Source organism: Phoenix dactylifera, chromosome 17, assembly GCF_009389715.1.
Source record: "Phoenix dactylifera cultivar Barhee BC4 chromosome 17, palm_55x_up_171113_PBpolish2nd_filt_p, whole genome shotgun sequence".
Classification (NCBI taxonomy): domain Eukaryota; kingdom Viridiplantae; phylum Streptophyta; class Magnoliopsida; order Arecales; family Arecaceae; genus Phoenix; species Phoenix dactylifera.
Genome location: NC_052408.1, coordinates 4,730,454 through 4,802,542, shown reverse-complemented (window position 1 = coordinate 4,802,542; position 72,089 = coordinate 4,730,454). Strand labels below are relative to the sequence as shown.

General features: G+C 39.3%; 4 protein-coding genes across 7 annotated transcripts in view; all 4 read right to left on the bottom strand.

Moving 5' to 3' along the window:
• Positions 1–2,037, bottom strand: part of LOC103708245 — a 5,631-nt gene extending 3,594 nt beyond the window's left edge. The window contains exon 1 of the mRNA XM_039114785.1: positions 1–2,037. This exon is cut by the window's left edge and continues 671 nt beyond it. Within this exon, the coding sequence (XP_038970713.1) occupies positions 1–1,557 (1,557 nt within the window). The 5' untranslated portion in view covers positions 1,558–2,037.
• A 14,253-nt stretch (positions 2,038–16,290) lies between these two features.
• On the bottom strand, positions 16,291–31,947 carry LOC103708244 (cysteine--tRNA ligase, chloroplastic/mitochondrial-like). The gene is made up of 9 exons (XM_008793069.4): positions 31,550–31,947; positions 29,282–29,345; positions 20,330–20,491; positions 18,280–18,456; positions 17,907–18,188; positions 17,660–17,785; positions 17,277–17,489; positions 16,975–17,079; positions 16,291–16,852 (listed from the first exon to the last, which is right to left on the bottom strand). The coding sequence occupies exons 1-9, from the start codon at positions 31,714–31,716 to the stop codon at positions 16,574–16,576; spliced, it is 1,575 nt and encodes a 524-aa protein (XP_008791291.1). The 5' UTR covers positions 31,717–31,947; the 3' UTR covers positions 16,291–16,573.
• A 3,617-nt stretch (positions 31,948–35,564) lies between these two features.
• Positions 35,565–52,085, bottom strand: LOC103708242 (ATP-dependent DNA helicase 2 subunit KU80). 4 transcript variants are annotated; one of them, XM_026805072.2, is made up of 13 exons: positions 51,876–52,085; positions 51,689–51,781; positions 51,475–51,526; positions 50,499–50,630; positions 49,508–49,908; positions 46,602–46,888; positions 45,289–45,484; positions 44,988–45,191; positions 39,748–39,915; positions 39,597–39,669; positions 39,337–39,506; positions 36,288–36,418; positions 35,565–36,188 (listed from the first exon to the last, which is right to left on the bottom strand). In XM_026805072.2, exons 1-13 carry the CDS (start codon positions 51,888–51,890, stop codon positions 36,131–36,133), a joined length of 1,980 nt encoding a protein of 659 aa, XP_026660873.2. In that variant the 5' UTR covers positions 51,891–52,085; the 3' UTR covers positions 35,565–36,130. The 4 variants fall into 4 exon arrangements, with proteins under 4 accessions (XP_026660873.2, XP_008791289.2, XP_026660875.2 ...); XM_008793067.4 differs by having other exon boundaries at positions 39,337–39,669; XM_026805074.2 differs by lacking the exon at positions 39,748–39,915 and having other exon boundaries at positions 39,337–39,669.
• A 2,261-nt stretch (positions 52,086–54,346) lies between these two features.
• On the bottom strand, positions 54,347–67,394 carry LOC103708241 (proteasome subunit beta type-1). The gene is made up of 7 exons (XM_008793066.3): positions 67,242–67,394; positions 67,054–67,161; positions 62,394–62,475; positions 55,307–55,436; positions 55,054–55,196; positions 54,876–54,962; positions 54,347–54,739 (listed from the first exon to the last, which is right to left on the bottom strand). The coding sequence occupies exons 1-7, from the start codon at positions 67,280–67,282 to the stop codon at positions 54,665–54,667; spliced, it is 666 nt and encodes a 221-aa protein (XP_008791288.2). The 5' UTR covers positions 67,283–67,394; the 3' UTR covers positions 54,347–54,664.
• Between the last annotated feature and the right edge of the window lie 4,695 nt (positions 67,395–72,089).

Genomic DNA, 72,089 nt, shown 5'->3' with positions numbered 1-72,089 from the left:
CAGCTCATCCCACAGCGGCAGGCATTGCCCAACCAATGGCCGCTCGGCCTCCATTTCCTGAGCCATATCCTTGACTAACTTAACAACCGAGCAAACAGCCTCCAATTCAGTCCAGAAGCTCATATCCTGAATCATCTCCGCTAATTCCCGAGCAGCTGGCACCTCGAGACACAGCATCTTATATTCCTCGTCGATGACCGCCAACTGGAGAGGATGAACGAAGCTCATTACATCCTCCAGCAGTGCAAATATGGCGGCGAGGTTACGTGCAGCATCGCCATTGTGGGCAGTGCTTCTTATAAGGCGAGCTTGATCGAGCTCCTGAAGCTGGTGCTTGTGGAAGATGCTTCTGGCCTGCGAGTGAGTGTTGAAGAAGTTGGCGAGCTTCGAACAGTTGGCTGTGACGCGCTGGAAGAGGGGGAGCTCGCGGGCGAAGTCCTTGATGAGGCTGTGGAAGCCCTGGAACTGGCAGTAGAGGTTCACCGTCCAATGGTGCTGGCTCTCGAGGCTTCGCAGAGCAGTGGACTTGAAGCGGTCGGCGACGATGCCGATGCAGCGCTGCGTAAGGCCGCCGGAGAGGCCGGCGACGGCGTCCCAGAGGACCTCCTCGGCATAGCCGGGGGGCGCCCCGCCGGTGGCGAGCTCGGCGCGGTGGAAGACGGTGGTGCCATTGGGGAGGTTGACGGCGAGGCTGACGAGGGCGTGGTCGGAGGAGGTGGTGGGGCTCGACGGCGACTTCCAGCCGCCGGAGGAGATCTGGAAGAAGAGAGCGTCGCGGAGGCGGGCGTCAGCGTCGGCGCGGGCGTCGCGGTGGCGGGCGTGGAGGCGGGGGAGGGCAAGGCGGCGGGGGGAGAAGGCGGGGAGGCCGATTTGGTGGAGGAAAGATTGGAACTTTGGGTGGGCGAGGGCGGATGGGGAGACGGCGGGGAGGGACTCGAGGAGCCAGTCGGCGAGGAGGGAGAGGGCGGCGTCGGCCTGGGGCTTGGGGAGGGGCGGCCCCGGGGAGGCCTTCGGGCTCTTGAGCCGCTTCACGCTGTCCTCCAGCATCGCCAGGGCGCCCAGCTCCTCCTTCCCGCCGGAGAGGACGAGAGGGGGGGCCGGCAGCGCCGGCGGCGGCGCCGCCGGGTCGGCGAGGGCGAGAGGAGAGACGTGGTAGGAGGAGGAGGCGCCCGCGGAGCGCTTGCGGGGGGTGGGTGGGAGGGTGGAGATGGGCGTGGGAACCGCGGCGGAGGAGGAGGAAGGGGAGGAGAAGTTGGGGCAGGTGCCGCGCTTGAGGTGTTCGGAGGCGGTGCGGGAGGGGTTGGAGGCGGAGAAGACGGTAGCGCAGAGGGAGCAGCGGAGCTTGACGGCCTTGGGGACGCCAGGGGAGTCCGCGGAGTGGACGAGGATGGGCTCCAGGTGAGCCCAGTACCACGCCCCCTTCCCCTTCACCGCCTTGGCCCTCACCGTCAACAAGCCCTCGTACCGCTTCCTCGCCGCCCTTGCAGTCGCGTCCTCCTCCTCCGCCGCCGCAGCCGGAGTCTCCACATCCGCCGTCGGCTCGTTGGCCGCGGCCATCCAAAACAAAACAAAAGAACAAAAAGGTCTCTTCCCCCCCCTCCCCCCCCTCCCCCGGTCCTCTACCAAGCTCCAACTTAATTAGTATACCGGCAGGTAATATTCCTCGTCTTCTTCCACCGGAGGCGGTGGCGGCGGCGTCGACGGCCGCGGGGAGCTGGCATTTAAGTGGAGCTCGCCGGCGGAGGCGACCGGGATACCGGTGACGCTGCTGGGCTGCAGGCGAGCCGCGTTCCGGGTTTTGGGGGTGATGGGTTTTGGGTTTTGGGTTTTGGGCGAGGAGAAGTGGGGACTGAGGGAGGAGTAATTGGAGCCTTTTGGGGTGCTGGTGTTGGTTGTGGCTAGTTTGAGCCCCTCAGACTCTCAGAGGGATGGAAAACTAGAGAAGCTAGGCAATCAAGGCCATGTAACCAATCCTTGGTTTTCTCTGGTCTTTGGGGTGTGGTGTGGGTTGACTGCTGCTCCTAGAAAGGGGTTGGCCTGATTTATACTCTTGTGCAGGTGTAAATTTACACTATATTTTCAGTGTAATTTTGTATGGACATGTACATCAGGATGGAATCCAACAACTTCTCTCCATATCAATTAGTGGGAGTGGTGGCAGTTGTAGAGTAGTGGTAGGTGAGAGACCACCCTATAAAGGAAACTTCATGCCTCAATTTCAAATATGGTTTACTGAATTTGTCATAAGATCAAGAACCTAATTGCACAATTTTATAATTGCTGATGAACAGTTCATTACATATGCTTAGATTCTTCTTAGATATTTTAAGAGTGTATAGTAATACTCGTCACAACGCAAATGAACTGAATGATTATGTTTAAGCAAAGATTGCCAGAAGAATGGGACAGGAGGTAACATATCAAAGAAAAAAAAAAAAGGGGGTCAAAACAAGAACAAAACATTAACTACCAAAGACCACAAGAAATCAACCACTTGTTAACTACTGAGAAGTTGATTTGCAGTTGTTTCCCCCACTTTCTCTCCTGCTTCCATAAAGAAAGGTTGTTGGATGCAGCCGTCTCCAAATCTAACATGAACTAATTTCAACTCCATTTACCCCTCTCAAAGCCCTGAGGTTGGACTCTTTCTAGAGTGCCCCAGGGTTTTTTTGCATAACCCCTTCTAAATATCGAATTTTACATAAATACTCTTCCAAATTTGATATTTGCATGTATACCCTCGTATAACTCTTGTTTTACTATTCTACCATATTTTTTATCCCTATTTTACATATGTACCTACACCATCTAACACCATTAAAAAATTAACAGTTTCAAATTAAGATGACTAAAATATTCTTAATGGATAGATGTGCAAAAAAAAAAAAAGCGATTGCGATGAAGACAAAAAAGTAATTGCAAAATTTTATTTTATTTTTAATTAAAATAAATATAATTTTTATTCACGGTGTTAGAAAAACCGTTATATTGGAGGCATTCGTGCAAAAATAGTATTTTATGAGGATATAGAAATAATATAAATTTTAAAAGGATATTCATTAAAAAAAAACTCTTAATTTCAACTCCATCTACCCCTCTCAGAGCCCTGGGGTTGGACTCTTTTTTTGTTACTATTTTTCAAAAGCCAATTGATTTATGTCCCTCTTTTTCTTCTTTCCTATCAATTCATCGTGGAATACACATACATTGCTGGTGTATGACATTAATATAGATAGAGAAAAATGATTTGGAGTACCTGTCATTATCAAGACTTCATTGGCAACTCTATAATCAACCAAACCACTGTGTTTGATGAGAAATCCATGAATTGCACTAATCTATTCTTATCATATAACAAGAGAATTGTTCCTTTGAAGATAATGAGAGCTGCGTAGCATTACTCACAGGCATAGGCTGCCTCAATATGACATAGATCACAAATAACCTCCTCTTACTTTGAGCCCATCTTCAATTTATGTAGAACTCCGGAATGAATGAGTGATATATTTATATATAATTGATTGATATTTCTTCATCTTATATCTCTTCTTGTTTGGAGGAATTGAATTAAATCCATTTGCTAGAAGTGCTACCCAGGAAGTATAGTACAAGCATAAAATGACCACTCATTGCCTGCCTACGGCACCTCATGCTTTCAGGATTAATTATTGGATTGAATTCGGCCAGTTCTTCTGACTTTTTGCCAGCCAGTAGGTGGTTGAAATGTTCTACTGGCATAGGCTTAATCCCTAGAGATTGTCATGATATTGTCATTAGCTAGCAAACATTGCCCAAAAAAGTGAGTTCAATATAATTTAAGATATTTAATCGGACTCATGATATACTTTCGGCTACCGGCGATCGGACCTGGGCTCTCCAGTGAGATCAAAGAGAGAATCAGAGAGCTCTAAATAGAGTCGAAAAAGGTTGGAATCCAGCCCTCGGTTGAATTCCTTCCGACGAGGCCGGTCTTCTTGCTAAAGACGTGCAACTCCTTTTCTTTTTTTTTTTGTGTTTGGATCGAAGCATGCTTCCGGGCCGATCAAATGAACCTAGCCTAGCTCGGTATCAAGGCCTTGGTATTACACTTATGATATACTTTCAGCTACCGGCAAGGCCACTTAATTATGACTCTTATAATTTTCTTGACCTCTAATAAACCTTTCTAACTACCCAATCAAAATTAAAGGGATTTTCAAGAAGAAAATATTAAGAACCAGGATCAGCTAAGCTTTTTAGCTAACGAGGTGCAAAGTGACACTTAGACCCACGTCTACAATTGCTGAAGTTGGGATTTAGTATCTAGGTTCAAGGGCTTATCTTTGTGAGGGACATCAATATCCCACAATTTTAGTGGGATGAATTGTATGCAGACGGCTGGGGAGTGATGCTGCATTTGCTATTCCTCATTGGAATGTGCACAAGGACTGCTCCAACGAACAGCCAGCGCCCCAACCCAAAGTATTAAACGTATCTCTCTCCTTAGCAAATGGTCCAAAATATTAATAAATGTCACGTTACCTTTTGCAAATCTACTCCATAATCCACTCGCGTTCTCTCTCCTCGACCAGTGATCCCAAAGTGGTCATGGGGTCTCCATTGATGTTACGTGTGGTGGTTCCAAGTGGGTCTGGGATTAGCTTTATTTTGTGAGCCGCAGGGAAAAGAGGAAAAGCGACCGTAATCTTTTTGCTTTGACTAATGGCGATTGGCCACTGTTTCTGTCCTCAGCCACATTTATTATTCAATAACTCCTCCCCCTTCCCCTTCTAATCACCTGCATTTTTTATTTATTGTCTTGTCTATTGTTTCTCCATGATTAAGCGACGATTTCTTGCAGACTTGCACATGATGGATACTAACTGCTTTAATAAGCATCCGGGCCAAGGTTTTTTGAGACTATTGATTTCATCTACACTGGACTGGATCTAATCATTTTTTTCTTAATTTTTGCAGGCATTTGTTATAGAAATTTTCAGCCATTGATCGTTATAGCAACTGTTATAGAATTATAATGAAAATAATAATGATATTGTTATCCAAATCAATGTACGTAGTAGTAGTCTAGCACAGACCTCTTTGTAGAGTAATTTTTTTACAAAGAGAATATTTCAATATTATTTTATTAAAAGTTGCAAATATCAAATGATGGCTTTTAGTCGTTTTATAATGAACCATTATAATATTAAACAACCATTTAGAATAGTTGTTAAGTGGGGGACCCAAAGTCATTACATTGACTTATTTTAGACCATATGGTGTGCATCTTCTAATTTGGGATGTCCCAAGGGTCAAGAGTCAAGATCTTACTAACTATCCCTTCCTCAATTAATAATGAAAGAAGAAAGATTAGTAAATTATTAATAATGTGGAAAAATCAGCAATTTAGTACAAAAGTTGTAAAGCACTTAAAGATTCACTAATTTTTAACTTTTCCTTTATAAATAAGGTTCAAATATTTAAAAAATTGAAAAGCACTTTGAATGTGTTCTTTACTGAAAAAAATTTTTAAGTGCTGGTTATCTATGCATGAAAAATTTACCAAGATTCAAGTAATTTTATATTTGGCAACAAAATTAATAAGTTACGCCAATCCCCTCGTGCCACAGGCAAAGAGTTATATTTGTACACATAATTAGAGATCGGAGCATTATTCTTACATATAAATCTACCGGATTTATTTTTTTTATATATATGTAGGAGGGACGGTAGTGATAGAACTTTTTGATCAGTTAAATTTCTTACCAAACTTTGGTGAATCATTAATTAGAAGCAGAGTAAAAAGCAAATCCTACCAGAGATATAGAGCAAATATAAATATAATAAAATATATTTTCTGTACAAGTTTATATCACTATTTACCGAGCAACGAGTACTATCGATGGGATACTTTTCCTAAGGGATTACTGTTTACTATTATAGCCATGATATTACAATTTCAAGATGTGATAAAAGCCATTCTGTATAATTTCCAGAATAGAAAGCTGGTGGCCAAAGTATATTGTGATAAGATATCAGAAAAGTTATGAAAAATAACACTTGGAATATCTTTATTAAACAAATACGGGTAGATCATTAAAATAAAGTGTTATATGATGAGTAGATTTCAAAAATTAAACAAGATGTCATTGAAATATAAGGAAATTGTTATAATATGAGGCCCAACCTTACTCGGCCGGCCAGTTGGCCCAGCCCAGCACCTAAATCAAGGCTCGAAGGCCCGTCCGAACAAAAAATAGGATAGAGCCCTGGTTGAATATGGTGGAGGAGATGAATCCTTCTCCTTGGACTCCACCGGAGGCTAGAAAATCCTAACGTCCATTGTATATTAAGATCTCCTCTCTCCTTCACAACCCTTCGTCGTCAAGTAGCAACTCTCTCTCTCCCTTTTTCTTCCTCTTTCTTCTTTCTACTTCGTCATTCCCTATTCTTGTGCCCACTGAAAATTGTAGCAAGTGAGCCCTGTAGCGACAGTAGAAAGAAACCGCAGTGAGTGAGTGCTTTAATCTTCGTGCGACCGTGGGCGGTCTCACGGGGATTATCCCGAACGAGTGGCGGTCGGGGGAGATGGCGGAGCCGGAGGTGGGGAGGAAGACGAGGTCAGTTAAGGCCCCTGGCACGGCGGTGGCCGGTGACCCGGGTTGGCCCCGGCCTTCACACATTGCTCCTGGGCAGGCCAAGACCACGCCGCTGTGGTCGGAGGTGGCGGGAGGGATGAAACGGCGGCCGGAGGAACCCAGTCATCGCCTCACTGCTGACGAACTGGAGGTGCTGCAACGGAGGTTTCCTCGGGTGGCGGTGGTCCCGGAGGAGAGGGTTGCGGCAGCTAGGAACAGCTGGATGGAAACAGCTGTGATTGCAAAGAGCTTGGGGCGGCGGGTCTCTCCGGAGCTGGTGGCACGGGATCTCAGGAGCAGGGGAAAGTTAAAAAATGAGGTTGAGGTCTTGCCGATGATGGAGGGCTTCGTTACTGTCCGGTTTGCCTCTGGCGACGACCGGGCGGCGGCGCTCGCTGCTGGGCCGTGGGTGGTGGCGGGGCAGTTATTGGCAATGGAGAAGTGGAGACCCGATTTCATTCCGGGTACTCATTCGGTGAACCGAGCGGTTGTTTGGGTCCGGCTGCCCGGGCTCCCAGTCGAGTACTGGGATATGGAGGCGATCAGGGTGATTGTGGCGGAGGTGGGAAACCCCCTGGAGCTCGACCGGTTCTCCCATGAGAGGCGGCGCATCGGGTATGCTAGGGTGAAGGTTGAAATCAATGTCCGGCAGCCACTGATCCCGGGAACCATTGTCCAGGGAGCGCAGGCGAGGTTCTGGCAAACCTTTGCCTATGAGGATTTGCCGGGGTTGTGCTATCGGTGCGCCCGCTTGGGCCATCAATCCGGCGAGTGCTGCTTCCAGGCCCCGGGATTGCAAACGGGGTCGGAGCCGGGGGTCGAAGAGATGGAGAGGCATGGCGAGCCTGGTAGTGGGTCGGATGTATCCCCACAGCTGGAGGAGGATCGGCTGACCTTTGGCCCGTGGATGACAGTTCCCCGGCAGAGGTTTTGGGGGAAAAGCGGCGCCCCGGCTGGCGTGAAGAAGATGACGGAAACGGCCGAGGCGGATCGGCGAGCAAGTGCGATGAAACCGACTCCTGACTCGGCTGCGGCAGATCTGGCTGACACTTCGCCGGACGCTGAAGGGTGGCGGAAGCCAAAGAAGTTCGCCCGGCGAGGGTCGCCGGGGAAGGGTTCGGGACATCCGGACACCGGTGTGGCGGCGGGATCTCAGACGGCCGAGTTGACTCGGCACCAGGCGCAATCGGACCGAGTTCTGAAGTCGCCAGCCAGACCCCAAGACCCAGGCCCAAGTCAGGACCGTGGGCCGAATAGATCTGTGGGCCCGCTGAATCTGGATCAGGCCAGAGCCCATCAGCGGGCCGAGGTGGGGTCCGTTATGTTCAAACGGGCTCGTAGCCCATCCAAGCGGCCGGCTGGCACGGCCCGTTTGGCACGGTTCCCTTCCGTGCCAAACGTGCCGAGGCCGGCGATGGTAGGCCAGGGAGCTGACCGGCGGAGATTCCGCAGCCGGAGCTTGTCGCCGGCGGTCGTGGGAGGAGTCCGGCCACCTGCTGGGCAGCCCTTTGTTGCCCTGAGTCCCGGTGGTGCGGTGAAGGGGGTCTACGGCGACAAGGCGTTGGATCGGCCGGGATCATCGACTTCGACCTCTACAGCGGCGGCCGGCGGCGGGGTCCCAACGGGGATTCTAACGGGCAGCTTGTCATGTTCGGGAGAAGGGGAGAACAGGGGCACGGGAGACCCTAGATGCTTGCCGGTTGTTGGAGTGCAGGGGGAATCGGCCGATCGGGAGGCTGGGGAAGGAGGTTCCACTGGCGGCCCGGGTCATGCTGTGATTGCCAAGCAGATGAAGGAGGTGTTGCTTGCTCATGGACAGAAGGATGCAGGGTCTTCCATAGAGGAGAATGGGTCACGGGTGGTGGATGGGTCACAGGTATCTCTGACTCATCCAAGCACTGTTCAACAGTTGTAATGAAGGTTTTATTGTGGAACTGTAGGGGGGCGGGGAAGCCGTCCTTCAAACCGGCTTTCCAGAGATTGGTAAGCCTTCATGATCCTGAGATTTGTATTCTGTTTGAGACAAGATTGTCGGGAGGAAGCTTGGAGCGGGTCAGGCATACTATTCCGAGGTCTTGGGGGACTTATGTAGTGGAGGCACAGGGGCTATCCGGAGGGATTATTGTGTTGTGGAGGGTGGGGACGTGCAACATTGACGTTTTCCACCAGTGTAGGCAGCAGGTGAACTTAGTGATATCAGAGGGTAATGCTCCCCCATGGGTTTTACTGGCAGTATATGCAAGTACTGATTATAGGGAGAGAAGAGTGTTGTGGGAGGAGGCCACAAGCCTCATACAGTTGGGGCACCCGGTGTTGATAGCAGGGGACTTTAATTGTATTGATGGTCCGATGGAGAAGAGGGGTGGGAAGGCATTCACCAACAAAATTGAGGTCCGGGAATTTCAGAACTTCTTAATGTCTAATGGGCTAGCTGATCTTGGATTCACAGGCCCAAGATTTACATTGTGCAATAACCAGCAGGGCCAGGCCAGAGTATGGGAGCGGCTTGACCGAGTATTTGCCTCGACCGGATGGGTACAGAGATTCTCAGATTATTGGGTGTGCTACTTGCCTAGGATTGCCTCTGACCATTGCCCCATATTGGTGAGTACTTCACATTTTGTTCGGACTTATTCTCCATTTCGATTTGAGAAGGTATGGCTATCCTACCCGAGATCGTGGGATGTGGTGAGGGAGGCCTGGAGTACGCCTGTTAGGGGGAGTGCGATGTATAGGGTGACCCGGAAGCTTGAGCTGACTAGACGCCGGTTGATCCGGTGGAATAAGGAGGAAGTGGGGAATCTGTTTAGAAGGGTGGAGGAAGTTGAAGCATCTATTATTAGGGCGCAGGCCCATGAGGATAGTGGTGGAGGACTGTCTGAGGAGGACCAGGGGGAGCTTAGGGGGCTTTTGGCTGTGCATCATTCTCTACTCAGGCAGCAGGAGGTATTCTGGAGACAGAAATCGAGGGTTCAGTGGATCCGCGAGGGGGATCGCAACACGAGGTTCTTTCATCAGTCGACTATCATGCGGAGACAGCAGAACAGGATTCGCAGGATCAGGGACAGCAGTGGGCAGGAGTCAGAGGATATGGAGGTTGTCAGGAGGACTCTACTGCAGTTTTTTCACGCCAGATGGACTGATACAGGGAGGTTGGATGTTGATAGCGGTGAGTGGGGGTTGGTTCCAGAGGTGCAGATCACCGAGGGTGAGAATGCAGCATTGAGCAGACCAGTGTCAGATATGGAGATTCAGGAGGCCCTATGGTCCCTAAGTGAGGATAAGGCCCCAGGCCCGGATGGTTTCCCCCCACTTTTCTTCAGGAGATATTGGCAGATCATTAGACAGGAGATTCTAGAGGCTGTGCAGCAGTTCTTTGTATCGGCATCGATGCCTGTGGAGTGGAGGCGGACCTTTATCACCTTGATCCCGAAGAGACATGACCCAGTAGAGCCGGGCCACTTTCGACCTATTAGTTTGTGCACGACTTTGCACAAAGTAGTGGCTAAGGTATTGGTTCAGAGGTTGAGAGGTATTTTGCCCCGGATTATTTATCAGGAGCAGGGAGCCTTTGTAGGGGGTCGTTCGATCTCTGATAACGTCCTTTGTGCACATGAGTTCATGTCTGATCTGCAGAGTGCTCCCCGGTGTAGGAGCTTGATGGGGGTAAAACTGGATATGGAGCGGGCGTATGACAGGATGAGGTGGGATTTTGTGAGGCGGTCATTGGAGATGTTTGGTTTCCACCCTCAGTGGATTAGATGGATTCAGGGGTGCATTCTGTCACCATCATTTGCATTATTGATAAATGGTTCCCCATCGCGGTATTTCGAGTCATCAGTGGGCTTGAGACAGGGCTGTCCGCTGTCACCTCTTCTGTTCATCATCTGCTCGGACTTCTTGTCACGAGCACTTCGCCATGCAGCAGTGTCACAGGAGATTGAGGCATATAGGCCGGCGAGGGGTGCGACATGTATCTCTCACCTGCTGTTTGCGGATGACTGCTTACTACTGTCTCGCGCGACACGGAGATCAGCTCTGACTATTAGTGGGATCCTGGAGGGATATTGTAGAGTTTCAGGTCAGATAGTCAACTTATCTAAGTCAGCCATCAGCTTCAGCCCGAGGACTGATCCTAGGGTGAAGGCCTCCATTATGAGCAGATTGGGGATTGGCGAGCAGGAGGGGACCTTTAGATACCTCGGGGTCCCGATTACTGGCCGACGCTTACGGCAGGGGGAGTGTTCGTCTATGGAGGCGTGTATCAGACGGAGATTGGAGAGCTGGCAGGTGAGCACCCTTTCGATGATGGGCAGAGTCACCCTACTGAGGTCAGTTTTGAGTTCTATTCCTGATTGTCTAATACACTGGTACCGGTGTCTGTGCTCCGCAAATTGGAGAGGTTGTTCAGGACTTTCATTTGGGGGCATCGTGGGGACAGAGGGGGCATCCACTTACTAGCTTGGGAGGTCATTTGTCAGCCAACCAGTCGGGGTGGACTGGGAATCCACTCTCTACTTGAGCGTAGGGAGATACTGGCCACGAGGCTTGCAGTCAGATTTCTTCTGGAGTCGGGGAGTATTTGGGCCTCTTTGCTGAGGGCGAAGTATGGTGACCCCATCACTTCGGCCACATTCAGAGCTGGACGCGGAGCTTCCTTTATTTGGAGAGAGATATGTGCTCGTGCCCCGGGGGTGCTGCCTATGATACGATGGGAGATTGGGGACGGTCGGACTATCAGGATTCTAGAGGATAGGTGGCTATCAGAGGGCAGATTGCAGGACTGGCCCACATTGATGGATCATGGGTGGTTGGAGGGGCGCACACTGAGTGCTCTGTTTGTCCAGAGGGAGCAGAGATGGGATGTAAATCTTGTTAGGCGGACTTTTGATGAGCAGTTTGCAGAGCGAGTGCTGGCCTTACCGATACCGATGGGGATGACAGTGGATAGGAGGATATGGAGCTTGTCCGGGCAGACGACAGTGAGGTCTCGCGATATAGCGCAGTGGAGGGGAGGAGTGGAGACCCGATATCTTGATGGTGCTTGGATCTGGAGACTACGTGTTCATCCACGCGTCGCACTATTCATGTGGAAGGTAGCTTGGGGCTGCCTCCCCGCGAGGAGTGTTCTGATGCGACGGGGAGTACGGATAGCTGCGGACTGTGCAGTCTGTTCGGAGGTGGAGGAGTCCATCTATCATGTGCTAGTTGAGTGCCCGCGGGCTGTTCAGATCTGGAGGTGTGCAGGGTTGGCCTACGACCCGAGGCAGAGATGGCCGTCCATTGCTGAGTTCATTCGCTTCCTGGAGAGTCCGGGGGCAGGGCCCGGGGTGATGGAGAGAGGGACTCGGGTTGCATACCTGGCTTACCACTCCTGGTTAGACAGGAATGCACGAGTCTTTGAGGGTCGGAGCACGCCCCCGGGGGCGGTGGTGGCCAGGGCCTTTTTGCATGCAGAGGAGTTTCTTAGCACTGCTGTGGGGTCACCTTCCGGGTTGGCCAGGGACATCTGGGGTACCCCCTCTGCTCTTGTAGCGCCCACTTACGTTTTCGTATCCTGGGTACCCCCACCCCCTGGCTTCCTGAAGGTGAATTTCGATGGCAGTATGGCAGCTGACGGGAGAGGTGGAGGTGTAGGCTTCGTCATTCGAGATCATGATGCCAGACTGGTGGCACTGGGGGGTCAGCGGATCTCCGATGCATCGGTGGTATGTGCTGAGCTCCGAGCCGCATGGGAGGGCGTATCTTATGCGAGACGGACACTGGGTGCTGACCAGATCATTCTTGAGGGTGACTCGTCCACTGTGATTGATTGGGTGAGAGGCCGAGGTCGTGCAGGTGAGGGCAGACCGCTGCTTATGGACATTCGCAGTCTTCTGCAGGCGTGTGAAACCTATCAGGCTACACACGTCTACAGGGAAGCGAATTGTGCAGCTGATTGGGTCGCTTCCTATGCGGCTCACCATTCTGGAGGTTTTATTTTGCGGGAGCCCGACACTGTGCCGGAGTCTCTCTTTGATTTACTTGTTTCAGATTTTGCAGGCCGTATCCACACCCGTAGGGTGTGAGCCGCCGTTGTACCAAAAAAAAAAAAAAATTGTAGCAGTAGAGCTTGTCAGAGCCAGAGGTAAGCCTCGATTCACCTTCCTCTTCCTTTTCCTCGATAGTAGGACCTCTTGCCACTGTTTCAAATCTCATGTTTTTTCTGGCACTTCTTTCTCTTTTTCTAGCCACCGATGTTGTCGTCTCTTAATGTCGAACCTTTGATCGACTCTCTCAGCCTCCCACTAATCCTTTCCGGCAAAGCTATGACCGGCCGTGAGCGGCCAACAACCAAAAATGAGGAAGAAGCTCCGATTCCCCACTTTTTTGAGCTTTTCCTCTTGTTTTCTCGTCGGCCAGTCCACCATGACCACAACCATAGTCCCACCCCTTTCTTCTCCTATGTTGCCAAAAAAAAAAAAAAGAGAGAAAAAAAAATGAAGAAAGAGAGGACACATCCTTCTCCTCTTCCTCTCCTATTTCTCTCTCCTGTTTCTCTTGTGGTCATATCCTAAATAATATTTTAATTTTTAATCTTGCTTGGCTTCTAAGATAATAATAAAATTAATTATATTTTAATAATATTAAAATAGCTGAACCTGACCCATCTAACTGAAATAGAATTTTTAAGTGAGAAAAGGTAAGTAACCTAACGCTTCAAAGTATATTTTCTGACCTTTAGTAAAATTATAATTAGTTTATTAAATTTGATTGTGATCTCTATTTTATATTTGGTTAAAAAGGTTAACCATGTTATTATTAAGGCAATAATTGTTTTAAATATATTATGTATTTTAATACTCTCGTAAGATGAATTTTGGAAGATATGATAGGATAATTTATAAAACTAATTTTATATATATATATATATATATATATATGTATGTGTGTGTATATATATATGTATTCTCAGTACGGCTATGATCTGGGGAGCTAGTCGGGATTATTCATTAGGCCTGTCGACTTGAAATCTGAGGAACTAGTTTTGACACCGAGCCAATGGTGATTAGAATACTAGTATCTGTTATTTGGCACTTAGTGCACCTTATATCTGCTATCTAATTCATGCTACTACGTTATGTGGCTATAGTCTAATATTGGATCTAGTATTAGTTTATGAAAAATATTTTTTTGATATTATATATATATTATTTAAGATCTAATTTATTTCTAGTCAGTATTATGCTATTAATTATTTATTTGTTCAGCATACTTGGACCTTACTTTCTTGTATTGTGTTCCTTATTAGGCTGGTATAGCTCATTATTTTTTTCTATTTTTTTAGATTCTGAATTAAAATTGCTTGGGACTTGAAAGAATGTGCTAGATCTTCTAGAGATATATGTGATTATTTGAATTTCTAGTTTAGTTTAGTTAGTTTGAACATTTTTTTATTGGATTTGAATAATGATAATTAGTTAGCATATTTTAACTTATGTTACTTTGAGACAATTGGTTATGAGAATAATTTGTTTAGATCTTGATTAAATTGATTTTGAGGATCCAAAAATTATTATAATTTGATCAGTAGCCTTATATACTTGTATAGTTCGTCCTGCAGATATATAACGCCGGTTACGCTGTGAGTTCGGAGGATGACATATAATTTTTCTAGGTGTCACGAACATCTTTGAATTAATTAGTACATAGATTCAAGTTTCGAGATAAAACTTGTACATCTAGCATCTGCCATAGCTAGGTGTGTCATCGCTGAACTGACGACACCTAGAAAATTATGACAATTACCTTATGCTTCAAGGACATCAATTATTTTTAGAACAATGGTGACAACCAATTATTCTATCTAGATTCCTCAATGCAGCGGGGGTACAGCCTTGGTCGATTACAATAATCTTCTAGCAAGAGTAAATCAACTAATTTATTTTATTATATAAGAAAAAAATGTATGAGATAATAGTAGTAGTAGCAGCATCAAACATTTTTCAAGTAGTGATTTTGGCTATAAAGGAAGTCAGATCAAAAGGCCTATAACTTAAAAAAGATTGACAATTGGTATGTAATATAAGAGTGGCATGGCTTGACTATGATTTACGTGAAACTTTCATGAGCTTTCTGTATATTAATTATTTCAAATTGCATATTTACTTGTGCATCTTTCAAAAAGTCTATATCTAGCTTGACCAAGATAAGACCCAAACAAGTTTTGAACCAAGATGTAGACTTGTACTAGGACCATCATTTAGTGGCTTTAGATTATGTCCATTCTACTTTCAGGTATGTTCTAGGCCGTGATCAAACTAGCTTCAGACCTTCTAACTAATTCTGCATGCATCAAATTCGCTCCTTTCAAATGCAACTAGAAGAAGTTCAAATTGATGACCGAATCTTAATTTAGATCTATATTTAACTCATAGGTCCTTACTCTAGCATTGGATTAGACATGTCTGGTAGGGGCTGAATATCGAAATTTCCTATTTTATTTTTTGTACATCTTCATTTTTATTGGTAGAAAGTTTCCCTGTTAAATCCAACCTATATTATTTTATTAATTAGTTATCATTTTAACTACTGTTCGGAGCCTTCATGATTATGATATTATATTTATCAATTATTTTTATTTCTATCATATCTCAATTTACAAATTAGCACTGACTTTTCATGACAATATAATGCTGGCTTATATTCAAAGTCTTCATTTACTTTCAAATTATATTTTGAATTAGTAGAATAATAGTAATTTATTCTTTCACTTCTGTTTGAAAATATTTTTATTTCCCAATAGTTCAATCTTTATTTCTAGTTTTTATTTTATCAAAATTTTGTTTTTTATAGTCCAATCCTAATGTCATTTTTTATTTTCCTCAAATGCAAGAATATTTTGCCAGCCATACATTATTTTAGTTGCCATTTTATACAAAAATATTTTTATATTTATTCTCATAAATTTAATACAATTTATATAAATAGCATATATTCTGACTTCAAGACTAAGATAAGGCATATACCTCAAAATATATAAACGAAACGCTAATCTTTGCCAAATCTCTTAAATGAGCTGCACGTAAGCAGCTTAAATTCAGCTCAAAATTAAATCAGTTTGGCCCTCTTGCACTCCTTTTCAATGCCAAAATATAATGTGAAATGAATCAGGAATTTTTATAAAGTTAAACTTTTGCATCCGATTCTGTGCCCCAAGCAAAGCCCGTTCCCGTCGACACAGCCAACTGCGTAAACCTGCAAACCTACGATCTCTTCTCCTTTCCTTTCTCCTCAAGCATAAAAAGAAAAACCAAGACAGTTTGGGCCCTCAACAACAAATATTTACAACAAATCACTGAGCTCATTCCCTGCCTACCCTCTTGCTTGCCTCACAGATCCCTCAAGCACTAGAACAAGGGGCTTCGAGCAGGCAAAAAGGTCCAAAATATGCGGTGGTTTGAGGTTAAGATTTCATAATTTTCAGCATGGAAGGTCATGCGAGGGCAGCAGATTTTCATGGACAAAAAACAAACACATAACTGGAAGACAATATTGAGGCAAAAAAAACAAATCTTAAACAGAAAATGGTTTCTACATGGTTTCATCCTGAAACCAAGTTATTTTGCATGCCTTGCTGATAGGGAACTAGATGGTTTCTGCACCAGTGCGGACATCCGCAAAACAGCCAGGCTAATCAAAGCAAGAACTGATATACAGTGTGATCGAATTTAATTAGTTTCTGTGACTGATCTTTTCCATTTTCTTTTCAACCAAAACATTCCAGTACTCGTCAATTTTAACGGAATGGGATGTTTCAAATTCCCAGTGGTTAACAGTCCCCTGACAGGACGCATTGGGTCAAAAATAGGCAATCTATTGAACATATTTTACTTGTACATGTAAAAATAAGTTTAGCATATGACTGATACCGAATCCCACGATTAGCCATTTAAAAGACTGACGATCATCAGGTATTAGTGAATCTCATTCTGTTGGATTTCAGGATGTTCTTCTAGCTGTATTTCAGGAGGTTCTTCTGGCTGTATTTCTGGAGGTTCGCACGGTCTCCATACCGTCCCTTGAGGCTCATCCATTAAAGCAATACCCTTTGCATAGAGCTCTTTCCTGATTGCATCTGATATCTCAAACTGCTTGTTCTTCCTTGCTAAGGCCCTCTGTTCAATCTGCTGCATAACTTGTTCCTCTAACAGTCCAGCTCTCTTAAGCGCCTTCTCTTTCAGTTGCCTCAAAACCTGGCAAATTGAATAGAGTGTAACATGAAAGCCAAAAAAAAAAAGAAACAAAAATCCCAGAGGACTGAAAAAAAGCTTTCTTAAATGAGCGAAACAATTTCCAGTCTACACACTTGGATTACCTCAGCAGGTAAGGAAGAAGGCATTAGACCAAGGATACTAACAACATCCTTAACTTCCTCCTCCAATGCACGCAGCCCCTGAATTAACTGTTGCTGCCTCTTCCCCTACACAAAGTACAAAATCAGATTTATAGGTAAGAAAAGCTAGCTGAACCAAGCAAAGCCCCAACAGCAAGACTGCTCTTCTACACTAAAGTCAGTTCTAGCCTATGAGTGGCAGATAACTGGTAATTCTTTGGGCACAAGCATACTCATTTAGGTATAGCAATATAATTGCGAAAAATAGATGAAGAAAACTATACCTTGGACTTCTTCAAGTCTTTCACACTACTGTTTATGGCCTTCAATGGATCCATCAAATCATCCAAGACAGCAGTTGTATGCAAATCATCTGACATTGAAGCCAAGAAGTCGACGTGGAACTTGTTGATCAATTTTTGGGTTTCATCCGGGACTCGGCACTGAAAGCTTTCCTCACAAAACGGCAACAGAGCCATTGCACAGTCATGCAGAGTCTACATGTCATTACAAACAAATCACTCAAAGTTAGATATGCTTTGTGTGCATACATCAAAGGTTCCTTGAGATTATATAATCTACCAGAATTATGCAGAGTGTATGACCCTAGTTTGCCAGCAAACAGTTGAGTGTATACAAGCATCAAACTGTTAAATATATCACATACCTGAAATATGTAAAAAACACGATCTGATGCAGTATCAAGTTGTCTGTCTGAGTAATTTACATCAGCCCGATAATGTGTACGCATCAAAAAGAACCTCAAAGCCAACGGATGATATTTTGCTATAATCTGCAATGCAAAATACAGTTACAAGATATTTTCCATATATGAAAGGCCAAAACCATAAAAAAAATATTGCTGGTAGAAGATGAGGATGAAATGAAGCCATGGCATATTTCCCACCCCTTACATCTTGAATTGTGAAAAAATTGTCATCTGACTTGGACATTTTCTGATTATCCTTGTTAACAAAGCCATTATGCATCCAGTAGTTCACATTGCTTTCTGAATTAGCGGCTCGGCTCTGTGCAAGTTCATTTTCATGATGAGGAAATATCAAATCCTTCCCTCCACCATGAATATCAAATGCATGACTTAGATAATGAGAACTCATGGCACTGCATTCAATATGCCATCCTGGTCTTCCTGGGCCCCAAGGACTCTCCCAACTTGGCTCACCAGGTTTAGCAGACTGAAAAAAATAAAACAGAAAAAAATAGAATAAAAGTAAATATAGACTACTATCAAGGATATGCAAGAAAAGTTAATCAGGTATCGCCCACCTTCCACAATGCAAAGTCCGCTGGATTTCGTTTTCTTAAATCAACAGAAACCCGCCCCCCTCCACCCGCACGGTTATCATCCAACTTCCGTCCAGATAGACGACAATAATCAGGGAAACTATCAACAGAGAAGTAAACATCGCCATCTAAAGTATAGGCATGGCCATTATCGATTATCTGTCAGTAAATATAAATCATTAGAAACAAAAGATATATGCCTGAAAGAGTTAAATAAAGAAGTGAAAGATACACACACAATCAGGAAAACCATTTAAGCATCATCTATGTTTTGAATCATATAGGTGTAAGATACAGACTTCAGCTCTAGAGAAGTAGTCCTGAGTATAAAAACAAGAGTGAGTGACGGTAGGTATAACCAAGGAGAAGATTATGCAGATAAAAGAGGAACAGTGATTCTTTTACCTAACCTGAAAAGGATAAAATCCATGAATCATCATTTATGACGAGTAAAGAATTCATTAGCAAATATCTGAAATAAAAACTTCCCCACATGCATAATAAATTAGTTTAACACAGAATTGTGATGACCGTAAGGTCCTGGAATATTAGAGAAGAAACACTTAATGAGCTCTCACTCAATAATAGCATAAAAACATTAATTGAACAAAGAAGGTCGATTGACCAATATAATGAACTCCCTTGACCTATCTGTAGTGCTTCCTTCACCACATACAATCATCTGTGAGCTGCTAGATTTGCAGAATTTACTTCTCAGGCATAGCCGGGGAGAGCAAAATCAAGAACTAACAAACTTGGTGGACTAGTCTAAAGAAGGATATATAATCATTGACGGACTGATTCCAGTTGCAACCTGGAAACTACAATTCTGTGTACCACATCATACTTTTCATTCAAAATAATGTTTCCTGTTCAATGTTCCAGTGAAACTTCAATTCCTGCAGAGTCAATTCCATATTCATGTGCACATTGTTTATCACAGAACTTTTCTCAAAATATACAATTCTTGAACCTATCCCTGCCTCTGACAGAATATATCATAAGATACCACACTCCTCAAAACTGAGGAAGCTGCATCTATGACCTAAGTTGAAAATAGTTATTCCAGCTCCAGAAGGAAAGATGCAGCTCACAGGTTAATCATGTGATGCTCACTAAGGTTATGCCATCCACCCCTTTCCATGATCCTCAATTTTACAATCATCAGCCAAATTTTCCTCATGATGTGACATCTCAGTATGCATCCAACGTTTTGATTCTTTTGTGCAGTAAGTCCGCTGCTGCAGCAAAATTTCATGGTTTTGACTTCCAATATCCTAAGAATGAGATTGGCTTCAACTGATGCACTCTTTTTATTCTTAGCCCACTTGATCTCCACAAACTTGATTATATGAGAGGGCCAAACAAAATTGAACTTGATGTCAATTTACACAATATATTATTTACAATAGTCAATATATTTTTCCACTGATCATGTAATTGCTTTCTTACCAAAATCAAATTCCACCCATCAGCAAGCACTTTCAGTCCAGGATTGCTAGTTCATCTAGAACAAGAAGTGCAAAACCATCCAAAGCAAGGACTGCAAACTGGTGCAGGATTTGTTCTGGGATCACATGCCCCTCTGTCAATACTATACATTAGCAACTTTTAGAAGGAAGAAAATCAAATCTCCAACTTTGACCATTCCCTCATTTGTTTGCCCTGTGTATAAGTGCTAACAATCCAACATGCTAAAGCACAGTGATTTATTTTATCTACATCACTTAAATGCTTTTCCAACCTTCAACCATTCCATCATCATTACTCTCTTCTGAACATTCCGATGTCAAAATAGTAGAGGTTATTAACAGGATCATTCTGCAGATTTGTTCAATATCAAAATTTAGTTGGGCAGCCTAAAAAAGGCGCCTATTTCATGGAAACAAAAATGGGAGAGCTCTGAAAGTTGTTCACTTCTATTACTTTTCTTGAACCTCTGGGTTTTTCCCTAACTTGAACAATCTTAATTAAAATTCACAAACAAAAGATTGCCTGTTTTCAGAGACATGCTATAAAGAGTAGAAAATACCTTGGTTATCATGTCCTTAATGTGGTCAATGTGATCAGAAACACGTGGCTCATGGGTTGGAGGCAGGCACTGAAGTTCAGCCATATCATTCAGGAATTCTTTGGAAAACCGGCCACTCAAAGCTAACGGATCCTCCCCTGCTTCATTTGCTCTTTTGATAATCTGCAAAATTGCCGACAAGTACCTTTGAGCTAGAAAACAAAAGTCAAATGAATTATCTGAGAATATTATAGGCATTATAGGGAACAAATTAAGGAAAACAAAACAAAAGGTAGAACACCAAGGATCACAACAGAATCCTCACTAGTGACAGAATACCTCTCTTAACAGCAAATAACACTGGTTTTTTTTCAAAGTGAAAATTAACTGTTATGGATATAATTATAATCACCAATAAAACATGGTCTATGGCTCCAGCTTATAAGCTTCAGATATATAAAAATTTTAATCATGAAAACTTGATTAGTTCAGAAAATATTTTTCATTGTTTGTTTAATGCGTGCAGATAAACTTTAAAATGGCTTCTTATGATCGCAAAGTTCGTTTAACAAGAAATCAACTATGAAAGTATTTATATTTGAAAGGAAACCAGCCAGACCAAATTTCTGGTTAGATCATCAGCTACAGCTCTGATTGTCTTAGTACATGTAATTCAATGTTATCATGCATAGAAATGTTTGTGATCGCAAGGAGTCTGCAAATTTCTGAAGCTCTTCCATTGCTGGTGCATGTGATGAGTGATGGTCCACTCACATTTACCACTGCATAAGGATAAAGCATTTAAAAACAGTTACAGGGAATATTACTGCAACAGCTGAACCAGATGAACGTTTGATACCCTCACAACAAAGTTTACCTTTTACCCTATATTCATTTCTCCTTCCTACTTGGAGTAGGGCCCAGCATTTAGAAGCTGTTTTTTCTACTTTGTGCCTGATGACAGTATTATTTCTCACAAATCCAGCAAATGAGATAAAACCAACACCCATAAGTCCTTAACCACAATCATTTGAACTGTTTAATGGACTGATTCATCTAACCTAGTGACAAGTCATTCAATTCACAACCTCTGCAACAACTAAGCTGATAATGCAATATTCATGGATACTGGGGTTACATCAAATCCAATCGATGGAGCCAAACCTGATTTACTCATATATAAGGGGTGCAAATCCAATAATGATCTGGTCAATTTATGGATTCCATATGATTCCATATCATATGCATATTAAGATTCATGATAGATTGCATCTTGTATTTAGGCTTCATAGCCAAGGCAGTATACAGTATTACTGAGATATGTTTTTTACAATAGCACTACTTCCCTCAAGTTTTTTTATTTGCTTCCTCTTCTTGCTAGCCAATTAATGACTAACACAGCATCAGCAGCTTAATCTGTCAAATGTCTTCGTTACAAGGCACGTAGGATGAAATTAGTTTCCCCATAGTCAACACCTCTTTCCAACACAAAGTATGGAGTCAATCCAAAACTAGAAACCACTAAGGTACGTGAATGATGCAATCAAATTTGATGTTTCAAGTTACTGGAGTTTTATTGTACTTTTCAATTTTCCTTTAGTTGTCATTTTCTGCTTTAGCAGGGGTGTTGAACAGCAGCCAGCGCTGTTTTGGTCATACTTTTCAAGTTTCCTTTAATTGGCTATGAGTGCTAAGAGAGTCTAATATGTCTATGTTTAGTAGGTTGTCCAGGATAACTTTATTTCCTATTAAAAGAGTCCTAGTAGGGTTAGGAAAGAGGGCTGCCTGATTTTTTAACACAGGACTATGTCTGCTGCAGGGAAAAAACAGAACATGTGGATTCTATTTTCGTGATTAGAACTGGTCACGGGCTTTCTTCCTTCTCCCCTACCTTCTTCTATTCTTCTTCCTACTTTGCTTTGCGACCCATTACAAATCCTTTTTTTGTTATCTTATATGCTAATATCTGCCTTTAAACAGAAGATATCTGACTGATAATCAGATCTGAGGTCATTTTCTACCAACAATCAAAAGACAGGCTTCAATTTGCCCGCAGAATTCAGACCTATTTACTTTTCTATAATCTTTTGTAACGTCTAATTCCAATTGGGGATCACATCAATGAACTGTTCTAATCATTAGATCACAATAAAAAAAAATTATTCATAGCTCTATGTTGGCTTTGAGAAGCCCCATCTTTGGCCATGGCCCCTTGGTTGCAATGTGAGGATTGAATACACGTTGTCCTTGTTCCATGCTAAAAGAGCAGCTTTTGTTTCTATTTCCTCGACAAGTGACAGAAATGAAAGAACCAAAACTAGTTGCAAAGCTCCTATTCGTTCTCATGAATTCTAAATGTTGTTATAGTGGACATGTAACTGTTAGCAAGATACTTCTTCTGTTTTTATTATCTTTGGTATGGTAACTTAATGTTTTAGGATCTATATGGTAAATCAAGTGCCTTATAACTTATTATGGCCTGTTTCTAGCAACATTTAACTCGATAAACTAGTAAACTGATAACTCTGTTGATTTAACCAGCCATCTGCAGCATGTCTTCTATACAAATTCCTCTTTAAATCCTCTTATAGGTTGGGAAGGTACAACAATTTCCCTTTCAATCATTTGACTGACTGGTACCAGTCCATCAAAGGTGCTGTTTGGAATCCTGCAAATGAAATTGCAGTGTAGCTCAAGTTACAGTGCAACTGAGTTGCACATAATCGAGTTGCATTGTTAGTTGAATTTATACTGTTTGGAAGGTTGCAACTGTGGATCCTGTAATTACTGTTTTTCTGTTTGGATAGCTGCAATTGAGAGCTGTAAGTTGAAAGAATCTGCTTGATTGGATGCAACAACAGGAGATGCAGTGACCCCATAACTTGGGTGGTGAGCTTGCCTCCAGTCCCAAATGATATGCAATATTTTTTTAGACATTCTTTCAACCAACTGTAGTTAACTGACTTATTTTGTATAATTTTGTGCCATGATAATTTCATGTTTGACTAATATAGAATGTCCCATCTGTAATTTCAAGTAAACCAAGATATTTAAGATACAAACTACATATTACCAGACCATCATTCAAAGTATCAAAACACCAAAACATTGAAGTAACAAGTATCAAAATGATCCAGCATGAACTTAGTCATATGTTTAACCATAGTTACATCACCATATAATAATTAAATCTAGTTAACATCAATGACTGAACATTGATAATTTTTAATGGCTTATTCGTTGCCACAAATAAGCTCTAACTATCCTCGATATGCTTATTATATAGGGAATTAGCATGTTCATAACAACACAATAAAAGCAACAGCTGCGACAACTTATAACAACATAATATAAGCCAATAATAACTACTACAAAAATTAACACAACGTAAATTTCTTAAGTTCATGCCCACTGTCATATGCAATCACAAAACACCATAACCTAAATAGATAAATGTTCATAGACACATCCAAGTACTAAGCTGATCTTTTAAAATACACCAACAGAAGTGCAACAAAACATCATAAACATCCATATGCTAATATAAAGACCAGAGACAATAACTTAAAACCTCCGTAGGAAGAATGTGGATGATTCTTAAAAGTTTTTTATGAAGCTCCAGCATTCTTGCCATAAAACCCCTAGCCTGAGCATTATTCTCCAAAAGATAGTCATAGGCTTCATCTAGTAATGCATTTGGAAATTCGTCACCCCAACTTCATGATCTCATCAAATTTGCCAGCCAATGTTGTAACCATTAAGCGCCATGGATGCAACACAGAGAGAATCGTCAATCTCAGCGAGTTTTCTATGTTTTTTTTGGTATTCCTTCTCGAGCTTCTATTTCTTCCGTTAAGGGAGATTCGAGAAAAGATGGAATAGGAAGACGTGTTTCCAGAACGAACAAGATACGAGTGGAGAAGGGGAAGTTAGCAAAGTTAGCAATCAGTGAAACGATTTCTGTATGAACAAAGTATCATTTCCCTTGTTAGCAGCGAATCTCTCTTTTGGAATCTCTCTTCTGTTATGGGATCTCCAAAGCTACCCGCCCTACTAAAGAAGTTCGCGAGCAAGGGACATGCCGAACACCTACCTTTCCAACTAAGTCCAACGCGAGGACCCTTTCATTGACGATGCGCTCAAAGGGCAGCGGTAGTATGCCCTCAGGACTATAGGCCACCAAGATGTGGCGGTACCAATGCCGATGAAACTTCGGAAAGGTACGCCGTTAGAGTGAGTGCGCCCGCGCTCCACTCCTTCGACTGATTGTTCGCATCGGGATACGTTGGACTGGAAAAAGGCAATGGCCTCCTGTACTTGGCCCGAGATTCGTTGCCAAAGCTAAAGCATTCGGGTAAACATACATACCCTATAGATTCCTTAGTCTATGGATAGTCCCTTACTCTGTATATCCTGTCAGTGCGGTAGCTTTAGCCATTGATTGAAGCGGTAGAAGCTAGTCGCCAGAAGCGAAGCGATCTTCCGGGCCGGGAAGGAGGCCTTTTTCTGTAATAAAATTATCCGTGAAGCTAGCAAATGGAGCCCTGAACTAGCCGCTTCATCCCCGAAACCCGGTTCCCAGCTGATAGATGGTGAATGAAGCCTCCTTGGCCCCTAATCCCCCTTCGTCAAATATATAACCATAAACAGCTTAATCCCCAAAAATGCGCCTTTGGTGTCACATCAGGAAAACTTTAAGGGTTTTTCGTGAGTCAAAGATGTAAAGAGGTCGACCCTGCAAAAGTCAAGGCCACCCAAGAAATGCCACCTCCATTGGTGGAGAAATGCAAGCTTCGAGAAGTCTATAGGGAAAGTATAAGCCTATTTGTTTGTACCATTTGAATTTCCCTCTCTTCCTAAGTAATTGACTAATGTGGCCAATTCAAATTAAATGGATGTTAGTGTTTTTTTCTGACCAGCAAACCCATGTTAATCCTGTCCTCTCTTTTATAAGATCAGGACTGTGTTGGGGGCCAGATTTCTGAAACAGAAAACAGAACACTTACCTCATCCACCCCTCCAAAACTTTAATGCTTTAAATCTGAATTGATGAGGACATTAAATCCAGCAAATCCATGTGCATCATAGGCTTCATCTAGTAATGCATTTGAAAATTCATCACCCCAACTTCATGATCTCATCAAAGATTGGTGGAGAAATGCAAGCTTCGAGAAGTCTTTAGGGAAAGTATAAGCCTATTTGTTTGTACCATTTAAATTTCCCTCTCTTCCTAAGTAATTGACTAATGTGGCCAATTCTAGTTAAATGGATGTTAGTGTTTTTTCTGACCAGCAAACCCATGTTAATCCTATCCTCTCTTTTATAAGATCAGGACTGTGTTGGGGGCCAGATTCTGACTCAGAAAACATAACACTTTCCTCATCCACCCCTCCAAAACTTTAATGCTTTAAATCTGTATTGATGAGGACATTAAATCCAGCAAATGCATGTGCAACCCAGCAAGACTCAAGCACACCAAGAATTAGATATCCAGGGGAAGTGGCTGTCCTTGCTAAAATCTCTGCACGAATTAAGTAAACTAAATATTTGATTAGTATCAGAAGTGGCAATCGTCATTAAATCTAAGATTAACATAACAGTGTGTAGCTCAAACTATATAAGTCAGTTTGCTCCACATTGATCAATGGACCTAAAATAGAGATCGTCATGTGATGTGCATTTCTCAGACCCTCCCTGAATAACCACTGACTGGCAACAATGTATGACTAGTTGAGAAAAGGACAAGTCGCATAAAACATAACCAACTCTGATTCCCTTTCCCTCTGAAAACAACCCGATGATAAATCAAATAGGATCCAATAAATCATGTCACGTAGATAATTATCAAGTCAGGATTAAGTATGAAGGTAATCTCAGAACTGTCATATGACTCGTAAAGTCTGCAAGATAACATACAGCTACAATCAACAGAAAAACAATGATCAGAACAGCAAATCCTTGAAAAATCCAGAGTCTCATGCATTCTTTCTCCAGAGATCTTCTTCAGTAATCATCAATTATATTCACATAAAAAATGCGATCAAGTAACTAGGCATGCTCTGCTGTAATATAATTCTACTCAGCATATGAAAGCCCCTTCCTCTTTCAATCCTTATTTTTACAAAGGCTGATCATCACTGTTGACAAAACATGATTGTCATCAAGTCTACCTAAATGAACTGATAATGGGAATCAATAGTTCAAGTTAAAAATCCTAAAATTGATCTTCAGCAAATCATCCAAGTCAGGTCAACAGATCCAATATATGAGATATAATACAATTAATAGTTCAAGCCAGGGCTAGAGATGGCTTAGGGCTAGAATTGGTGATCTACCTGAGATGCAAGGAATTAGATGTAAGGCCAGATGAGATGCCAGATACATCAGAGATCCTACCAGTGGAAATTCTCCACCGCCGGATCGAGGTGAAGGTCCACTTGAGCCAGTCCTAGACAAAGTCTTCTAACGCCATTGGCTCCCTTGGCAGGTCGTGCCTCAGCTTCCAGAGGATGGTTACCGACGGCCATTCTCCCAGTGATGATCTGGGCTTTGAATGCCAAACCTTTGGCTTCAAGGATGGTTGATGCTTTGAAGGAGAGGAAGGATTTTAGGCAGCTGAGAGGATTTTTTTCCATGTGTGTGAGAGAGAGAGGGAGGGTAAGGAGTTAGGGTTTGGAGAGTGAAAGAAGATAGGGAAGGAGGAGGTTTTGTTTGGACTTTGGAGAGTGAGAAAAAATAGAGAAGGAGGAGGTGATGGAAGTGCTTAGAAACCCCTCTCAAAATGGGAGCTTACACGATGCGATCAGGGTGTATTTCTATCAACACCACTCAGCATGATTCAAGCAGCTGTAGGTCAACCTGCAGCCAATTTGGCTGCTGGCTGCGGTCAAGCTGCAGAAAACTGGGCCTCAGTTACAACCCGAGAATAGCCTGGCCAACAGCAAGTAATTGAACTACTAGATTCCAAACAGATGAGATGGGCCGTGATGCAATTTAACCTGCAGTGCAACTTCTACTACAGGGTTCCAAATAGCCTAATAGTGGATTTGCGATGGTGGTGCTATCAACCGCATGGTCAATATGCTAAATTATCTTATCTTTTTGCTCTTTTGCAAGGGAAGACTGAAGACTAGCATTTGGAAATAACTATATCCTTTTCTTGATACCGTATCACTTCTTCATTATCCAATTCATCACCATTTCATGTTTATGGCTTAGACATAAACTTGTTTTCTATTACCCAGATTGCACTCAGTTATAATTGACCTAAATGATTGAAGGTAAAGACTAAAGATCAATATATTCCTCATGCATCCTAGTAAGTCTGAATTTTGTGCTAACGTGTTAAGGAAGTCATCCCTCCCTTCCAATGTAGCAACAGCATTTATCTATAAGCATGGTCCTTTAGTGAGTCAAGGTTATCATGCATCTTGCATTGTGTCTCCCATCCATTTGAATTAATGATTGTCATTTAGATGCAGTTTGCTACCTTTGCTAATCAATGTATGCCCTTTTTTCAATCAAATAGATTGTTATGTTGAACTTTTTGGATAGGGCTGTAAATGATCTGAGTTGCTCATGAGCACCTCGAGATCAGCTTGCTAATAGCTCAGCTGAGCTCAAACAGTTTCCAGAGGTTGGTCAGAAACGAGCCGAGCCTAAAAAAGGCCAGCTTGAAGAAACAAGGTAAAGATCGGCTCAGAGCTTATACAAACCAAGCTTGAACAGCCCGAGCTCAGCTCGAGCTCGAGCCGAGTTTGAGCATCTATTTAAAGCACCAAGCCAAGCACAAGCAGCTTGATAATCGGCCAGGTTTGGCTCGTTTGCACCCCTATTTTTGGACCAACAGAAAACTATTATAGTGAACATATAAATAAATGCATAAAAAAAAAAAATTTATGAGTGGAGCCTGTGAGACTAAGATATGAATCCTATAAGCAGGATGGAAATAGCATCATGTATATTTATTATTAAGATTACTTAATTTTCCTTTTTTTTTGCTAACATGGGTAATTCACACTGTTCTAGTATGAATACAACCAAAGAAATTAAAAAGTAACATATCCCAGAATGCCCTCGGGGCAAGTGAACAATCCGTCCACAGCACATTGCACTCGAAGAGTGTGAATTACCTGCCTTAGCAAAATAAATAAATAAATAAATAAAAATATAAATATATGCAGAGCAGCAGAGGTACAATCAACTTATTTGACTTGTGACTTTTTTTCGTTGTGTCAAATCCTGATCATAACTTGTCGGTTAAATGATGAGTCTGCCCATGCATCTGATTCAGCATAATCAGTAAACATGTGCATCAAATTTGGAGCACATATTTTTTTACTTGACAAATCAATAATTGTGCTTGATCCAGCTTATTGCAAATGGGCTGATAATTAAACGCCAAATGTAAAAAGGATTTATTGTAAAAAAAAAAGAAGCTAATCATGTCCTATTAGCTATCTAGCCCTGCCATTGCATTATGAGATCCAAGCCCATATGCTCCCTGCTCCCCACCCCCTTGGAAAAAGAAAAGTTCAATTTAAATGTGTTATTCCAGAAGCCCTTGTAAATTATTGCAACAGCAATTTTGTTTCTTCCGGGCCACAATGCTGCGGTCATTATATTTCAGCTCAAACCCTAAACCAACCAGCATTATCAACCAGAAGCTTGAATAGATAGTATAAACAAAGACATATATAGCATATAACACAATCACCTACACCTATGCTCGCTTGGAAGTATATTAGTAAGTTCAATAGTGGAAATTCCTAATGTCCATCACAAGTCAATCACTAATTGACCTTTCTAAGACCAGAAAGTGCTGTACAGGTTAAGAAACTCAGGTAAATAGCATAGATGAGGTGAATTTGATGGATGCAATTATATCATACAACACTATGTAGTCTCATAGTTTCTCAACAGTGTACCAAAAATTATACTCTGAAAACAATAATTATGTAAAGATTTCCTGACCTTGTCATCAATGTCGGTGAAGTTCCGCACATATTTAACTTCATATCCCAAATGCTTCAGATACCTGCTCCCAGGTGATTAGCAATATAAGAGTCACTAAACAATACATATATGAATAAAATTCACACAAATATTCTCAATAGTAAAATAGCAAGTTGAGCATCTTAGAATAGCCATGTACATCAGAAAACATAATATCAATGAGAAGCACTTCCCTAAATTGAATAACGAGACTCAATAGCCACCACTAGCAAGATACTATATGATAAAGGGCAATGATTTACATGACTGCATGCCCACATCTTGCTACAAGATGCATCAAATGCATGTAAAATAATGTTTTTTAACTTCAAATTATCAACATAGTTCCAGATAGAACCTTAAAATACAGAAAATCAAAATTACACAGTTAACGAAAACAAAGAAGTATTTATATGCTTAACAAGATTAGCAACTCAGAACGATCCTATATTACCTTTATGCACAGAGTCTAAAAGCAAAATAACAAGTTGGGCAGCTCAGATTAATTATATGTGCCAGAGAGCATAACACTAATCAGTATCAATTCCCTGATCTGAATATCTGAGATCTAATGGCCATCACCAACAAGAATATCATAGGATCATGGGCAAACTAGTATATGGCTACAACTTGCAGGAAGTAGCATCACATGAAGTGAAAATAGCTTCTCTTGAACCTACCAACAATTCAGAAAGTTTAAGAGAATAAAAATTAGATTATGATGGGTAGATAATCAAATTTAGCAATGAGAACATAATGTTGATGGATTTTGAAACTGCTGGACTGGATCAATATCCCAAACTGCATTATATGTATTTACAGTAACTTGGCCTGTTTATATGCAGTACGCTATTCACCTCAATATGGGCCATGTCTTCAGCCCATTCATCTGACTTAAATATAACAAGTGAGCAGGCCACCATGGGAGGTATTTTGTTTTTCAAGCACCCTGTAACAGTTAGCTTAGGAAAAAGAATGAGGGGAACACAAAGCATGGTAACCAAGTACGGATATTGTGCTTCATTTTCTTTCATTCGTCTTCTACTTTTTTATTTTCTTCTTCTCCTTATACTCCCTTGCTATGTTGCACTCAAAATCCTAGTAAGCTACTTTGGTTGCTTCCATATAGGGATTAAATTTAAATTCCGCAACAATTTAAGGATTTAGGAAGAATTCTTTTTGGAAGTTACACTTTAGTTCTTTTTATCTCCATATGCATCCAGAGTATATGATAAGAACCTATTTCTCTCCAGTATATTCTTGTTCTCTTCTCTGGCATTAATTCTTCCATAAGATTGATAAGAAGTTCTCAAATGCCTCCTTTAAGATGCACAAATTAACTACAGCAGAAGTACAGATGCCCAAATTGAGAATTTTTTTTTCTTGAGTTGATATTCAATTTACTCAAGATTCAACAAGAGAGAAAATTTATTATTAAATATTATGTTTCCCATATTAACCTTCAAATAGTGATTAAAATGAATTACTACTGCATTTTGCTAGCAGGCATACTTTTACCATATAAAGGAATAAGAGCCCCTGTTCTTCACATGTAGTGGTGAGATGCAATACAGAGGTTGTGGTAAGAATATAAGGATCATCAGCTGATGAGTTCACCTTGATGAAAAAAGGAATCGCATTAAAACAAAGCTAGAGCATGACAGAAGACTGGAACAAAGAGTGTTCCCATTATGGACTGTTCGATCACAGTACCAAAATGCATCAAGTTTAACATAGAAAACAAGCATTCAAATCATGCACTTATTTGTCTAGTGAATCAACATGAGCTCTCATCTTCTGGCACATGGTTGATTCAAAAAGAAGGTATAGGAGGAACACAACAAGCACCAAAATCTTATAATATTACCATATTTACGAAATATTGTAAAGATACTCACAGTTCCAATCTATCATCATTTACATCTGGACCAAAATTGTTGAACTACTCAAAGATGAATTTTTCCTTAACTACATGGAGACCAAGTCTATTACAAAGATCGATAATTTAAACACAATTCATATAATCCTCCCACATCTATGACTCGCAACGCACTAGCAACTTGGATCTAAATCTACAAGAATTGTTTATCCCACTGTCATCGACTCATCACTCCCAACCATCAAAACCCCCTCTTCTAAGTTCCAGAAATTTAAAATTACCCACCATAACAATCAAACTCAATAAATCCGAATCCAAATGCAATGCAATCAAAAGAACGAGAACAAGATTGAGACTGAGAGATAGACCTGTAGAGGACGTCGAAGGCGACGTAGGCGCGGGCATGACCAATATGGCTGAAATCGTAGGGGGTGACACCGCAGACGTACATCGATACCTTCCCCTCCACCAGCGGCTTGAACACCTCCTTCTGCTTCGTCATCGAGCTGAAGAGCACCAGCTCCGGCTTCCCCATCCCTCCCCCCAAACCCTAACCCTAACCCCAAGCCTAACCCTAGACAAGGAAAAATAGAAGCGACGGCGGCGGATCGATATCGGTGAGACGGGAAAGAGAGCGCGAGGAGCTTTTCTTTGTCGGAGGAACGCCCTAAAAATGATATCGGCAACGCTGGATGTCGGGGGATAAAAATACCGGCGTCTCGCATTCTTTTAACTTTCTGGAAATCGCCACGTCTCCCCTAAACCCCCCTAACTTATTCTGACTTACGGTTTTTATTTGAACCATGAGGGGTAAAATTGGTATTGTGGCACTAAATAAATCACCTACCTATGGGGTTGGGTAAAAAAATCGGGTTTGTATTTCTGGGGGAGATTGTTGGGTAAACGTAGCAGCATCCGTGTCTTTTGTGTGACCGCGGCGCTTTCACGCCGATGGGAATTTATGACGACCGTATACGAGGGGCCCGCTTAGGTTAGCGGAGCGGAATTTTTATTGTGCTGAAGAAAGCCTTGCTACACGTAATACTTCGAGATTCGCTTATTGTATGATTACGATGAACACGAACTTTGAAGAATAACACGTAGAGCGTGGTGTTTCCCGTCCACGTCCCAGTTGAAGATGTTTGTTGCTTTGCAGCGGAAATCCGTCCAAGACCCCAAATTATAAAGACAAAACAAAATTACAGTTTCACGCCTCTAATTTGAGATATTCTCACTCACGCTCTCCCCTCTATAAAAATTTTCAGTTGGATCCTCTGAGTCAACAAGCTGACATGATGTGATCTTATGCTGTCACAAAAGATATTAATGAACCAATCTTAGTCTATGTCAAGTTAGACCTATATGATGCTTAGCTAGAAAGAATTTGGTTGAAGGCGAGGATAACTCGAACTTGGCCCATGTTTAACCTACTCTTCTCCCAAAATGAACCAATCAAAATTTTGCTTATTTTTCTATTGCATCTCTTGTCCAAGCATAAGATTCATGTTTATCAGATGTAGCTGTAGTTCTATGCTAGTCATCAATTTATCGCAACCCTCCTTTATCCAAGCTTGGAATCGGACGGACTTTAAAAGAACATCCTAGTATACAAGAATCAACCATTATGGAGTCCGAGGATGATCAGATATCTACAGCTTTACTCTCGCCCACAAAGAGTTTGTTTTTATATTTCGAACTCATGATCTCTAAGTCATAATAGAACAATTTTACTATTAATCAAAATGAAGCAGAAAAACTAATGATACTAATATTAGTGAATTTTATTTTCCAATCATAATAAGCTTACACCAAACATCTTACTTTTTGCAGACTACTTTATAGGTATATTTAGAATAATGCTTTTTGGTTCATGCTTTTGGTGAATAGGTAGTTTTAAACAAGTCTATCTAACCTACTCAAATTGTATGCCGAATTTCAATAGCACGCCACCTAGTTAATATAAGGCTCACTAGTTATAATTATGCTTAGAATAGACTTAAAAATATAATGAAAAAATTAACTTTGGTATCTCAATAAAGAATAATTTTTGGTATTTAAATAATTATCATTATTTTATACATAATTACTAGCAATGTAATAATTGTATCATTATTATGTTCTGGTATCTCTCCTAAAAGAGTCTGGGTATATATTCTTAAGTATGATTTCCTTTCTCCTTTCTATTTTTTTAGATTATAATGCTTGATATAACTAAAGTAGATGTAATGAGATATTAAGGACTATCTAATAACTCCAAGCAAATCTTAACTCACAATGCGAGTACACCACAATTCTCGCAAAGAATATTCCAAACCCTTATTTTCTTGGTAGTTAGTTATTTTTTCTATAGATCAGTACTGGCACGATAGAAATTTAACAACCAACCCAGGCAAGTATAAAGATTACAAGCTGCACTCGTTTTTTATAGAACACGCATGCACATGTGTATACATACATACATAATATATATATATAGATATAGATATAGATATAGATATTTTATATTTATATATATATATATATATATATATATATATATATATATATATATATATATATATATATATGATAGCTAGGTTCCTATAAGCTCCATAGTTCATTAAAAATTTATGAAAATCAATCATAAGGCCACTTCATGTTACAGTGTTTGTGCAAGAACACCCCCCACCCCCAACCAGAACCACACAAATATTAGTTCGTTTCCAACGTCGGTTTTCCACATATTTTTCTTGATTATCTTGATAGATATAGTAACAAAAACTTTGTTGATAATAGAATCACGGTTAGCTTTGAATATATTAAAAAGATTATTTTATATATTTTTGATTGTTTTTATCTTTTAAATTAGTACATAATATAATTCTTTTAAAAGCAATGCGTTTTTATACCATAAAATATTTGAATTATTATATCTTAATTAGTCAATTTATATTTTTTTATCTGCAAATTCTACGCACTGCACAGGTCTAAATTTTTTTTTTCTAAGACCATATGCAAAGCAGCAAAAGCATGCTGAGTTAAGTCCAGATTAAGGATATCTTGTTGTAGAATATTTAGTGACTTGAAAAGTACTCATGCTGCAGGCAATTTACAGATTGTCATAGTGGGAAATTATTGTTAATGCAAATAGACAGTGTCTCTGAATTTGGTAATTTGTGGATAGAGAAAAGTTTACATGTCTTTCCAAATTACTGTTAGCTGCCACTCAATTCATGTAGAATATTTGTGGGAAAAATAAAATTAGGCTCAAACTGATATCATAAGGTATAGCATGTATTTATAAGGTTCTTAAGGATCATAGAATATGTTATGCTGCAATGTGGGTATATCAACACTTTGCTTTAGCTCCTTTGGTTTTGAGCCAGTTTGAATCTAAGCTTAATCCAGTAGCATGTACACAATCCAAGTTGACAGATCCCTAGTAACCGTCTAAACAACAAATCCAAATGACCAAACGTATACCATAATGCGTCTTACTAATTCATAAACTGGTTGGAATATTGCCTGTACATATTCTAGACTAGAAAGTAATATAAGTTCTAAGACACCATTGCTGAGTCTGTTTGTCATAGTTGGACTTTAGCCATAGGTCTAGAATAAAAGTGATGATTAAAAAATAAATCAATTGGATGAATCGAAGAAAATACAAACATGTTATGATAGCATCATTCACCAGTAAAATAGCATAATAACAAAAATTTTCAGCAAGTTATTTAGTAAACCAACTCGACCAAATGAAATAACTATATGAAATAAGAAGAAAATAGTGAGAGAAGGAACGAGGAACTAAAACAATCTCAGGAGAAGAAGCATCTTTTCTTTCTTCCCAAAACCACTGCTACCTTGCATAATAGGTAAATAGATAAGAGAAAAATCATAAAACTGAATTTTGAACAATCGGTTGTCCTTAACCGGACGCACTTAGAGAGAAGAAAGAGAGGAAGATGTCCCTCTCTAAACTTACAACGTCTAAAGAATATGAAAGAGATCATGCATCATTCCATTTCCTTTCTTACAGCATCCAGCCCCTTATATAAGCTCCAAAATATGCTAATGTTGATTCTAAGCTCTATCATGAGATGTCATTAAACCTATCTAATCCTTAACATGGCTTTAAGATATTGTAATCTGAGCCATAGCCAATCTGGACTCTAGACTCTTGAATTGGCCAAGCTGGAGGACCAAAAATGGAGCTCTGCTCCTGTCTTCTACCAAAAGACAAAAAAAAACAGAGAGAGAGAGAGAGACAGGAGTCGAAACAGTTATTGTTTTATCACTTAATTAGGGTGAACAGTTCACAATATATAATAGATACTGAATCAATAATATGAAGAAAAAAAAATAGAGAATGGTATAGCATATTCCTCCAGGTCACACCTAAAGTTTTGACCAATCTTGATGCTCAGTTACCTGAAACTCCTCAGAATAACCTTACCAGCATTCTCCCCATTCATTAGTGCTGTATGAAGAAATATCCACAAAAAATATACAAGATCATACCTCCATAGAGGCCAAACAAGAAAGCATCTACTTGTCATATTGCACCTACGGCAAAATACCTAAAAATCTACAAATTAGGGCAACATAGAGGGTATGCCTTCACAACACGTCAGATACCCACTGTGGGACATGCCTCCATCTTTTGCTAGACATTTTGCTAAACATCTTGCTAAAGAGATCAGACATAAATTACCAGTCAGAGCAAAGGACTTCAGTTGGATAACAAACAATGGGGAATAACCTGGCAATAAGATAGAACTGTCTTTATAAAATTAGCCAAGTTATGCTGTGCAAAATTCGCATCAATGCTGTGAGGCATGGTGCTGCCCATTTACGAGTTTGTTTGTCAAAGGCTTTTGGTACTTGTGGTGATCTCCCATAAATATACAAACCAGCAATACTCATAGTCCACTTCAGCAATTTGTCAATCTGATGTGAGAACATGGCTACTAGAATTTGAGCTCGGTTTTGACTGGGAAATTTTTGGCCTCCTCTTCTGTCACATTACTGTTCAAACAAAGAAAATGTGGTAAATAAAAAGATCAGTAATCAAATTCCTAATGGATTCAAGAGAAAAGGCAAATTGACTGAGCAAACCAAGCAAACCTGTCAGATGCTTCTTTTTGGCTGATCAATGTTAAACTTTTAGACGAAAGCAGCTCAAAAAAATTGGCAAGATCAGTGTCTTTCCATTTCTCATAAAGACCAAGCAGATACCGATTGAATTCCTTTGGCTCCTAGGCATAAATAATGCATAAGAGTTACTAGACATAAACTGAGCGGGAAAGGTGGACAGAAACAAGTAATCCAAATATGAGAGAGACATCAATCATATTATTATGACCATTTTATCTCTTAGATCCAAAAACATCTTGTTGTTTTCTTGATTTATGTGAATCGAGAGGATGTTAACATGGACCACAGAAACAGAGAAGAAGTAGTTGACTGCCCAATGATTCCAGGAATTATAATCATAACCACAGCCCTACAGCCTTATTACTGCCATTTGGGGTTGACATTGTGGATCTAATGCACCAAATTCCTTTTTACTGCTGCCTCTAATGTTATTCAAGCTTCTTGTATCTTTTAACATAATGTCAATTAATCTGCCTCTACAACTTCCATTCATGTCAATCTGTAATTCTTATGTTACTTTCTATACTAAAATTTTGAACTCGATACCTTGCAGTTAAGTAGAACATAAAGAAAGAAGGCAAATAAGGTTCCAGAACAGGAGTACCCTAATCAATTTGAGGTAATTGTGCTTCCTTAATTAGGCAAAACCTGAAAAACGGAATGATCTATATCTCCATCCTTATACAATGGTTTAGACTTCATGCAGTTCTTCATAGATGATGGAATAAAAAAAAATGTTCTCCAAGAGTTCCATGTTAATTTCACAATTCCATATGCCACATCGATGTAGATTCATTATCTTAATAGCACATAAGAGCCAAGTTCTTTTACTCATGAACAAGTAAAAGGTGTGGTTCCTCTCCTAAGCCACCTTCTCAAAACTTGGCTATTTCATCAGCTCCTTGGTGAAGCACGTTTTTACATGCACAAGATAATTTTTTTCTGAAACCCTGGAGTACAATTTTCTTTCTTGTCCTACAATTGAATTACAATATCACTACCCCAACCCAACTAATTCTTATGGAGAAACAACTTAGCAAATAGAAAACAGTATATACATTTCACCAAGTCCATTGATACAATGCATCTTCTATAATCTTCAGTTTCTTTTTCTACCCTTCACATTTTTTATGTAGTTTTTAAACATAACAACCTTAACCAACAATCCTTTTTCACCAATCAAGCTTAAATCTTCGTCATCAAGGGCAAACTACATATCACTTCAAGCTTTCTAAATCTTTTCTCACAATCTCCATCCATGTTAACTTATGCCTTCTTTACTGATTCAAGCATTTCCGTCAACAGGATTCCTCAGATTTTCTCTTTGTGCATATCCATACCCTTCTCAATTAGTTCTCATCATTTTCCCTTAATTGGTGCCTCTCCTACCTTTCTTCTGTTATACCCATTCCTCACCTTACCGTTCCTAGTTTTACCATATAACTGTCTCAACATTCTAGCTCTAGAACACTCATCTTGTTTGTTATGAAGCATGACTAAGATTATTATATTGATAGCAAGCAGTTAAAATTGCATGAAAACCTCATGAGAAACTAAAATTAGTAAAAGGGAAAAAAATAAACCATTTTGTTATCACTCTTGTCCAATAATAGATCTAAGATCCATGCAGGAAGATTAGTTAAAACCCTTTCATTTCTACAAGTTTTGACTAAGATTTTAGTGATGAACCAATAAACTAGGGTGGCTAACAGTGATATTCATTGGAGGTACCACTGCAAAGTAAATACCAAGAAAACCGTACAGAAATACTGGAATTGGCAACAGGGATGCCAATATCTTAGTACAAACCTTTGAAGTTATGATGACGCAGTTGGGAAGCTTTAAATAAAAAGTAGCAAGAAAGCATTGGAACAATGCCCCATGGTGTGCTACCAATGGTGCAATTATCAACTTACAAAGGCCAAATCCCCCACAGGTAACATGATAATAAAGTGTATTATAAATATATAATACAATTAGAAATATTGCAAATAGATTATTCAACTTTCGTATAACAAACAACTAGCTAAATGTGGTTTCGTGCTTTCCACCAACGAATACAAGTGAACCTTGAAACTCTATAACTTAATCACCAAGGTAGTGTTTAGATACATACAACTGGATTTAAGTGCAACCTAGTTGAAGGCGGCATTTTCCCAGTATTTGGATTGCTATAAGTTAATCAAAATTCTGCAAGTCAAACTGCATTTGGGTGCCCTTTTTATAGTATCTTGTCTTATGATTAAATTGGCCATAAGACAAACTACCACAACTGGAAAAGGCTTTAGAGGCATATTTACGATGGATTTAAGTCCCAACAAGGATAATGGTTGAGAGCAATAATTAATACTGATCTAAAAGTACAAACCAAATACACTTTATAGTTGTAATTTACAGCAAACAAACTTGGGATTTTATTTTACTGCAATTGCAAACCCATTGAACCAACCAGAAGTGTAGCTGCAAATGTAGCAACTACAACACATGTAAACCCCTCCCTTTATCCAAACACTGCCAGAAGTTCATAATCTTTAGTAGTTGTTGTTTTGTGTTTTAAAATAGTTTTCAAAATTATAATTATTTTAAGTACATTTTAATAATAAAATACCTTATAAATGTTTAGAGTATGTTTTACCTTTGAGCAAACGTTTATATACACCAATGCATATATATATGCATATATATAAAGTTTTCAACAGAGAAACTCTCATTTTTCCAGGTTTAACATATTTTTCTTTTCATATATATTTTGATTTTATATAACTGAAAAAATTAGTCAACTCCTAGGAGTATTTAGTTATGAATGATTTGTATAACATTATATATTGTATATCAGCTTGGGATTCTTGAGTAATTTTAACCACTGAACTTACTAAGTGTTGGTATTAACTGTAAAAGTGAAAATATCATATTATATAAATTAAATATTTATCAGAACCATATTTGCTATTAAATGTCAGTAAATCAATACAGCGCTTGTTCTGAAAATTGTAAACAAAACTCGATGGAAGAAAGCTACCTGCTCAAGAATACAACCTTTCCGAAGAGCCACCAAACATTCAATTGCCTTGCTGTAAGCATCCCCATCATAAGAATTTTCTAACAAATCAGAAACATGATTTTGCATATCTTTTATTGCTTTGCTGACCCATTTTGAACTGTCTCTACGTGCCATCATGGCTTCAAAATCTTGGACAGGATTCAGATTCCCAATTTTTTCAACATTTATGTTAGATGAATCTTTCATCAAATTAGAACTCTGAATATCAGATGCCTCACCATCAACACCTTCCTCCTTCTCACTAAAAGTTGATGGTTTTCCCCTCCAGGCGCGTTTAGAAGACTTCTTTTTCTGCATTGGAGGAGTGCATTCAGATGAAAATAGCCTTCCGTTGAAAATAAAAAATAAAAGAGTTCAATGATGTTCGACCTTTGGGTTCTCCTTCAGCTCAAAATTTTTGCAGAAGTTATCAATTACAGACTTGTGGTGAGAAAAAACAGCAGGATTGGGTTCAGTTATCCTCTTAAGGCTTCCATCAAGTGGAGGCACATCAGCATCTGGCTGCTTTGACTTCAATTCAAGAAAGTGATAAAAACGCTGGCAAAAAAAATGCCAGGAAATTTCAAGCTTGATTGGAGTAACAATAAGGAAACCACTTTTTCTGACAGATTTACAACTTTGTGGATTAAGACAATAATATAAGTCGGGATGGAATGATCAAACAAATATTTTCTGCCATCTTTGGGTCAACGAAATCTTTAAGCACGGAAAGGTGAATTCTGGACTAATCAGTACAGATCTACTGAATTTGTACACTCAAAATACCAGATTTAAGTTTTCAAAGTTCCAGGGATGTGTAGGTGGGAATTGTTCTCAACATGTGACACTTCCATACTCATCAACAGTTTGATGCAGGTTTGCATGTGGCAATGCGAGGTTATTCACCACTTTCCTATTTTAAACATATGCTTCATCTCAAAGTATCATTTCTACTGTAGATGGCCTGGAACCCTCCCATGTCAATTTTTCCCTTTTACAGGATTCAGCGACTAGATTATAGATTGGAAAATGTAAGAATAAAAAATCATCATCCCGCATTGGACTGAAGGCTAGAAAATCGGGTAAGTTTGCATTCATAAACTTCCTTCAGTACTAATATAAGCTGCTGACAGTACTGGTACAAGTATCTTGTTAATATGCAAATATAAATATATCTGCTTGTAGCTTTTATCAGACTATAAGCATTTATTTGTGTACTTAATGTATAAAATAGCTTTGTAATGTAAATTTGTATGACCTACTTAAAAAAAATCTCCAAAAAAATGTCAACTTGCATGACAAATTACTTGAAATTAAACAGCACACAGGGGTTAAATTACAATCAGCATAGATATCTGGGGTAGTTTCTGATCATATTTGTGTTCAGATTAATTAAAAAAACTATATTTATATTTTTAAAACATGTCTTGATATCCTAGAAAGCAATTAAAAATGTCATACTAAAAGGGTTAAATAACGTAGCATATGTTAGTTAGCTAGAAAATATTAAATTAGCATAATCTAAGAGCATATTTTTCAGGATCTATTGAACAAGTAAACTTTGCAAAGATACATAACACCTTCTTTTTGTTTTGCGAAATATGGTTGGGGCAGCATCATCAGAATTTGCAAGTAAGGACACTGGGAAGAAGCAAGAAACTTCATAGAGAGCTTTCAGATCAATCAAAGAAGTCAACTAGATGTCTGGCAAAGAGGGCAGGCAAAGGATGACATTGAGACCACTAAGATAATCCAATAGCTAAACAACAGCATCTTTGAGCTAGGAATGCATGAAGATTTATTGAAGACAAATGTCATGGAATTCGGCAAAGCAAAAAGGGAACAAATAAGCATGTCAATTAAGGTCTGGGAATTAAGCTAGTCAATAGAAGTAGTTAACCAAGGAAGCATAACACTTAATAGATATGTTGCACATGATGGTTCAAAATGTGAAACAACAAAATATGACACATCATAAATATGTACGTGGTAAGACACCTAAGAATACATCTACCTGATGATGGTATTGATGGTAGAAGCCTAAAGACTAAAGAATTAGCATGCCCAATATCCTAGAGCATAGAAAAAGACGAGAAAAAATAAAGAGATCACTAATAAGTGATATTAAGATGAACTTGCTTTACATAAAAAATCTTCAAAAGAAGATTGATGAATCAGCCAAATGCGAATCCCATGGCACAATAAGGCACAATAAGGCAGGTATCAAACAGTGAATAGGGTGAAGTAGAAACAGTTAAGTGAAGAATAGACAACCAACATTTAGTTACTGGTGGTAGCATTATCAGAGTAAAAGTATCCTAGAGAGAGAGAGAGAGAGAGGTTACAGCGTAAAAGAGAAAACTGCAAGTTTGAGGAAAGGGTCAATGGCCCACAATGATAAAACAAAGGAAGCTTGCTCAAAAGATGCCAAAATTGGCACCCTGTTCAAAAGAATGAAATTAGGGAATTAGAAATGAATTGAAAGGATGCTAAATTCAAATTAATTGAATTAAAAGGAGTGAATTGTCGACTAACAATGCTCATTTATTGATAAAAAAAACATAGGTACAGAAGAAGATGAAATAGATAACCAGAAAGACCACTACCTCAAGCAATTTGGTGGATCAATAATAGCATATGATCATAAGTAAACAACTTTCTGTGCATTAGTTGTTGGCTGAAAAAACTGGGTCAAATTTGGCTGTAGGAATGTCTATTTTTGAATCAAAAGCTAAGGATAAGAAACCATCAAGACATACCATGAGGTCTCTTATCATACGGTCAACATACTTGGTGGTTGAAATGATAGGAAGTAGACCCCAGCAATGCTTCAACAAGTGAGTGGAAAGCACCGAGACATGATGATTCGATATAATTTTGAAGGTCATCCAGAAAATAATTGGAACTCGCATACTAAGGTTGTTGATGCTTTTGAGCAGGAATAAAGATGACAGTGCCATGCTCTAGTATGATAAAACTTGGAACAAGTGAAATGTCACGAGTCTCCTTGGAGCACACTAAGCCATTCACCCTACAAATAGAGCATCTTACTCAGGGATTCGCGCATAGATTGCCAAAAATATGCTATAACACGTGCACAACTACAGGCTATTACTCTGATACAATAGCACTCACATTTTATTTCTTCTCCTACTACTTCTCCAAAGTCCAATCTAATTTTAAGAATTAGTTTGTACTTTATTCCACTAAGGAAAGTATACACATATAAATATACAACATATACATGCACGCATGCAAGCACGTGTACATGTACATACATACATACAAATCTACAAATTTGTGTGTATCCTAGTTTTAGTGGTGCGTGCATTGCACATGCAGATGGCTTGTATTTCTATAGATAGGAATAGGATATCCAACAGAATTACTTTCTTGTCCCATAGAAACAGTATCCTTCCTAAAGATGTGGTGATCTACTCCATCCAACATAAAGCAATTTATCATACTTAACAAGTTAACATATTTTTAAGATAAATATTTTGTAGTCATTTAACCATTAAATTTTATGCCATTTCTGGCCATCTCATGGTTAGTAAGTGATCTGATTTATGGAAGGTGGTTGAACTTGTACTGAGACATGGCTGAACCAAAGAATGGAGAAGGATAATAAAAGAAGAAAAAGAAAACAATATAAATTTGAAAGCAAAGTAGGCAAAGGTGATTATTGATGCAAGAGACCAGAAAGTTAAATTTGACATAGTATCACAAAGGCAAGGACATGGTCCAATATAGAGTTGGTGCACCCCGTCTATCACGTGAAATTTGGCTATTGTTGGCTCCCTATACAGTCCATGTAATTTCTCCATGATAGTACTTCAATCAAGCCAGAGATTGGCAACAAATGATTGGGCGAGGGGGCAAGGGAGGGAGGGCACTAGGAGGTTTGCTTCTTTGAGAAAAATTGATACTTGAGTAGTCTGCATTTAGCCATAGGGAAACACATAAACAAATACTTAAGGATATACAACATAAATTAAATTACGTGGAGGTCAATCTAAATTATGATTTCAACTAAAAACAGTCAAAACATTATAGTGAATGTTCCGATGGTTTTAGGGCACATCAAGGTCGGTGGAACCGTCCCGAACCGGGCAGTTCCGCTCGTTCCGAGCCGTTTCAGTGGCTCACCAGTACAATACCGGCTGTAAAAATGAGATGCTTGCCGGAGCCGGAGAAGAAGAAGGAAAGAGAGAGCGAGCGGGAGAGGGAGAAGGAGAGGTGGAGGACGCCGGCAGAGGGCGGCGGAGGCTGCGGCAGCCGAGGCCGCAGCTAGTTCTTCTATTTCGAACGAAACAGAGGTCCGGTCGCGGCCTCCGCCACCCTCCTCCAGCCCTTCCTCCCCCGCTTGCTCTCTCTTTCTCTTTTCCTCTCTCCAACAGCGTCGTGCCCTCTCGCGGTATGGGCCCGGCACGGTCTGTACCGAGTTGTCTCGTCGGAAAACTAGTACGGTGCCCGGTACTGGTTCCTTCGACCTTGGGGCACATTTGTATTATAATATCCACAACCCACAAAATATAACATTTTCTATACACTATGACCATTATAAGAGCACATTGCAATAATTATAGTGGTTGTTATTACATCTTTGTACCATTCACACATCATAACTACAACAGATAGAGAATTAACATAATACACTAATGAAATATCATACCCATTGAATGTAGGAAGGAGATATTTACATATAAATAGGTACTCGTCAATGAATAATAGAACCCTCAAACAAACAGTTTCACCGAAACAGCCCGTCCCTCCATCTAGCGGTTCTGGTAACATGTCCCCTAAATCAAGAATTACAATGCTCAAGTTATGAAGGGAATTCTATTATCATTGTGTTGTGCACTTCTTAAAATACATCTTAAAATTTGGTGTTAAAGAAGGCCAAAGAATAGGAGCCAATAATAGCTTGATGCCCGTGGACCGGAAGAAAGCAGGGCAATATATATATAAGCAAGTAGAGACCTGAGATCCCCTCTTGAAATGAGGTATGATGGCCAGTGTGGTTGTAGAATATCCATTATGCTGTATAATAGAACCATGATGCGTCTTTTTAATCTAGTCAGGAGAAGGAACCATGCAAGAGCAATGGTGTTGTAATGATTGAAGAGCATGGAAGAGGGAGGGGACTGGGAGGAAACTTATGCGAATTTCAGAAAAGGTGTCTTCTTTGATATCTACCATTAAACCCATGGTCTATAAAATCATATTATAGGCGTTGTACTGTCCTGAACATTCTGAATCCATTACATGTGGGTTAACAGTTAAAGCTTCTGGCAGTTAATTATAATTTAACAAGTAAAGCTAACAACTTAAGATAACTAGACATGAAATCTGTGCTCCATATAACTATGTATCCCTCTGATGTTGAACCAAACAAATAAAAATTAAATTACTTTTTGCACAATTAAAGAACATGCTGAACATCATAATAATTCTAGAAGTCAGGTAAATAGAGCAAATACATGGCATATACACAAAGCCCAAAAAACAAAATTGATCAAAATAATTATATTGAGATTGTGAAGTAATCTTATCAGATAAGTGTCCAAAACAACTCTGATTTTATCATAGCAGGAATGAGAGACTATTTGAGTAAAGCAATATGACACCTCCAGGACTGGATTTGGTGTGTAGTCAGGTTGCAGCACTTCTTTGCTAGATGGTGCAAGGTCTAACATCTTGACAAGGTTATCTGCTGCTTCTTGCTGTTGTTCATTTGGCTGCCATGATGATGGGAAACTGCTGAAGGATGGAAATTGAAATTCTCGAACATCCTCAACAAAAGGAAGCACGTTAAAGTAGAACGAATCTGGCTGCTCGAAAGAACCAATAACATGAATCAGGTAAGAAAACTCTGAATCCAGAAGTTAAGCAAGTATATATACAAAGCAACAGTGTGAAACAACTTACAATATTGTCCACAGAAGATATGTTGGGCCTCAACACCCCAATCACAACATTTCCTTGACCTTGTCTCCAAACACACCTCAAAATAGCAGATTTGTTCATATCCTTCATTGCTCTAGCTATAGCAGAAACTGCAACAATTGCTTTTTTGTTGCCCGGTTCAGGAACAAAGATATATACATCCTTCATGTAATAGTGCCTAGATAAAAATAACAGAACAAACTTTCATGACTCCAAACCAAGTTGCCGAGTTGCTCGACCTTTATAGCTCGCAAGGCCACATTGGGCTCCTGAAGTTTGCTAGATCTCATACTAACAATTTCCAGGTCTGCAACAATTGTTATGTTTCATAAATCTTTATGAATCTATACCAACGGTATGCATCCATAAATAGTTCAAACCTAGATTTAAGATATTTTCAGGTCCTTAACCAACCTCTTCAAGTTACAGTATGTAGGTCTCAAAAGTATGACTCTTGAACTCCTAGACCAGCTTCCAAATAAAGTTGGCACATTGCCTGAAGTCTATACTCTATAGGTCTAGGCTAGGATGTGCCAATTTCAAAAGCCTGGACTGGCAGTTCCATAAGACTTCCAAATCAAGGTTGTGAGACTTCAAAAATCCACAACCCTAAAGGTCATGACTCATGAGTATACAAGCCTTGTTGGGGGGGACTTGTAACACTGTTAGTCATTGACTACTCTCCAAATCAAGTTGGAAAATGTCCCATATAATAAGGATAATTATGTCAAAATAAAGAAAATGTTAGTTATCCATAAGTTGTCGGAATATATAAAAAGAGAAATAGCAAAGCAACACTGTTTGCTAAAGCTTTCACTAATTCCCATCACTTGTTTGAGGCCTTGGTTAAACAATCTTACAGGTGGTGTCAGCCATATTTTTTCTTTAGTTTCTTTTTTTCCTTTCTTTTACCACTAAGATAAGACTGACCAAGAAGAAGACTACATCCAATGAGCAAACTACAATTTGTTGACATCATGGTCCTGATCAGCATCAAAAAAATTTTGCAGTCAAAGTGGGAAGGTGGAAAGAGTAAGTAGTCTGAGAGACAGTATCTCAAAGATAGTAGACAATTACAAGAACCACTGCATGAATAGTGCAAAAGGAAGCAAAAAGATGGCTGAATAAGCGAACAAAGTAAACAATACTGGCCGAATGGTCGGAGACTAAAAATGCATGACCAGTGGCGTATGAGACTTGGGAATGGATCATTCTCAGTAGGTGAAAGACATGATATTAGAACATTAATAACATTTCGGGGACATTTCTTCTTCAAGCTAAAGCAAATAGCTTACCGTAATATGTTGGAAGCATCTGTAAATCCTAACAGCTTTACACCCTTCTCAGGTTTGAACTTGACTGCTTCCCATTCAGCTGATGATATAGGAACTACTTGTGGCCCATAACGATAACCTCTGATTCTCTGTTCTGGCGGAACAACTTTATCAGGATCTTCCATGCTTTTGTACTCATAATCAACTTTAACTTCATAAGTAGCAAATTTATCAGATGAAGGTGCTTTGTCAGAATACTTTTTTAATGTAGGAAATTTCTCCTCAGATGTTTTTTTATAAACCCATACCTGGATAAAGAAAAGGTCACAGTACAATGAATCTATATATTAACAAAATGCCAGAAATTGTAAAAGGTTGTAATCAGGGGACGAAAAACTAAGCTTTGAGATATATAAAGCACGAGTATGGCAAGCAGAAAGGTGAGGACCATAAATAAAATTAAGTAATCCATTCATACAAATGAGCCAAGTTTAGTGATATAAGTAGTGACCTACTATAAAAACTCTGCAACAACCATACAAAAGGATTTTTATAACTTTGGAGAAACTTTATGATTGAGAGATGGATAAGTAGGTGGATTTGGACCCTTCAATTTAGTCAAAATACCCACACATGACACTCAAGCATGGACATTCATATAACACTCGAACACGGCTCTATAGGAAGAAATTCTTAGACATTGAAAGGATCCAACGCTTGAACAAACCAGCACCTAACACACGAACCAGAGTCCATGTAACATATCTAACATTTACATACCACTATGCACAATTCGGTAAGGCATGCCAACATCCAGAAATTTCTGATAGTAACTTCATAAAGGATTTGACTGGTGTCAATAGCTTTGAGATCAATATAAAAATTTTCATGTGAACTCCGCTTTTCACCATCATCTGACTTTGTTATTCCTTCGCATGTATGGCCCAAGCTGCACTTGAGAAGGGGTGTGAAGCCTTAAGCTTGACATACATTGTTGACCCTTTCCCTATCAACTTAAGGTTTTGGGATCAATTGATTAGTGAATATGATATCTGAGCTCAGGTTTGCTGGAGGTCACAAGTTTGAATCTCATTAGTTATTTATTTAATCATTCCTAATTATTTGTGATCCTGATCCTTGTATGTCTCCGACTCTATCATCCCTCCATGTGCATGGTCAGGCAGCACATGAAGGGCGTTGTCTCTATTATCTCTCCATGTTTGTGGTCCGAATCACACATGATGGGGAGTGTTAAGCCAGACATGTATTGTGGACCCTTTCCCTATCAATTTAAGCTTTTGGGATCAATTGGTTAGTTAACAATCTAAATAAATTTCATAAATCAAAGACATAGCAATAATATTACCAAGACAAGTTCACACCATTTGAATCTGAGTTGAGACCAATGGAAGATTGACCCAATTTAACTTAAATCAATCTTCTAACTTATCATAACTTACACTCTAATTCATCCCAGCAAAGAGCTGGAATTAATTAAGATTGTTTCCACTTCCTAAACTAACTTTTACAACATCAAACAGTGGATAATAGATAGCTCATATTAACTGTAACCCATTACCAGCCAAACAACCTGCTGAAATCAATTATCCAATAAGTTCAAATATATTCTTTTGCATCACAAGTTTGAATTGTTAACCACTCTTTACATGTCAAAAAAGCCCATCATAACTTGTAGATATTAACAGGAGCACATTTTACTTATCAAGCATAGATAATACTCCTATGCTCAACGTTTTTATTAAAACAATCTTGTTTGGAGATATTTACCTCAAAAAAATCCAGCGTCAAAGCTACAATCTTTAGATTTCATAGAGTTGCAGTATTATACCAATGTAAGTACTCCGCTTTTTACATTGCTTGTGGTATGATTACCATTCTAATGATAATTTATATGCGTGTCTGTGTGTATACTTATGTATGTACATTAACGGTTGTTTCCTCAGTTGATGGAGCACCTATTTTTATGCTAGCCTTTCACAATCTAGTTTTAAGTATAATGTTTACACACCCTGACTTCTATATTTATCTCTTCCAAGCTGCTCTTGTTTTCCACTCAGACCCTGTTTCCATATTTTTCTTATTCTCCAAAATCATTTAGTTTTGCTGCCATTCAAGTACCACCTAATCACTTCCCTATCTTATTTCCCCTAAAACACTTCATATCACCATGCACCATTATATGACTTTCAAAACCTCCTCCACCCCCAAGCCCAACAAAAAAAGGAAAAAAGTTTTCTTCTGTGGGGGGGAGGGATGTGGAAGTTCTGTAGGACAGAAGTCACATAGCACATCAAGTTAAAAGTCAGATGGATATTAAAAACAAAATCATGTGCAGTAGTAATTCCACAGTTGTATGAAGATGGCCACTACAGTTAATGGCTTATACTGTTACCCATAATACTGAGAAGAATTGACAAAGAATTTGTGTTGCAGCATCAGCATTGAAATCTTATAAGTCAAATGACTACTATGAGAAATAGCTAGTCTTAGCAGTGACAAGGCATAAATTTAGCAACCTCATGCCCAAAATAACTGAGAACTTTTGACAGGTTGCAGTTGCACAGTAACAACCAAAATCAAATATTCATGTATATATCCTGCTGGGGTAAGAGGAAGTCGTAATTAATTGAGATACATCTTATGACAGAGAAAGAGAAAATGTTTAACAATATTGTAGCCCTCGTAGTTAAGGAAGCAGCATATCCTTCCTATAATAAAATTAAGCACATGAATATAAGGTCAAGTTTATGTTCATTTGTTAATATAAGCATTTAAAGATCAGAAGATCATCCTTTTCATTTAATTACGAATTTATTAAAAAACAACACCAGCACAAATATTGTATATTCTTGTGACCTGATTTGCAGATAACTGCTTCTTCTGAATCTATCACATTCAATTCTTACCTTGATCTTCATTGTTGAGCTTAGTTCCAGATCTCCCCTGAACACTGTCACTGGGGAGATATTTCGAGTTTTAAGAGCACCCAACAATGATGTTGAGCTATCAACATGTACTATTTTTGCTATTGCTTTCCTTGAGAACTGATCCAGTAGATTATCATTTTCCTCCATTACCCTCAGATCAGCTTCTGGTAGTTTTTCTCTGATAACTATACAATCTAGTCTTATTCCATGAGTTTGCATCATTTGAGAGATGGTGTTGACTTGATCTTCTTTTGTCCCCTCATAAGGCGCTTTAATTGGATACCTTGCATCAGTCATGAGACATATGCGCTGTTTTCCCTTGTTTGTAGGTCCAAATTTCTTTATCAGCAAGTCTATTCCAACAACAATGGCATCAATAACTAACAAGGAGTCAAGGGTATTACAAGCCTGAGTTAGGAGAAAATCCTATAGGCACAGATATCTGCGCAAGCAAATCTAGCGAGAAGTTATTGCAATAAAACATCCAAAACATTCTCAGTCACTTAACAGAAACGATGCATAACTAAATTTTAAGAGGAGTGTATCTATGCATCTGTGCCTCCAAATAAATGATATCAATAATTAAAAATGTCAAGACAGTCTTTTTTTTATGAAACAGAGATCTTGGCTGAACAATATGATATGCAGTGTACAAAAAGTCCAAGTACTACAGAAAGAAAAAATTCCAGAAGATAAAGTCTTAGGTGGATAGAATGATTATGCAAACAAAACTTCAACTGCCATGGTGCTTGCCCCCATGAAAAATTACGAAACTCCACAAACACAAGCTAAAAGACAACAAGCTAGTTTTGTTTTTTTCGACTTTAAGAAGGCAAAAAAAATGCCAAACCAATGGCCATGGAAACAATACTGGATGTCCAAAATTGAACTTAAATACAGCAAGCAAGAAGAAAAGATAGTAGCAGAAACAAAAGGCAGATATTGTCCATGAGGAATGGATTGTGGATACAGTCACCACGGAAATTTCCTCTCGGAAGATTTTGTAGAAAATCCACTGCATTTCCATCAACAACACTAATATTACGTAAAACCACTATATGTTCATATCCACCCACTTCCTTTTGAAGCTCATTGCATGTATCTGGGAATTTCAACAGCATCTCATTAGCCAGAGATTCAATTGACGAAAAAAGATTAAAAAATCAGAACAACTACTGAAACTTGTGCACTTACAAGAATTCAAAAGCATGACAGAAAGTAATGATATTGTTTCACTGGTAATTTCAATGGAAATTATCTATCTAGAAAATCATTGGGGAGGGGGGGGGCTACGACTTTCCTAAGCAACTTAGGACCATATATACCTCGTGACAAACAAAATAAAAACTAGTATCAAAGTGACAAATGGCAGAGTCATTCCTATAGCAAGGGAGGCAAATAAAGATGGTTCAAAGTTTTCTACTCTAAATAAAATTTAAAAAAAAAGACAGAGTAGAGACAAACTCAAATTTCTCGGAATAAATCATAAACAATTAAACACAACCCAGTTGCACAGGCAGAGATTAAAGCAATGGACTTATACATCAGGTAAATGAAGGCCAAATACGACCCATTCAAGAGCCAGGGCTCAGACATTCATGTCAGAAAAGGGATGGCAAGCCTTAAATAATCAAGATAGCAATCATGAAGAAGCACATGGAGTAAATATTTTTCTCCCAACTGAAAAAAAAGAGCCTTTAGATGCACATGTAGCTCAAAACGATGAAGTACGGGCCTTAAATTAATTGAAATATAAAGTATGGTTGGGACAAAAAAAAAAGATGGGTTTCTTTTTATCTTTTTCACCCACTGCAAGAATTCTAGTGACTATCTAAAGCATCGTCATGGCCAATTTTATTTTTTTTTAATACCGATATAACAATAATTATAATTACTCGTGCAAAGTATTAAAAAATCCCTTTTTTTTGGCTGGAGGAGAAGAGTACCGTCGGTTCCCAATAAGACAACCCCCACTTCGTCGCTCTTACCAAAAATTAGCTGCAAGAAGAACAAAAGGAACAACAAGACAAATTCACATCAGATACTCATTTTAACTGAAGAATTCCTACAAAGAAAACAGAAAGAACTTAATAATAACAAAATTTTTCCCAAAAGCTACTGGAAACTGGATGAGGAAAAAAAAAAAAAAAAAAACCCTACCTTCTTCTGTACGAGCATAGAGCAGACGCTTTCAACCTCAGAAAGAACGCTGTGCATCGATGGGCCAACGTCGAGTAGCAAAACTACCGCTTCCTGTGCAACGAAAAGAAATCAAAAAAACAAAGAAGATCTTTCGGGGAGGGGGAGAGATAAGAGAGCGAGATTAAATTAGGGTTGGGATGGCAACCTTGTTACGAGCCATTTGGTTCCTGGAGGCGAAGAGAGATCGAGACCCCGCGAGGCGAGACGAAAAGAGAGGAGAAGCTTATTAGAATGGTTAGGGTGGGAAGTGTTCGAAATACATTTAAATGTAGAAGAGTGTGTGCGTAAAGAGCTCCGCTCGCATTGAGCTCCTTCCCGCCTACGCCAAGCAGCGGGGGGGGGGGGTGGACCGGGGAAGAAAAGGCCGTGGGTGAGCTCTTATTACGGAAACTATAAAGGTGGCACGTGCAATGAACGTGTCTTTTATTTTTCAATAAAAAATAATAAAATTTATTTCGATAAATAATAAATATATAGAGAAAGGATTTAAAATAAATATTTAGAGTAAGGATTTAAACCTGTAATTAATCAATGTAAGATGGTGAAGAAACATGGGATTGAGAAAGATGCAAGGGTGGGAAATATGGACGATCAAAAAGAGATTATATAGTAGGAAGTAGCTGATATGCTGGTAAGTAAAAAATATTCGCATATTGACAGTATTATTATACTCTAAATTAAAAATTATTCTACATAAATAAACTGATTGAGAACTATTTTATTATTTTCAAATTATACATGATTATATCATTCCTGATTAATTAACAAAATTAAAAAAAAAAAAACTGCATACTAGAAATTATAATATCATATATTATTGCCAGAGGTGATTTCTTTTTTCTTACCATTTGTTATTTATTCCTACCTCTATCTTTTCTATACTTTCTTAGATAAATAAATATAATAATTGAATGGTTTGCATTTTATGTTTATGTTTACTGAACTCTTTCTCAATTTTTTGACAATTTACCTGATTTTTAAAACTTCCAAATCTTTACCACTTATGGAATTGTTCAAACTCGTGACTTGTTAAAGTGCCAATGCAAGATGGCTGGTAAAATAAAGTTAGGCCTTGAAAGTGATTAATGAAAACGAGCTAAAAATTATACCCCACTGGTCATACCCCTTCTCCAATTTGAGGAAGGTAATCAGTCAAGTATTAGGTGATCATGGGTAACCAAATTTATATATAGCTAAAAGAAGTAGCAATAATGGTCAAGGAAGTCGAAAATTGGTCACAAGAGACATACTTAATCACTTTTGACCTATATGAAATGGTTTTTATAATTTTCTTAGTTTAACTCACTATAGGTGAAAACTAAAAGAAAAAGGTTAAATGGTTATGTAAAGCGAAAGCAACTACTGAGTCTTGCATTTTAGGGATCATCCTCCAGAATATGTAGCTAGTATGAGATTCCACAGAAAGTCACAAGAGATGACAACTAGTCTGGTAGCTTATCTTCTACTCGAGGTGGTTGGCGACCATCTTAGGTTGAAATCGATGCGTGCAAGAGGAGCTGTGAGTCCAGAGACATGATAGATGGAAGACATGAAACCAGAGGATGAGCAAAGTTGGAGATATGAATTGCATGTAGGAATTAATTATCTAAAGAAGATTTAGCACAAACTATCTTCTCATATGCATTGTCATGGAGCCTGTCAATGGGCAATTCTGACCATCAGGTCATCACTGAATGCTTCTCTATCAGGTTGAGCCACATGCATTCGTGCATGGACTCGCTGCAACAAGAGATCATCTTTGGAGGGGAAGTTGTTACATTACCATGGAAGTAACTAAATGGCGGGTTGCGACGGATGGTAAACTAATTATCAAAAATCATGATTGTTGGCCAAAATATTACCTGGACCCTCTAATGTTTACCACCCTGGATAACCCTGGAGCATCTTTCTGTCACCTCGCCTCTTTAGACTTATTTGATTTGCAAAAAAAAAAAAAAATCTCACTAAAATATTTTTTTCTAAAAAAATAATTAATAAAAATATAATGCATGAAAAAATAATTTTAACATATTTGATCATAAAAAAAGATACATTCAAAATAGCTTATGTTTGGTGGAACATCTACTTTTTTAATAAAAAAAACCCTATCCACAAATTTTAATAATTTTTGATAGCTTAAAAATATTTTTTTTAAAAAAAATTCTAATTCTCAACTAATAGAAAAGTAGCTTTTCCACATCTTACATAAACTTTTTTTCTATAAAACTTAAAAATCTTATTTCCATAAAAGTGCTAATTTTTCATTTCTCTTTTTTAAAAACTTCAACTAAACAAAAGATATTTTTTTTTCATTTTTCCACAAACCAAGCACGTCCTTTGTTGTAGGAAGGTTCATTTTAGTTTACCGGAGATAATATGCTACTCAGTAAACAGCGTTGGGAATTCATATCATGTTGTGGCTAGAACTGAGAATAGAGATCAGACATCAGAGGGTCAAGCCCCGAAGATCAACCTTAGTGCAACAACATACCCCATAATTGCAGCATAATAATTCTGTCGCAACGAAACTCAGCAATATAGTCATAATTGCACTCAACCTATTGGGCAACCTTCACATGCAAACTTCTCGGTTGTGGCAGACATAGCTATCTGTAATTCCTTTGAGAATGAATTGGAAGCTCTGTGATGCTATAGATGAACCTTTAAATACAAAATCCTGAAGGCAGGCCATGCAGGAAGGAAAAAAGGAAGGGTTAAAAGTTGATAAAATGCCAATACAAAAGACTGAATTCCGGCCATGTTCATATAAACATGCATAACATTAGTTGGTCCGAGAGAGTTTTGAGGGATAATAAAGGCTAAATACGGGCAATCACCATGGAAGGAGCACGGCTCCACCATGACAATGACCTTGGAAAGACCTTCCCCAGCTCCACCAGCAGGGTCACAGCAGTGGCCCACAATTATGTGAAATTAGTCTTTCCTGAGATCTATAAATTCACGCCGTACACCAGATGCATTGAGAATGACTATTTCTAGTTTGTCTCCCTGTAAAATTATCACAAAGTGATAATGATGAGATTAAAGAAGAAAAACAATTTTGCCAAATGAACTGTCAGCAATGAAGCTTTTGATAGCAGGGCAACAATCAAAAGGATCGAAGGACAAGAAATGGGAACCATACAGTGTATATATCTCTTTCAGTTGCAGATGCAAAAACATCTTTTACCATATCAACTGCATCAGCTTCCGATAGTGGTGTCACAGCATCCTGTTCAGATTTACATGCGCTAAGAATTAAAATCCTGGATAAAATCTCTGATATACAAAGTTGATGTTTTTGAGCTACGAAGGAAACTTACCCTAGCAGGCAATAAGAGAGGACTGGGGGTTTTAAGTTGGTTGTCCAAAATAGGCATGACGAGTGTTGACCCAGAGCCTTGGGCGCTGTACCCGACCCTCTCATAGGACCCAACAGCATCATATGTGAACACACAGCCCTTCCCTGAGAAAAGAGTTTGATGGAACAAGTACCGTAGTCCTGAGCATAATTCCATCGGAAAAAAAACTCCTGAGAAAAAGACCTATGCTAAGGAACAAAATGACCGACCATACCTTCATTGTCAAGTCCCCCTAGAACATTGAAAGCATAATATGGAAAGAAACGTTTGAAATAAAGGGTATTTGAGAGGAGTTGAGCCATTGCAGGGCAACTCATTTGTTTGTTGTGTTGATGCTGATAGATCTGCACAATTACCAGAATTAAATAGAATTAGCAAAGATTTCTATGGAAAGATAAAAAAAAAAGTGTTGCAATCATACTTTCAATATTCAAGTATTAAAAGTTAAGAAGGAAAAAAGCTTAAAGACCACTGAAGACCAAAATGTGCTGCAGGAGTATAAACACTTCAGTCTATTTATATGTTCATATATCTTAGGTCATATTCAAGTGTCGAAGGCAAGGGGGAAAAAAGCTTCAAGACCACCGAAGGCCAAAAAAGTTGCTGCAGGAGTATAAACACTTCAGTCTATTTATACGTTACTATATCTATATCACCAGCAATCTCAAAAACAAAAGCAGTATATGGAGTGCAGGAAACATCAACCAACCGAGGATTTTGGAATTGAACGATATAAAATTTAAATGAGGCCACAAGATTCTTAAATTCTGACAGTGTTGAAAAATCAAAACATGTAGACAAGCATCTAATGGAACCTGACATCACAGCCATAATAACAGTATAATTAACCCTCCATATTCCCAGCAGGAATAGCCAGTTTCAGCTAAATGCACCCACTTATAGAATTAGATGTCAGTTAATATATCACTGAGCATTGACTTATTTTGAAGATAAATACACTTAGATATCCATACATATTTCCCTCATAAGTTTAGGAGTTATGCTGCTATAACCACCATCATTTACAGTAAATATGAAGAGTCAACAGATCACAATTAAAAAGAAACCAGCTGTGGTTCTGATAGAATATTCTTGTTCAAACCACAACATAAGAAGAGCGTAGATGGTGGTATCACAACGATCCAGCTTGAGCATTCTGGAAGCATTGCAAGACATGGCCTTACAAGATTCACAAGTCAAAACACTAACATCTTAATAAGATATATACTTTCAGCTACTACTCGTATCAGAAAAGAGACCCTACAAACTGTTTCTATAGACAAAGACCAACAACTCCAAAAATACAAAGCAAGCCAAACATTTTTTTTCATCATTTGACTGAAAGCGAGGTGCAGAATCATTGTTGCTTTACGGAAAAGAAGATTACTTAGAAGAGAAAAAGAGATGACTTAAAGGCAATTTAACAATCCTAGTAATCAAAAACATACAAAAAAATGAAACGTTGCATGCTGTTCAGAAAGCCCCTGACGGTATCAGACCAGTAAGATGGATGGAGTTGCACAAAAATAAGTCAATGGTGCCAGCCAGTAAAATATGAGAAATCTAAATAAATAAACATTATACAGTGTCAGCTTCACATATAAGGTTTACAAAGACCATGCCCTAAAATTAGTTCGAACCATTGGTTCAAGCAAAACAACTTTTGATGCTTTTGACTAAATAAAACAATAGTGAAGAACATATGACTTGAATTCTTCACGACTTGCTCATGGGACGTAAAATCAGTTACCATTTTGCCTCATAGATCTGACACTCCAGTTGACATCATAACCATAATCACCACAGGAACAGTCAACACATATTTCAGCAGGCTGATCCTTGCTTGTTATCACACCATTCCACCAAAGTTATACTGCAATTTTATGCATCCTCTTCATTGAAAAAACCATCCATATTGGCTTCTTCAAGACCTCGTGAAATGGATAGTTCTTGAAAAGAGGAAATAAGGTTCATAAACTCCTTAACAATCATTTTCACCACATATGAAGCAAGAGTTTAAGGGATCATCCTCTTTCAACTGAGACCTTTTTTTCCCAATAGCACCCATATTGGAAAGATCATGTCCTAAGATCCAGCCAGTATTGAAAGAAACAAGAAAAAACTGAGTGCCATTAGCAGTAGGCTTGACCTTAGTTACCCGAAATGAAAGCCCATAGTGGATTCAGTTGCAGGTGAATGGAAGCAGGCCTCTCAAATAATACACACACACACACAAAAAAAAAAAAAATGCTTAGAGAGGTGTGGCAGTCCAGTGTGAGAGTGGAAAGCAGGGTGCGGCACCAATAGGAACAACATTCCGGCTACAGGGGGTTTGACACATTAGAATTGAAAGAGCTTGCAGCAGGAGCAGCAGCATATCTCGGCAGAAATAGAGGCATCACAAACTGGCAATTGAGGAGCGGTCAAGAACAAGGACCAGTGGCAACATGGGACTAGATATATGTCAGCAGTAACCAATCAGGATATAGCTTTGCACATCTACTCTGTTCTCTAAAAGCTTCATATTGAGGTTTTAATTTCAATGGAATTTTTTCCTCTTTTTACCTTGAAGAACTTTTCTACATTGGTTTTATGGAATCAACTAGCCAGCCTTGGAGTCCAATTTGTAACAGACGCCAATAGAATGCCATGTAGATGTTGCACTCACCTTGGCAAGCAGACACAACTTAGAAAGCAAGCAGCATCATTGATGACAAACATTGACAGCTAAAATCGTCGAACAATCTGATCTTTTGTCGATTTTTCGGATTCTTCATCCATCCAATTCAGGGAAGCTTCGTGAAGTGCTTCTCAACTCTTCTTTTCCTTTTCTCTTCTTTCTCATGCAAAATCTATTCTGTTTTTCCCACCTCTGCCTATCACTTGAAAATTAAAGTCAGCCTTTTCTATTCCAGTCATCTTCCCTTATTCATTATCAAAATTTCTCTTATTGCCAGTTCTAAAAAGAAAAGAAATAACTTTAAACTGTGCATAGGTGTGTATCTATATGCTGTATGTGTATGCGCCTCTGGAAAGGGCAGCACCAAAAGATAGTTGTACCTAGATTGCTTTAAAAGTTCTAGACGAGAGTGCCATGCCTAAAGTGCATTAGCCTGGTAACCCACCAATACTAATGTTTGCCATTTTAGTATCTTATTAAGAAGGTTCAGAATCAACCTGTAGAACCAAGACTCAAAATGGCAGTAATATATGAAACAAAAGAATTTATGAAGATGGCCCAGATAAAACAGCTTGCTGGTGGTGGTCAAGGTCAGCATTTAGAAAATGATGTGCTCTTCTCAATCATTTTATCATTTCCTTCATCAAGACATGTAGAACTTAAAAAACCAATTAGCTTGTATCAACTCCTGACTTGAATATTATAGTTCTATTCTTTATTATTCAATAGTTAATGCTTTGCAGCCATTCTTGTATATTTGTAATTTATCACAGGTATTCTTTTATTAGAACTGACAGCAGTGCCTGTTTCTGTATATTTCGCATGTACCCGCACTAAAACAACATTACAAGAATTATGCAAACCATTGGTCATTATTTGCATTTTGTTGATTGTAGGTTGACTATCTTTTGTAAAGTTGAGCCTCAAAACGGACAAAATTTGCCTTATTTCTCCATCTAGAATCTTTTCAAACAAACCTTAGGAGGTTTCTCCTTTGTTGAATGATCTTCAATTTGCATAACCAATGAACTAAACTTCCAAATCCACCAACTGATCTTATGTATTAATTGATAGGCCCCCTCTCTTGCCAAGAGCTTCTATGACCAATAATGTAGCATCAATAGGTTTGACATAGGAAGACTTTCTCAAAACTTTGTGGATCATGACTTGATCCATCAAGCTAACCAGATACCAAAGGGTTAAGGCACATAGGTGACATTCAATTTGAGACACTCACAATGACTGGATAAACGACACTGCAGTCAGCAAACACATTGCTGATCCAACAATGCCCAAGCACATATTTGCCATGCACGTGCAGATACACTTACATGAATGCACCGATACCCACCAACCACAAAAGTGGATGGAGATAAACGAAAAAGATTGAGACAAGGTTCTCTAAGCCGGATCGGTCAAGAACTGGCATGGTTTGGCCATTCATTTCGGTTCGGCTCCTTGGCTTGGAAAAATCGAGCGAGCACCCCCCCCCCCCCCAAAAAACTTTTGGCTTGGAACTCTCTCTCGAGCGCCCCCCATGCCCCTCACAAGCAAGCACCATGCCCCTCCCCCCACTCTCCGACCACTCAATGTCCAACCCCCCCACCCCCAACCCCCCGCCACAAAAGCCTCCCTCTCTCTCTCTCTCTCTCTCAAGTTAGGGTTAGGGTTTCTCTCGCCCTCCCACTTCCGCCCTCCCTCTCCCTCTCCCTCCCCCTCTCTCTCTCTCTTCCTCTCTACCTTTCTCCCTCTCCCTCTCGCTCTCCGACTCTCCCCGTTGGTACACCCCAGAATAGCATGGTATGAATCCGATCGTGCTGAACCGGTCACCAGCTGGTATCCCCTTCAGTACCGGTTTGGCAAACCTTGGATTCAAAACACGAAGGAATTGACAATGAAAAGTAAGAGCAATCAGGGCTTCGAGCCCTTTCTTGATTAAAGAAGATAGTTCAGTTTGTAGTTCAACAATGCTAGAATATTGATTTACAATAATAGAAACAATTCATTAGCAACAACATATATTCCATCTACAATCAGAACATCATGTAATATGATTCTCTCGTGATCCCAAATTACAGTTATAACCTTCTATAATCATATCTAACATAATAAGCTTCCATCAACCATTGCCATCTTAATGTTCTCGGCCTAGCCTCGTCTAATTTTGCTAAATTCAAAAGACCAATATCCACATCTCTACAATGTTCATGTTAAGAATGTCTACCATCTTTATTACAAAATCAATATTTAAGAAGCACAGACAAGAAGGTAATCTTTCCTATATATGCCAATCATCAAGAAATGTAGTAGATGCTTCATGATTTTTTTCCGAAAGTGTGTGTGTGTTACAAGGTTTCATTTTTTGTGTATAGACTTGATTATTATACCAAGCATTGGAAAGAAAGTATCTAATATTTCAGATTTTAAACATCCACAATGAAAAGAATTTGAGAGTTGTCTCTAAACTTGATTATTGTAAATATGTTAACAATGAAAAATGTAACACTCTATATTCCATATATCTGCTAACCTTGAAGAGCATATGTCAAATAGTCACCAGCCTTGATATGACATCATTGTGTTCACAATTATATGTACGTGCCTCTATCTATAAAGCCTCAGCCATGAGCCTCAAGGCACCGTATACAAGCCTAACAAAGGGATAAGCCTTGAATAAACATTATGCCTTCTTTGAGAAATGTTCAACAGTTTCATAAGACACCACAGATCTCACCAGTGTTTTTTAAAATATGGTGTACGCTGCTGTATATGTGCTCGCATATGCATATGTGGTCCCTTGACAGTACCGAATTGCCTATATTGTATGGGGTCATATGGCATATGGACCAGCCAACTTAGCACCGTGTGGCAGTATATGTGGCCTCCTTAGTATCGTACAGCTGCATATATGAGCCCACTTGGCATGTTGGAGCTACATATACATCTCACTCTTATATGGGCCAATGGAGGTGAAGCGAGTTCACATTAATGGTTAGATTTCACAAGTTTCCGGTGGGCCTGATATGGGTATCAACAGTGCTAAAATGTCGATTATGTTATAATTATTGCTCTCAAGTGTTAGATACTATGTAGTAAGCACTAACTATTAGTTATTATTTGTTCCTAAAAATTCCTATTATTGATACATAAAAAAATAGTGACCATGAATGCACCTGCGTATGCAGCCTGCATACTGCATATGCACTGTGCAGTCTCTTGACCACCTGCATGCCGTAGCTGCTTTTTAAAATGCTGGGTCTACCCTTTATTGTAAAAACAGTGTTAAGCCTATCATACATGCAATGACTGAATAGCACTCCAATGTACATGTATTAACCAGTCAACGTTGCGCAAGAGAAGAGCTGTAAAGATTGTAATATATGAATAATTTGTTTCATTCACTAAAGATTTGGTGCTATCAACTTTACAACAAACAAAGAAGTGATAGAAGGAAAATGGTGCAGACTTTCTAGAGATTTCAGGTATGCAATATCTGATTGGTGAATCATTAATATATTTGGAATGTCTAGATCCAACTCAACTAATGTCTAGGCAAAAGGTTTTTTTAAACCACAATTGTAGCATTTATTATGGGATATATATTTAATAAAAAAAGCTCAAAATAATGATGGAAATAACATCAAAGCATTTTCAAATATAAAAGATCAAATTCTTAAGGTCACATCCACCACGAATGCCTAAACTCAACTCAACTCAACTACGCCTTAATCCCAAACTAGTTGGGGTCAGCCACATGAATCTTTTTCCTTCATTCCACTCTGTTTAAGGCTACACTTTCTAAAAGATATAATGATATCAGATCCTTCCTTACTACTTCATCCCATATGAGTTTTTAGCTTGCCTCTACCTCTTTCTTTCTACATGTATCAAATCACTTCTTCATACTAATGCATTCCTCAACCGTCATTGTACATGTCATCCTTCTCTCAATTTGTTCTCACTTGACGCTGCATCTACCTTTTTATGAATGGCTTCATTTTTTATTCTATCTTTTCTTATATTACTATACATGCATCTCAACATTTTTATTTCAGCCACACTCATCTCGTACGCATGTTATTTTCTAATTGCTCAACAATTTGCACCATAAAGCATAGATGGTCATACGAATGTCAAGTAAAATTCTGCTTCAACTTGATAGTATCCTATAATCACACAATATTCTAGTTGTGCTTCTCCATTTTAACCACATTATTTTAATCTTATGGATAACATATGTTCAATCTCCCCTTCTTTATGAACAAACAACCCTAGATACCGAAAATAATCACTCTTAAGAACTTCATGTTCCTCAATTTTAGTGTGTTAATTAACATGATAAACAACTATATGATCACTCTTGGTGCTGCAATGTAGTTGGTTACCACGTTAGTCTTACACACTAAAGGTCCCTACTTCGTACCTAGGCAGCACAATGTCCAATAAGCAAGGACCATATATGATGTCGGCATGAACATATGCAATTCCCATGAGAATCTCTTTCAAAAGTTATTAAATATTTCTAATGGTCAAAAAGGCACATGGAATAGCCCTAAGAGTAGTAAAAATTATAGCAAGTAAATGGCGATTGCAATATCATTAGAATCTTCTAATAACTCACCAAGTGCCTAGCAGCTAAGTTTTTTTGCAAAGCTTTTATATCACCCTGGAATCCAGAAGATGCCAATACACATTTCTCCGCCCTATATATACACAAGAACAAGCAAACAAAGTAGTCAACAATGGAAGAGTCGGAGTTTGAAAATGACAAATAGACGAAGATAAAAATGCTCCTTTTTACAAATTAAAAACCCATAGAGTTACCTTAGGACAAAAGTAGAGATTCATCGCCTAAGTAAAATGGGAAAAAATAACGACCACTCACAAGGATTGGAGCCCATGTAAAGGCACAGTTCTTTTGGTAAGTCTCTTCATATTTTTCATTATTTTGGATCTCACTAAGCAAAACACTATAGATGGATGTGTTATATGCTTGGGGTTCAAAGTTATTGCAACTTTGAGTCTGAGAAGTTATAATATATTGCACTAAAATTTGATAGATTTATTGCTTCTTCCTCCACAAGGTAGTAGGAAATTCTGGCTAGTGTTTGTCTTTTGGATTATGGAATGAACCCCGATGTAAGGATTAACCCTTAGGCCTCCTTTTTCAATTTTGTTCGAAATGTCAAATTTATTTCAAAATTACAATTAATCCTAGCAATTATGAACCTATAATCAGATTGTATCAATATAGCTAGGAAAGAAAAAATGATCTTGTTAGGACTGATTTACATAGTTAATCCATTCCCCGATAGATTAAGCGTTTGAGGTTGATTGATTAACATGGTATTAGAGTTAAGGTTGCTGGAGGTGTGGATTCAGATCCCCTCCAAAATAATTGTTTATTTAAATTATCCATTAGGGGTGGGGTCATTGCTTGGTGCAATGGTAAAAGGCTTGCCCTGACAAACGCAATGATGCGGGCTCGAGTCCCGGGGCACCACCTTGTGCAAAAAAGGCCAAATCTATGACACAAAACTTTAATAGGAAATATGAATCGTTCCTATAAATCTAAGTATTCTGCACATAATATTGGATAACCAGAATAATAAAATTATTCAAACAAAAATATGAAACACTGAAATAAAGAGATAGGATCTAAACATTAGAAAGAAGATGGAGTAGTAAGGCATGCATCAAGGGCCCAAAAAATAGCTGTTAGGATCAAAAGATGCAGGAGAGAGAGGGAGGGAGGGAGGGAATACAAAAAGATCAAGTTTAAGAAAAGGTAGCAGTAAAAGACAAAAGAAATAAGATGGACGGAAAATGTGATCATCATCTTTGACAAAAAAAAAATCCACCATTCAGGAGGGCACTTGCACAGTCCTCCATGCCACACATAAAGCCTTGAGAAATGTAAGCCGTCAAGTTCAAGCACCATTGTGAGAGGGAAGCAGCAAAAAATGGTATGAGGAAAAAAGATAGCGTTTACAAGTTTCTGGTAAAATGTAGGTATTCTTTACTAAGGCATGACCGAGACTCTTCAAAATACTGCAGCATGTAAAGGAAAAATCTAAACTCATTCTTCTCTAGAATAAATTTAAAATAGATCAAATCGGTCTAAATCAGGTACCAATGTTAAATCAGTTAGTAAAACTACAAGATGCCTATGAAAATCATAACATTTAACTCTTTTTTGAGAGGACCATTTGTTATACAACATATGTTTTTTTACCAATCAGTGCTTTCTTTCTGAGCACAAAAATCTCTCAAATATTATCTTTGTCCCTACAAAGCCAGAGTGTTTTTTTATTTCTTTGGCAAAGCCCAAAGTTTATTAAGAACTAGTAGTAAAAAGGATGTTCTCATATTACAGGATAAGGGAGAATAAACAAAATAAAAACAACTCACAAAGTCAAAAGTTAATAATTCTTCTATCCAACTGAGGTTATATCAATTATATATGATCTTATTTAATTGGTTATGTATTCTCCATCTTTCATCAAAAAAAGAAAAGGTAAATTATTGAGCTTGTGCCTAGAATGCATAATCTTAAATAATATAAAACCACGAATAATTCTGTCAATAAGCAATTTCAACCTTCAGATTTAAACAGAAACATTGTAGCAATTACAGTAATCTTTTAAAAGTAAATTATTTAGTCCCTCTAGGACTCCAATGCTGTCTTAAGATAAGTTTCTTAGAAATCATCAATGTACCAACAAGTCAATGGATCTCATAAAAATTTATGCCACTCGGGCTCAGCTACCTTTAAGACTTCTTTCAAGTAAGACTTTTTTCAAGGCTCACAAGAATTATTACAAGAGCCTGGTCCTTCCCTCCAATACATCACAACTATCTAAACTAATCCTAAGTCCACTTGAATTGCTAGGCTTCTTAAGACCGACTCATCACCCAACTCTTTTTCTTGGAAACAAGAACGGTGCAAAAAGGTAGAATCTGATCTGATCCGAGCTCTCCCAAAATAATTTGAATATAAGCAGCCTTCGACAAGTCTGCCTCCAGTATACAGCATACATGCTAGGTTTAGTATCTTTTCTTCTCTCTTAGCAGCTCTCAACTTTTGCCAACAGCACCCACCCCTCGCCCATTGTACATATTTCGATATTATGAGCCTCCATACCCCTTGGTCTTATGATTAAGCTTCTACACTTGAGCAGTTAACCACCCACATGTTCTTAATTATTGAGACCATGGAGGGATTCCAAGTTTTAGATGATCTTTCCAAAGAAACAAGGAATCAGTTCTCAACCAGAACATGGCAACGTCCAGTGTTCTCTTCCAAGGACTTTATAATCTTTGGCTTTTCTTACTTCATGGCTTTCAATATCCAATCTCGAATCATATACAATAGAATAAATATTAGATATCCTTGAACTTTATTATAATGATTAGCAATTCATAGGATGTTTCCTAAATTTATCAAAACACTAAGGACTCATTTGGTTCATGGGTAGATTTTTTTCTCACCGAAATATTTTTCCAAAAAAGTTGATGCCTGGGCATATGATACCTGAAAAATTAATTTTTACATGATTGGTTGACCATAGAAAAGTAGCATATTACAGAGTAACTTATGTTTGGTTGAACATCTACTTTTCTTAAAAAAATATATATAATACCTATTATACCCTTAATAGCTATTTTTTAATATTTTTAAATCTAAAAATATTTTATATATTTAAAAATATCCATTAAAAATATTTATTGGGTTGACTTTTTAGAGTTCTAACAATTTTCAATACTTAGGCAACTTCTTTATATTGTGGTAATTTTAATATATTAATAACTATTAAAAATTACCATGACTTCTTTATATTATGGTAATTTTTAATAGTATATTTTCAATAGTTTAAGATTAACTATTAAAAACAGCTATTAGGAAGATCATAATGGACTAAGGATATTTTTTAGAAAAATAAAAATTACCACAATTTTTAGCTTATGGAAAAGTAGCTTTCTCATGTCCTACAGAGATTTTTCTTTCCTATGCATGTGAAAAATTATTGCCATAGGAAAGTTACTTTCCCATCTCTCCTTTGAAACTTCCAACCAAACATAAGCCAATTTTTCACCTTCTCGTTGACCACACTTTTTACCCTCTCCTTTCCCCGCGAACCAAATAAGTCCTAAGATGCTTGCTCGAAAAATCTTATATTATGACAATAAGAAAATGATATCAAACATAACCTGGATTCAGACCTTTGGTACAGAAAATAAGTTAAATGATGTTTTGAAGAATATTATGAAAGCACAAATAGTTTTGTCAACAAACAATTACAACCTTTACATTTTGTAACATCATAGCCATCAAAGAAAACTTGCTTTAACTAAACTGTTTAGTCCCGCTAGGAGTCTAATGCTAGGTCCTAGGGTAAGTTTCTCAAAAATCACTGATAGACCACCAAGTCAATGGATTTTATAAAAAATTATGCTGCTTGGATACCTTTAAGAGCCTTTTTAAGGCTCATAACAACTCCTACAAGAGACTGCTGCTTTCTTTCAAGACTCTTGGTATTTCCATTCAAGCCTTTGAAGATTACTAGATAATAGAGGAGAAAGGTCTCTATGGCTCTTTTCTACTCTGATTGAACCTCCTATTCTAAATTGCACCAACCAGCATGCTTGACATCTCATATAACTGGAGTCTAATTGGAGCATGGCATCTTGTATCCCAATAATAACTGGAGCTGCCATGTTGTCATCTAATCAAGAAAGTCTCCGTATCCCATTCAAGTGAGGCTCCTTTAAATCTTTGCCTTAACAGAGTTGGTAATCTTTGTTCCTAGGTGACTTCTGTAGAGTTTCAAATTTTTATGGAATTTGACTCCATCTTAAAAATGGCAATATGAGATTTGATTTATTGTTGTTAGCAATATGATCACATTTTGTAGGCAAAGAAGAATGACTCCATATTTGAACAAATGGTCACGTTTAATCTATTACCAGGCAATGAAAAATTATAACAATTAATTATATTTTACCTTCTACAGGTTCATTTGCATGTACATTTGGACTATTTTTAAAACTTTGAATTCAGGCTGAATAATTTGTATTCTTGTATATGCTCTTCATAAAATGGCTAATGATTCTCCATATTTAAAAATAAATAAGTTTCAATAACCTGTATCTAAGAATGCAAACCTAAAAAGTTAAAGCCTCGGAAAACAGAATAATCAAAACCTTCAACCTAAATAAAACCCCAAACTATTCACTCAGAAGACAAGAAAAATTTATAATTATTAGGATAGGCGTCGTACAGGTTGCAGATCTTGGAATAGTCCCTGGTGTAGATGCTGTATCCGATCGACAGCCTCGTGTCGGCGGCCACCACACAGTAGTCCGCTCCCGCGATCGCAACGCAAGTGCTGCAGATCAGACGGTCAATACTAGGAGATGAATCCAACACTGGAGAAAGAAGAGGAGCTAGAGAGAGAGAAGGCGCTACCCTCCGTTGTTCTCGTACATCCAGTCGCGACTCAAAGCCATGGTTAAGGTGGAGAGAAGGGGTGAAACTGAGCCTCGCTTCGCTAGGGTCTCGTTTTTATTTCTTTTATTTCTTCTGGTGCAAGAAATATGAAGGCTTAAAGGTTTTGAGCCGCAGAGCCGATTGGATTCGGGTCGGAACTATGCCAGATCCGAACCAAGCAAATTCATGCTCCCTTTCTCCAAGGGCTCCTTTTTTGAGGGTTTGAAACTTACCCTGAATCTGTATTTTTCTAGGTAAATATTACCAAAGTCATAATGCAAAAAATTAGCTACTTTTCCGTACATAAAAGAATATAAATAAATTATTTTTTTATCTGGGTGTTACTAGGGTGATAATTTATTAGCAAAATAGAGGTTCTCGAGTAAGTTTCATACCCTTCGAAGAACAAGCCCTTAAATAGAATTGTTATCATAAGATAGGATCCTAAGGAGAGAAGTGGACATGTACTTCTCTCAACTCTAAAATCAATAGCAAGAGATCCAATTAAATATCCATGTTGTTAATTATGATCTATACCGCCAAGCGCCAACAATACCTAGAAACCAAAAATTACATTTTTTGTCTTTAACGTATGCATCATATAAATACAAAAATTAATGATAAATGATATGAGGTCGTATGCTCTTAGCATTAAAATCCAATGTTTTTTAAATTATCCATGTTTTAACATGTAAATCTTGATTAATAAGGTGAATTCCCAATTTAAATATTTTATCATCTAATTTAGCATGCTGCTGCAATAAAAATTTTCCATTTTTATAAATGCATGATGTGTAATTTAGAGATTATTAACATATATAATTTTTTATTTTTGTGCATTGTTAGTGATATGGATTATTAAAACAATGTGGTTCTTCGATTTGAATATTTCATTATTGATTTTGGAGTCGGGATGAGTAGATTCCCCTCCTCTCAAGATGTGCATAGTCCATCCCTTGTTATCGCAATCTCTATATGCTCTAATTATAAAGATCCAATCGCCAATGAGCGTAAATAGTCAAATCTTTATTACCTAACTTGAATTGGTCTCAATCTACGATTTGGATCATCAAATCTGTAACTTAGATTCCAAATGGATCAATCTCAGGCTATCGAATAATTTTGATCGCAACCCATTCGATAGCCCAACTACTTATCCATTCCCCCATTTCTTGTTACTCGCTTGTTTACATTGCTAGGGCATTTGTATGGGATGATCATCCCAAGATCAAAAATGATCTGGGTGGAGGTGATAAAATCACTGTATTTAGTTGCACTATGGTGATCCTACGTGGCTGTGAACCTAAGTCACCCCCACCCCTCAAATCACCGCCCAACCGAGTGATAGGATGCCCATCCTTAGGTCGAAAATCCAAGATCGCTCCAAGGTGGTGATCTTGGGCTAAAAGTTATAGACAAAAATGCCCCACAGTGAAGCAAAAAAAATAGTATATCAATATACTATTAATATATCATAGCAATATTATATACATAATATTACATAATATTAATATTATATATATATATATATTATAGTATATTATTAATCATATTATTATTCAATGATAATTTTAAATTATAGTAGAAATATATTATTGTATTTATATTTATATAATGAAAGTATCTAATATCTTATTTCTATTTGCCTTATTTTTTAATCAAAATAATTATTAGTATTAAAAATATATTAAAAGTATAAATAAAAATATAAGTTCTACAATAATAAATAATATATTTTACAGTTTTAATATATAATATATATATATATTTATAGAATATATTAATATTTATATTGTAATATATTTTACATGATTATAAATATAATTTATGGAATATATTAGGAGTAATTTTGGTATTATACAATGAGTGTTCTTAGATTTTTATAAAATAGAAAACAAGTTACTCGTGGATACTTGAAAATTTTTAATCACTAGAACATAGCATACCAAACGTAGATCGAGGATCATATTATTCCGAAATAAAGATTACCAGTTGTTGCTGGAAATTGGACCCGGGGGCGGCCGCGAACCGAGGAGGAGGAGCTCCGCTGCCGGGGCGGTGGATGGCGGTGCGTCGACTGGTGGCGTCCTCCTGGAGAGTCCTGCAAGAAAGCCGGTGGCCGGGCTTTCCGGCGCCGGCCCTCCGATGCCTAAGTCAGAGGGGGGCTTAATTTTGGAGAAGAGAGAGGGACGAACACTGGCGGACGGCGATCCGTCGGCGAGCGGCGTCCTCCGAAGGACCTGCAAGAAGCCGGTGGCCGGGCTTTTCCGGCGCCGGCCCTCCGATGCCTAAGTCAGAGGGGGGCTTAATTTTGGAGAAGGAGAGGGACTGCATTTTCAAGTCCGAAAAATCCCCTTGGGAGGAAGAAGCCTCCTCCCTCTTTTTAGAGGGAGAAGCTCCCCTTTTATAAGGAGAGTGGCAGGGTTACCTGTGATGTGACTGGGCGAATTAATGGGTTACCGTCACTATCAGGAAGCTGTCACGATTGATCGGACCCGTTGGGGTGGTTGAACCGCCGGCCGTGGTGGGCCTGGGGTTCGTAGATGACAAGTGCATTGATTGCTGAGTGAACCGGTGGTCAGAAAGAGCCATACGCTTTGATGGTTCAGTGATCCGGATATCATCTTGAGCCGTGTTCATTTAATGACTGAGTGCATCGGAGGCCTGAGGGGGTCTCATGCATTAATGATAGGGTGTGCCGAATGCCTGTGGAGATCTTGTGCCTTGATGACTTGGGGATGGTGGCAGATTGAAGTGGAGTCATGTACTTAGTTGTCAGATCCTTTAGAGGGTTAGGCGGAGATTGGATATTTGGCTAAGGCACGGGTCCGGCACGGGTGCCGAGCCGAGCTGGTTGCTTAGCGGAGTGTCCTGTGGCGGGGTTGCTTCTCTGGTCGGCGCTTTTTAGTCGAGCGCCTCTCTGGTCGGCGCTTTCTGGTCGAGCGCCTCTCTGGTCGGCGCTTTCTGGTCTCGGCCTGTTGCGCTCGGCTCTCTGGTCTCGGTTCTCTGGTCTCGGCCTTCTGGTCTCGGCCTGCTGTGCTCGGCTCTCTGGTCTCGGCCTTCTGTGCTTGGCTCTCTAGTCTCGGCCTTCTGTGCTCGGCCTGCTGTGCTCGGCTCGGCCTATGAGCTCGAGAGCGGAAGAGCCCGATCACTTAGATGAGCTCGAGAGCGGAAGAGCCCGATCACTTGGATGAGCTCGAGAGCGGAAGAGCCCGAGCCCTTGGATGAGCTCGAGAGCGGAAGAGCCCGATCACTTGGATGAGCTCGAGAGCGGAAGAGCCCGATCACTTGGATGAGCTCGAGAGCGGAAGAGCCCGATCACTTGGATGAGCTCGAGAGCGGAAGAGCCCGATCATTTCGATGAGCTCGCATAAGCTCGGCCTGGATGAGCTCGATCTTGCTGACGGATTTGGGTGCTATAATTGCATTTGTGGGGTGGTCCATTTTTCCACCAACACTACCCCCCGACTTCCGAGTTCGAGCTGCTTTTTGGCTCGGACGAAGGAAGTAGTCCAGTCATCGATCGTCCTGTAACAGCCAAATATGTATAGAGATGTACGTGCCAAGTAGGGTGTACCTTTCATGCAGTTGGAGTTAAAGTGCTCCAGGTTGACTTAGCGGCCTTCTTTGGCCTTGTCTGTTGGCGATCAAGCCAAAATCGAGCCGAGCTCGATAGTCGATGGAGATCAAGCCGAGCTCGATTAGTCGATGGAGATCGAGCCGAGCTCGATTAGTCGATGGAGATCGAGCCGAGCTCGATTAGTCGATGGAGATCGAGCCGAGCTCGATTAGTCGATGGAGATCGAGCCGAGCTCGATTAGTCGATGGAGATCGAGCCGAGCTCGATTAGTTGATGTAGCATGACGTTAATCCTGGGGGATCCGAGCTTGGTCGGAAATCCGATCTTGGAGACATACAGAAGGAGGACTTCATTCGTTGGCGATCGTGCGTCCTTATTCAGAGCGGGGCGACGTTGGAGATAGAGATACCCGTAGGTCATTTTTTGGATTCTCCGACCTGAAAATAGATAAAATATTGAAATTATTTGAAGCCAAAGTGGCGTCCTGTACCTTTTGAAGATATTTTGATGGCTCTCGAGCTTCGAAGTCCCTCAGGACTTGGTTCAGCACCAGCCTTCTTTGGCTCGATTTTCTAGGTGTTTTGCGCTCGGATTTCTGAGCTCGGTCTGCATGAGCTCGGCCTGTATGAGCTCGGCGGGGGCTTCAGTGATGGCGATGCTCTGAAGGGGAGCAACGTTGCGGGCGCCGTCCCAAGGACTTAACGCCCGTGAGGAGGGAGTACATGCTGGTTTGTTGCTTGCTGCCGGAAGACAGAAGACTTGGAAGGATAATGGGATTTAATGGGGCTGTACCCTTTGTCACAGAGGCTTACAATCCCATTTTAAAGCTCCATAACTCTCCTTCTCCAGACCTCAGCTTTTATTTCTCTTTCCCCCCAACTCGTTGACGTAAGACTTGGACTACTACTTCTCACTGGTTGCCCCCACATACGTCGTTGCAGCGGGAGCCATGCCTGATTCGAGATGGCTCGGGAGTCAGGAGAAAGTTTCTTCGTCTGCTTAACATGATCCCGTGGAGGCGGCACAGGAGGGGCCTCCACTTGTTGCAGGCTTTGGGCTGCAATGGCTAGCGCTTGGGCTTGATGCACTAGCGCATCGAAGTGCTCGAGTTGGACTTGTGGAACTTGATCTACCGGAGATCTTGGTGGTGAATTCTGGACTGAGCATTTAGGACTTGGAGCATGATGCTGAGAGGCGTTAAAGACTCCTCTGCTCCTTAGTTTCATGGCAGCAACTCGGGCCCTTCC

Coding starts and splice junctions, on each gene's coding strand:
- LOC103708244 (XM_008793069.4), bottom strand. CDS start 31,716: ATGGGGAAGCCGGAGCTGGTGCTCTTCAGCTCGATGACGAAGCAGAAG. Junction 29,346..31,549: donor GCCTTCGACGTCCTCTACAG/GTCTATCTCTCA, acceptor ACCTGGGAGCAG/GTATCTGAAGCATTTGGGAT. Junction 20,492..29,281: donor TCACCGACATTGATGACAAG/GTCAGGAAATCT, acceptor GCAATTTTGCAG/ATTATCAAAAGAGCAAATGA.
- LOC103708242 (XM_008793067.4), bottom strand. Junction 39,916..44,987: donor CACCAAATCCAGTCCTGGAG/GTGTCATATTGC, acceptor TTTTTTTGCCAG/CGTTTTTATCACTTTCTTGA. Junction 39,670..39,747: donor AGCTGAAGGAGAACCCAAAG/GTCGAACATCAT, acceptor CCTCCAATGCAG/AAAAAGAAGTCTTCTAAACG.
- LOC103708241 (XM_008793066.3), bottom strand. CDS start 67,282: ATGGCTTTGAGTCGCGACTGGATGTACGAGAACAACGGAGG. Junction 62,476..67,053: donor TATTCCAAGATCTGCAACCT/GTACGACGCCTA, acceptor GTGTATATATAG/GGCGGAGAAATGTGTATTGG. Junction 55,437..62,393: donor ACTTAGCTGCTAGGCACTTG/GTGAGTTATTAG, acceptor GTAATTGTGCAG/ATCTATCAGCATCAACACAA.